General features: G+C 42.3%; 6 protein-coding genes and 1 pseudogene across 11 annotated transcripts in view; 4 read left to right on the forward strand and 3 right to left on the reverse strand.

Moving 5' to 3' along the window:
* Window positions 1-533, reverse strand: part of snap47 (synaptosome associated protein 47) — a 7,971-nt gene extending 7,438 nt beyond the window's left edge. For 2 of the 5 annotated variants that reach the window (XM_080011635.1, XM_080011639.1), the window contains exon 1: window positions 1-533. This exon is cut by the window's left edge and continues 317 nt beyond it. In XM_080011635.1, coding sequence (XP_079867761.1) covers window positions 1-180 — 180 coding nt within the window. In that variant the 5' untranslated portion in view covers window positions 181-533. The other 3 variants (XM_080011638.1, XM_080011636.1, XM_080011637.1) reach the window with 3 other exon arrangements.
* Window positions 534-916: 383 nt separating this feature from the next.
* Window positions 917-3,352, forward strand: jmjd4 (jumonji domain containing 4). Its single transcript, XM_080010831.1, has 6 exons — window positions 917-1,189; window positions 1,600-1,765; window positions 1,934-2,059; window positions 2,159-2,426; window positions 2,592-2,738; window positions 2,846-3,352. The coding sequence occupies exons 1-6, from the start codon at window positions 937-939 to the stop codon at window positions 3,176-3,178; spliced, it is 1,293 nt and encodes a 430-aa protein (XP_079866957.1). The 5' UTR covers window positions 917-936; the 3' UTR covers window positions 3,179-3,352.
* An 11-nt stretch (window positions 3,353-3,363) lies between these two features.
* Window positions 3,364-5,723, reverse strand: iba57 (iron-sulfur cluster assembly factor IBA57). Its single transcript, XM_080010832.1, has 3 exons — window positions 5,270-5,723; window positions 4,027-4,376; window positions 3,364-3,933 (listed from the first exon to the last, which is right to left on the reverse strand). The coding sequence occupies exons 1-3, from the start codon at window positions 5,602-5,604 to the stop codon at window positions 3,542-3,544; spliced, it is 1,077 nt and encodes a 358-aa protein (XP_079866958.1). The 5' UTR covers window positions 5,605-5,723; the 3' UTR covers window positions 3,364-3,541.
* Window positions 5,724-7,728: 2,005 nt separating this feature from the next.
* gjc2 (gap junction protein gamma 2) lies at window positions 7,729-8,982 on the reverse strand (the record flags this gene model as incomplete). Its single annotated transcript, XM_080010708.1, has 1 exon — window positions 7,729-8,982. One exon carries the CDS (start codon window positions 8,980-8,982, stop codon window positions 7,729-7,731), a length of 1,254 nt encoding a protein of 417 aa, XP_079866834.1.
* A 13,270-nt stretch (window positions 8,983-22,252) lies between these two features.
* On the forward strand, window positions 22,253-23,785 carry LOC307238032 (7-alpha-hydroxycholest-4-en-3-one 12-alpha-hydroxylase-like; the record flags this gene model as incomplete). The annotated part of the gene is made up of 1 exon (XM_080010876.1): window positions 22,253-23,785. The coding sequence occupies one exon, from the start codon at window positions 22,253-22,255 to the stop codon at window positions 23,783-23,785; it is 1,533 nt and encodes a 510-aa protein (XP_079867002.1).
* Window positions 23,786-40,048: 16,263 nt separating this feature from the next.
* On the forward strand, window positions 40,049-41,569 carry LOC307238001 (7-alpha-hydroxycholest-4-en-3-one 12-alpha-hydroxylase-like; annotated as a pseudogene). The gene has a single exon. The product of its transcript is annotated as a 7-alpha-hydroxycholest-4-en-3-one 12-alpha-hydroxylase-like (transcript).
* A 9,177-nt stretch (window positions 41,570-50,746) lies between these two features.
* LOC307237551 (7-alpha-hydroxycholest-4-en-3-one 12-alpha-hydroxylase-like) lies at window positions 50,747-52,282 on the forward strand (the record flags this gene model as incomplete). The annotated part of the gene is made up of 1 exon (XM_080010286.1): window positions 50,747-52,282. One exon carries the CDS (start codon window positions 50,747-50,749, stop codon window positions 52,280-52,282), a length of 1,536 nt encoding a protein of 511 aa, XP_079866412.1.
* Between the last annotated feature and the right edge of the window lie 12,405 nt (window positions 52,283-64,687).

Raw genomic sequence — 64,687 nt, forward strand, 5'->3', positions numbered from 1 at the left:
AGACTCCATCTTGATCTCCATGATGCTGGAGAGGCGGAATCTCGCCAAGCTCCCCTTGGTCTGGTCAGAGGCGAAGGACACCATGGTTCTGGTGAGGGAGAGGGTTCCGTTTTCCCATCTTTTCTCCCCAGTGACGTAGTAGGAACCAGGCCAGCTGTGGATTGGCAAGTCCCGGCTCATTTTTTGGAGATAGATCTGCACTCACTCTCCAAAAAACAGCAACCAGTCAGTTCAACCCCTGAATATGGACCAGGGGGTGTGATAATTCTATGTTATATGTCTACGTAACATCTCTATATAATCAAACAAACACACGTTGTTTACCGTATAGTCCACGTCTACGGAAGCCCAGAAGCACGCTCAAACTATAACTGAAACCATCGGTTTTAATAGCAAATGCGAGCTCAAAGAAATCCAGTGACTACGTATATCATTAGAGCTGAAGCCTAAACGGCTTGGTAGTCAAAATGACCACCAATAATTGGAACGTTTCCGCACGATATACTCATCCCCCTCCGAGTGCTTCAACTAATTCTTCCCCAGTCGGCGTGAAACCAACAGCGCAAACGAGTTTTGTTTACTACGGAAGTGACGTTACGAACGTACGGCACGGATTTCCTCCGACTCGAAAACGGTGCCGAAAAGGTACCGTGACGAGTTTCCCAGACGGAAATAACTTCAGTATTTTTGTAAAAAAAAGGAAAATCTGTTTCGTCAAATTTGTAACATAAACTATTTCGAAGTACAAGTGAGGGAAACGCTGTGATTTGGTAACTCCCCACCCCCCCTCCAAGTACTCAAACGATGCTTCACCGTCACCGTTAACCCCACACGAGTGTTGTTTATTACGGAAGTGACGTAAATCGATGTGCGGCAATAGATTATCACCCGGCTGGAAAACTCGCGCTCTGAAGATAAAGATTCAGCTCCTTCATCATGGACAGGGAGTCGTATCACACCTGCTGCAGCCTTGTTAAAATACCCAGACAGTCCTATGAGCAGTTTTGGTCTTCACACTTCGTGGATTACATCGACAGGGAACTGAGCTACTCCAAGTTTTTCGGAAAGTACCTGCTTCCCAACCACCCGTGTGTGTTTTCCAAACGCTTCACTGAGGACTGGAGGTGCAGGAAGCACTGGGTGACTGAAGAGGGGAGGCCTCACTTCCAAAAACTGCTTCAGGAGTTTGGTAAATAAGCTTATTGTTTGGTGAAATTGCGACAGAAGGTGATGTGTGTTTTGTTGGAAAAAAATTGTGACAAAAAAAAACCCCCCGTGTTTTTGCATCCATTTTATCAATCTGTGCAATTGTATTTACTTTATTATTGCACATTGCGCCCCGTGTTGCATACTGTACATTATTTTTCCCTATTTAACACTGTACTCTATTGCATACTATACAAACATCTACTTAATTATGGATGTTCTTTGCTTATATATTTTTAAACTATTTTTTTTTCTGGTTTTGAATATTTATTATTTTCTTCCTACTTTATTTTGCACAGTCCTCAGAGTTTTCCCATGAACTTTTCACTGCGCCATACCCGTACGACTGCATGCGATTTAATAAAAAAAAAATCTTGAACCTTGAATCTCCAGACGAGACACAAGTTCCTGTCGCAAACTGTAACGTGAAGGAATACAATGCCAACCCCAAGCAAATGATGCCTTTTAAAGAGTTCATACACTACTGGAAGGAATACATTCAGAATGGCCACTCATCACCAAAAGGATGTCTGTATCTGAAGGACTGGCACATGGCAAGGTCTCATTTCAATAGCATGTGTTACTTCTTGCTTTGTTAAATCGTTTATAAGTCTTCATTATACAATAACTACCATACTGATGATTAGTGTGTCTACAGGGCATTTGTTTTACTTAACACGATGAGTACTTATTCCTGTGTAATATGCCATGTGATTGGTTTCCTCAGGGACTTTCCAGAACACAATGTCTACCAAACGCCAGTGTTCTTCTCCTCTGACTGGCTCAACGAATACTGGGATGCGCTTGAAGTAGATGACTACCGATTTGTCTACATGGGGCCGAAAGGTTCATGGTATGACAAAATCACTGTCAAGATAGGCTGGAGCATAATTATGTTCAATCTCCATGTTTTTTTCTATCGCTGTGATAACATTTACTTTCTTAACATCAGGACTCCGTTCCATGCAGATGTTTTCCGCTCCTACAGTTGGTCGGCAAACATCTGTGGCAGGAAGAAATGGCTCCTGTATCCTCCAGGACAGGAGGAGTTTTTAAAAGACACTCATGGCAACCTCACCTATGATATAACTGCAACTGATCTCAGAGACAAAGCCATTTTTCCATACTTCGACAAAGCTTGTCAGCCCCTTGAAATTATTCAAGAGGCAGGTGAAATTATTTTTGTACCCAGTGGATGGCACCATCAGGTTTATAATCTGGTAAGGAGTGTATAAATAATATCTACTCACAATTGTGATAAAGCTAAACATGTCCTATTATTGGCTAGAGGGTTCATACCCATTGCAAACTACATGATAATAAATGGTTTTGTGAAAAAAACCTAACTCAATTTTTCAAGTTCAAACATTTGCTTTTTTTGGTAGGAGGACACCATCTCTATCAATCATAATTGGCTGAACGGCTGCAACATTGACATCATGTGGCAGTTCCTTCAAAATGAGCTTTCAGCTGTCCAACGAGAGATAGAGGAATGGAGAAACACCATGGACTCATGGCACCAGCATTGCCAGGTGACCAGGAAAACATGTCAAAACATGTTGTCTTAAAGCAAGATAAGCTTTTAGTTTCACAAAAATATATTCATTAAGGATCACTGTTTGCCATCTTCCTCACACAGGTCATTATGAAATCTTGCTCTGGAATTGACTACAGAGAGTTTGCGGCCTTCCTGAAAATCATTGCTGACAACCGTACATCCTTCCTAAGAGCCTGTCCCTCTGGAAACTCTGACTATCCGAGGCATCTCTCTGAGGCTCTGTCTGCGCTTGGACCTCACCACGCTGCCTTTGACCTGCAAAGGGTTGCTCATATTCTCGAATGCCTGCTCTGCAATGACGACTTTAAGAAATTGGATCACTCGACATTGAGTTTGCAACCCGACAGTCTTCTGCAGCAAATCAGAGAGACCCTACACTCCACAAGAGGACAGCATCCCCCTTACCCAGAATAGGATACATCCAAGTTTAGGGTTGTAAACGTCACTTGAAGTTGCTTATTTAAAGTGGTTGTCAATTACTGTGGTGTGCACGACGCCAGAGATATATCGCTTTATATTCGAACTTTGAATGTGTGGAATAAATGCACAAAAAAAAAAAAAGAATGAGAGTGTACAAATAAAAACTAAGTAGACTGTTTCTGCATATTTATTGTGCTGAACAATATATTAATATGTGATGCTATTGAGCAACATTGTTGATAGCACAACAAAGCAGCGTATGACAAACTGTACATTGGAAATTTTAATACAACCTAAGCCAGCATGGAATAATACTTCAAATGCTGGCGTGTGCCAACACAACATAGAGAACCCATTTCACTTGTCTTTGGAGTCATCGGGCCACCAGTCTGGTACAGAGGCCTCAAGTGTGACGGCGGTGTCTTCAGAAGACTGGAGCTTGAGCACTTTTTTGGCGTGAACCATGCGGATTAGGCTCAGACCCAGCTCTCCGATCCCCGCCCTGTGTTTCCCAGCGGGTTTGCCAGACTGCGTGTGCAGCGACGGTCCTTCATCGAGACGTTCGAGGGGAACAGAGAGGCGGACGGGCATCAGCCTTTTACGAACCACCCCGGTGTGGTGGGTTCTGGCCGTCAGTTCCTGGCCGATATAGCAGCCCTTACTGAAACTGATGCCCTGCATGTAGACCAGGTTAGACTCTAGTGGAAGCGCCACCCCTGGAGGAAGGTCCTTCACGCCCTCTGGAAGTCCTGGACACCAATGGCAAAGAAAAAAAACAAAACAGTTGTCAAAAAGTCTCAGGGGTACATGTAAGCAGTAAATAATACTGGCTGCCATCTTACCTATTGCATAGCGATGTCTGTGGTACTCCTCAGTGTCACCTTGCTGACCATGATCGATGATATCCGAGGGGTCAACTTGGCTGTCCAACACCAACCTCCAACCCATTGCTTTTGTTCTGGGATCATCCTCCCAAACAATGGCTTTTTCTGGAGAAGAGAGCTCCAGCTTGGTTCTCTCTCCGCCCGCATAGGTTTGCCGGGGCAGCACGGCCCACAAGGAGAGGTCTTCACGGGGGGTTATGGTCACCTTTCGGCGGATCTTGTAGACCGTCAGGTGTCTCAGAATGGAGTCTTTCACCGCGGCATCACACTCGAGGAGAACGCCGCTGCCCGCCTCTGCTTCTTTTAAGCTGAATGAAGAGAACACATCAACGTGAGAGGCCTTAATCAGGGACAAAGACAACGGGAAAAAAAGACTTCAAACTGCACGCTCGGTCGCAAAAACACTCGCTCCGCTCGACTCCAAATCTTTCCCGTCACCGACGTTGACACACGGGTGCATTGCGCAGATAAGGCCGTGGCAAGCCCCCACCCAAGGGTGTCTCCAAGTATAAGTGTTCAATATACACTTTTTAAGACAATTTAAAAGACAGATTTGAACGAATTTAAACAGCGATTTTTGGACAAATTGTGTCTCTTATTGTAGGTGGGTATATATATCTAGTAGAAGAAGAAGAAACTTTAATTATCACACAACACATGCACACGCACGCACGCACGCACATGCTTTGGGTGGTGGCCGGTGAAATGTGGCCTCTGCATTTAACCCATCCCTGGCTTGTCCTTCCTCCGGGGGCACAGCCAGGAGCAGTGGGCAGCGTTCGTGGACGCGCCCGGGGACCTGGTGACGAGTGTCCATCGCTGGTCAGACGATGATGTGTGCGACCTGGTGACGAGTGTCCATCGCTGGTCAGACGATGATGCGTGCACGTTTTTGGTGGGGGCCCTTACTCACGTTAGGTGGAGGAAACCCCCATGTGAGCACGGGGAGAACATGCAAACTCCACACAGAAAGGCTCCTATTTGGGGGATAACCCGCCCGGAGCACGGTGCCAACAGCGCCCCAGGCGGGAATCGAAGCCAGGCGGCTCCTTCTTGCCGTGAGGCAGCAGTGTGTGTGGAATAGAAATAGGGTAGCGCATGCACGAGATGATTCTGTTTTCCTAAACCTAACATTTTGTTGGAAGACGGAACCAGAGACATTTTGACAAGGACGCGCGGACACGCACTTTAATGCCAGTACCTGTACAGAATGACGTCGAACAGGGTCCTGCCCTGCACGTTCAGCATGTGCGAGTACATGGCCCCGCGCTCCCCCAGCAGCAGCATGTCGTTGGTGATGAGTCCCTGCAGGAAGGGGCCGGTGTCCGCGCCCTCCAGGCGGAGCAGGGTCCTGTGGGGGAGGCGGTAGCAGGCGTAGCGCAGCCCGTCGCTCTTCGCGCCGCAGCTCCTGACTTGCGCTCCGCCCGTTTTCAAAACACTGGCGAGTCCAGCGACGACGCCGCCGACGACGCCGCCGCCGCCGCCGCAGCGCGACGCTCCCCGATACAGACACACGGTCCCCGCGGCGGCGTACATCGCGACGCGTGCGGAGCCGCGGGAAGGGAACGGAAGCGGCGTGTGCGCTGGAGCGAAGACGCGGCTACACGGGGAAGGGCGCTGGGTTCGGTGGAAGGGCCGCCATTTAACTCCCGCAATGCATTGCGGCCCGATAATACAAGACCACGTGAGTGGCTCGATGGAAATGGGGTTTGTTCTTTGTTGTTGATAAAAGTTTTTACAGCATTCATCATTTAGCCCGCAAACAACTGAATTGAATATAGTAATAACAATAATAATAATAATAATAATAATAATAATTATTGCGAAAATATTATAATAATAAAAACTGTTGTTGTTGTCGTTGTTGTTGTTGTTGTTGTTGTTGTTGTTGTTGTTGTTGTTGTTGTTATTATTATTATTATTATTATTATTATATTTGAATTTAATTCATTACATTTATATAATTACATCGTTTATTACATATATTTGTATACAACACATATAATGCATAGTTGAAAATATATTTCCTTGTATATGAAATGAATTATAAACATTATTTAATTACAACGCATAATTATACGTTTGATTATAGATATCATACATATAGTTCATTTTTGAAATTATATATTCATATTCAATAATTATTGTATTTGTGTTTATTTATATGTATGACAAAAAGCTGTGATTTATAACTGGAACCAGAAGGTGGTGTCCGTGCTTTACTTCGGGTCAGATGAGCGCTCCGCAGATTTTCAACCGTGTTCCCATTAAAAAGCACGTCACCGCTCTGCCTTGGAGCGTTCACTTTGGCAATTGACTACGTCACATTACGAGAAGAATATAACATTTGTTTAAATATTGTATCTGTAAACTATGTGAGCGTACGACAGGTTTTTGTCGCATTAAGTAAAATATTGAGCTGGTAAAACCCCAATGATACACAGTGTGAAACCTCAAATAAGACTCGTGCCACGAAGCAACAGTTCAGAGTTTTCATACATATTTATTTATCCACCAATAAACACTTGAACAATCTTTAAAAGTTGGAGGCACTTTGGAGTATCACCGTAGTGAATGTGGGCAGTGTGTTATTTGAAAACCTTCTTTTCAGAAAAAGTCTTATTGAGAAAGCAAAAAATGTTCATCTACAGATATAACATGCTTAATAATGAGTTAAATATTGAGGTAATGTGGGGGGTGGGGGGTGAATATTCTACTGAGGCCTATGAGCGAACTGTATGGGCCCATTTGTAAAGCATGCACCATCTTTCTCCCTCTCTCATTATCTTTTAATACCGTTTACTTACCTTTTCCATTTCTAAAAGCTGCAAGACGTGCACAACAGATTTTGCTCTTCCTGACTTTGTCAGAGCAGACCTCTAATGTTCGAGCCTGTTTTGATGGAAACCCATTTATATATTTTTCATTAGAATATTTCACATGTAATTGTCTTTCTGCAATAGTGATACATACTGCGAATGTATATATATTCCAAATAATAGACATGCATTTTATTATTATTATTTTTTTTTTTTTTCAAAAACGTGTCATTTAATCTTCAGTGAATTTGTTTAGTCCCCGTCCCTGTGCGAGGGGACTGACCAAATGGTAAACAATCATGATGCATCAGGTATTTCTTGTGCAATTCTACAGTGTTAGCATTTTTAACAAGTAATTCAGGCCACTTTTCAACACATGCCACCTTAAAGTTATTTTTCGTCCTCCAAAAAATCCAGTTCAACGGCAGTACATCAATTGATCCAATAGCTACACCAAATGGTAGTTATTTTTATACAGTCATATTTTCTGTTGCAGTAAGAGATGTTTAACTAGTTAAAGTGTATGTTCACAATGTCATAAAGATATGGTAAGCACAAAAATGACGAACTACAATTAAAAAACAGTCTGACTACAGTATTTGGTATTTTGTTAAAGTTGTTTTTTTACTCAACAATACTGGATATTTCTCTAATGTCATTTGCATATTTGTGGTTTTACCCCACAGGTATTGCAAATAAAAAACATTGGTCTATTAAAACAGTATGATTAATAATGTGTTCCATCATCATCATGGTCCAAACTCGGATCGTAGACATCCTCCATTTGTCAGCATTGTCAAGGAGTTAGAAAAGGCTCTACCGTTTTAAAAATAGTTCATTTCTAGATCCAGACTGAGGTCTTTCCGTTCTTCACAATGGTCCCGGCTTTCTCCGTCGCTGATTTGGGCCGTGCTCCTTGTTTCTCCTGGACCGTGTTGACCCGGTTCTGCTCCGCCACGGTGCCCCCAGACACGGGACTGCTGGTTCTGGATGTGGCCGGGTTGTTTTTGCTACTGTACGTTTGAAAGGCCATATCCAGCTGTTCTTGAGCCACCCGCAAGTGACGGTGCAGGCTGGCGAGATCTGAGGGGATGTTCTCGTCTGGACTGGTGCATTGTTGCTCCTGGGCCACGTTGGCCATGTTCTGCTCGTGCGTGATGAGGCTGTTGGGGATCCTGTTGGGCTTGTCTGACTTAATGACAAGGTTATATCCTGGCGGTGACGCCGGGATATTACGAGAGAACGGGTAGCTGTAGGACATCTGTTGGCTGCTGTTCCTCTTCCGGCGGAGGGTGTCTCGGAACGTGCCAATTCCCAAGTGAAACATCTCGCACACATTTAGTAATAGACAGAGACAGCTCACCACATACATGATGAGAAGGAATATTGTTTTCTCCGTAGGCCGGGAGATGAAGCAGTCCACCCGATGGGGACAGGGAACTCTGTTGCATACGTATGAGGGGCTAACACGGAAACCGTACAGCAGATACTGTCCCGCTAGGAAGACAATTTCAAATATGGCCCTCGACATGAGTTGCAGGACATAGATCCTCATTAGTCCCTCTTGCATAATTTTTCGGCGGCCGTCATGCTTCTGCGGCTCTCGGGCGCTGCTGGTTACAGGCTCGGGCTTTGCCTCCTGCACCTCTAGTGTGTCCTCATAGAGCATGGGCTCGGCATCGTCATCCTCGTCCTCCTCCAGGACTTCGTCCAGAGGGTGGGTTGCTCTCCACCCAGTGTGCGGCGGCTTCTTACGAAGTCTGTGGTGCTTCCTCCGGTCCACCTCAGAGGTGCGGGCAATTTTGTGGATGGCGTAGCCCAGGTACATGATGGAAGGCGTGGAGATCATGATGATCTGGAAGACCCAGAAGCGTACGTGCGAGAGGGGAGCGAATGCATCGTAGCACACGTTGTCACAGCCGGGCTGCTTGGTGTTGCAGGTGAACTTGGTCTGCTCGTCCGAATAGATGGACTCACCTCCCACCGCCGTGAGCACAATGCGAAAGATGATGAGCACCGTGAGCCACACTTTGCCCACAAAGGTGGAGTGGTTGTGGATCTCTTCCAGGAGACGTGTGAGAAAGCTCCAGCTCATGTTGACATCACAGGCGTTTCAACTACAATCTGTTGAGATAAAAGCAGAAAAGCTGATGGCTCATTGGTAATGAAAAGCAACAAAAGCATGAAAGATTATTTTTCATAATGTATATGCTTCAAAAATGTCACAAGTACGACGAGCACACTCTTGCGTTTGTGTTAAGGAACAGATACAATACGTCCACATGATCGAGGAAGTAGTGTACTGTATCTGAAGTGTCTAAACTAGTAAACTAGCAGTACAACTTTCTAATGTTACTTAAGATAGTGAATGCACTTTTGCACAAATACATTGAGATCCTTTTTCCCAGACAAAAGAAGGAGGAATCACAAATTATATGTGTAATAACCAGACTTCTGAACAAGCTCAAATGTAAGAAGCTGTATTGTAGTGTATGGTTGTGATTGGTCAATTTACAGCTCAGGCCAACTGAATAACTGAGCTGTCTGCAATACAGCACAACAGAAACAATTCCATCTTATAATAATGATGAAGATGTGAAATCACGACAAGTTTAAAGGTGCAGTGTGTAGAATTAAGTGGTATCTAACGGTGAGGTTGCAGATCGCAACCAACTTAAAATTTCACCCCATGGCAGTGCAGCAAAATAAAAAATAAAATAAAACCCTACATAATTTAAAATCAATTGAAATAAAAAAAGAAAGAAAAATATATGAACGCTTCTCCCTGGAAGTGCTGTCTATCTCAGAGCCAAATCGCTCGTCAGTGCTGAGCCAGTGAAACGACTCGGTCCCCTCACGCCTCCGTCGGCTGTGCGGCGGTTGGCGATGAGCTGATCTCATGACCGTGGCAGCGATATCCCTGGCGTGGGATGTGCCAGCTCCCCTGCCATCTGACTCTGGAGAGGTGGGGGCAGCCACACGGAGGCAGATGGCAGCGAGTCACGTCCGCCTCAGGGCGCCATGCACTGCTGCACTAAAGACCCAACACAGTGGTTTGGATATTTAACTTTCTTTAACATCATGCCTTAAAAACAACACAAAACTTTGTCTTTGTGTTGTCTGAATTAAGAGGGTCTTCGATGAGCAAATCACTACAGTATATGAATCCCCTTTTTACACCAATGAAAATGACATGAGAAATGAGTTGTAAATACTCGATTTACAGCTTTTCGCAAAATTGCAACATCGTCGTCAATCTGTAGTCACATTTCGCATTTTTCTTGGTTAGAAAGTACATTGTATCCTGCAAAAACAAACTAGAACAAGGATCATATATACTTTGTTTCAATGAAAATTTATTCAGTTATAGGAATATTTAAGTGTTGAGTTAATACATGAATTCTACATGAATTCTAAGTGTTGATGCAAAAAGGAAGCCAGGCCACTGTGTATTGGCCTATACAATTTAAGTTAATGACACTCTTCCAACATCCTAAATATGAAATTCTTAATTGTCAGACATGCAAAAGAACAATGATATGGATTAGGTTTGAAAGTGCTTACTCTTTTGCCAGCCAAAATCTTTCCTGTTTTTTTTTGTTCTGCGCTTGGCTTGTATATGGCCACGGGTTGCATCACATTATTTTTGGGCCATTACTTTTGTTGGCCATTTCATATTCATATCCTGTGCAAAACTGTTTAAACAAAAACAAAAAGTCATCATTTAATTTTCACTAATAAGGCATTTGCTGTTAAAGGTCTCCATTCTCAGGCAGGGTCTCCCGAGCAGTGGCAGTCCGCAATCTGCCCGTTCTGCCATATCCCACAGCGAGGAGCGGAGCAGAATCAGTCCATTTGAAAAAGCAGTGCAGGGCTTCAACAGGAAATGTCAAAAACACCCGAGCAGAGCTGACCCACCTGGATGAAATGAACGCACATTTCCAGTCCTGAAGGTCGTCCATATCTCCTCCGCTCTCCCTACATGTAGATATCTGATCCACCTAAAAGCGGCTCCATCCCAGAGTCCTGACCCTAGATGCCTAACTGCTGAAGGGTTGTTCCAAAGAGAATCTTAGCTAATTATCAGAGAACCTGCAACTTGAAAAAAAAAGAAATTATATTTCCCCCCACTCTGTGAGGAAGTACGGTTCTCGCCGCTGTGAATGCATCACATTCTGACTCACGTCTGGTTTCTATTACACCAGCCCTCTGCTCAAGAAGAAAGTATAAAAAAGGAAAGAGGCAGATAGAAAAAAAATCTCTCCCTGGCAAGTGACCCTCATGCGGGAGGTCAGACTTGAGGATATTGCACTGCAGATTGAACATGAACACCCAAGTGAGGGGGTTTGTTTATGGCGCCCCCCCCCCCCCGCCCGACCCCTGCTCCAACCCCCATGTGCAACACTTGTTTCGCAGATGGTGAGGGTCTCTCTCTCTCTCTCTCTCTCTCTCACTCTCTCTCTCTCTCTCTCTCACTCGCTCTCTCTCCCTCCATCTCTCTCTCACAGCTCATCAGTGTTAATGATGAGACCATGACCGTGAGACCATGATACTCTGAAATGAGAGACTTTGGTTGTTGTTTTTTTTTAATCGTTCTCAAAAAGAAACCGCTGTACAAAAGTGAATCTCTGTATCTCACATATAATTGTACACACACTCGCACACACATACACGGAAACAGAGAGAAATACACATGTGCACACGCGCACGCGCGCACGCGCGCACACACACACACACACACGCACACACACACACACACTCGCTGACATAGATTTACACACAGCCAAGCTACACACAGACCAACAACCTTGATATTATCTATCAATTACATAATGGTTTACAGCGAGTGTCATCTATAAAAAAAACAACGGTGGAGGGAAACAGACTTGGGGAGGTTTCAGGACAGAATTGTCACGCAGACATAAGCCACCTTGCCTTGCTGAAATCCGCCAGAATGTATCCAACAGGTATGCTCCGTCATATCGAGTGTCAAAATATTTAGAAGTTCCACCCAGGCGGATGGCCAGATATTGGCACAGTCGACATGTCGTGCTCTGTGCTTCCCTCTGTGTCTTTTCTGACTCTGTGTTTATACTGGTAGCTTTCATCTACGCCGCAGAATGTATGCCAACCAGGTCCCTCATTCATCGAGTGTGTGACTTACTCACAGAAACAGCCTCGGTCAAAAAGCACATGGCAAAGCACAAGAAAAGGAATTTGGGTAAGATTATAAACTAGAGACAAATTCTTCAGTCTCTTTATTGTCTGCCAGTGCCTGCACTTAGGAGTGGAAATGGATTTAAACCAATGTCTTTTGGGTGTAGATGGTTTGGAGTCTGGCTTACATTAATGTATTATATCTGGTCATTGTTGCGGTGTATCTGGCCATTGTTAAAAAGGAGCAGAGACAGCACCGTGTTAGCATCATGTTACTTCTACTAGCCTTCAATAACCCCTTTGTATAGTTGCTCTGCTGAAACGTCTGCAAAGATAATTATGCTATGATCTAAATCAGACAGATGATAGATAGATGGATAGATGGATAGATAGATAGATAGATAGATAGATCGATAGATAGATGGATGGATGTACATCTGCATAGATATACAATAAACCTAAAAATTAAGAAGAAAATGCAATTTACAATGTCAAATTAACAATAAACAATAAAAAAATACACCTAAATGTTAACAGGAAACATTTGGCAATATACAACATTTTAAAAATAAAATAAAGTAATGTTGATGCTATAATTGTATTTTTTATTGCAGGGTACATGTTATTTTCAAATCATATGGAACCCCCAAATGTACCATTTCTCTCCCAAATTATAGTATACTCGCCTAACACCTTAACATCTATGGAAATGTACAGTACAGTCTACCTCCTACTCCTCAGTTATCCATATCATTCCTCATAGTATATCCACCTCATGTGTTAGAGAGAGAGAGAGAGAGAATAAGCAAAGTGATGTCTGCAAATGTTTGGCGCTGTGCAAGCATAAGGACGGTCGTTGCCTCGGCATTAAGATGTCATTCTGTCTGAGCAGTTTGCGGACAGAGTGGGCGCTGCAAGCCAGCTGGGCCTGCAGGATCCATCCTCCAGAGGCCTTGCCCCCAAACATTCCCTCCTCGTCTGACTGAGGAGATGTGGCGTAGCGAGCACCCCCGGTGCAGCACGGAGGGGATGCTGCTGGAGCGACTGGAGCATTTGGGGTTCAGACATGTGCGCTCCCTCAGGGACAGACGCTCACGTGTTCTCAGAGCTGCGATGCAATGTCTCTCAATCCCAAATCTTTGCCGTTGTCCCAAAGACACAGATGGTGCAGTTGAAAAACCGTCTGTAAGACTGATTCAAATTCTGAAAAAGTGAGCGAGAGTGTGTTCCTCGATGGTGGAGCTTGAGCATGGGTATGAGCATGGGTCCTAATTTCAATTAATAATGCAGTGAAATCAAGGTTGCAGCCTTTATTTGACTTACATAAGTTTGCCTGACAATTCATATTTTTTTTACATTGTTTTTTTTCTCTTATTAAACAATTACACTTATTAAACAGTAACAATACACCAGCTAAACCGAGGTCTGGATCCACAGCCTCCACTTGTCATGCGCACACACTCTGATTTTAGGTTTTTGATTGACAGGCCGTCTGCTGTTTTAATTAACCTTAACTTAATGTGTGTGTGTGTGTGTGTGTGTGTGTGTGTGTGTGTGTGTGTGTCTGTGTGTGTGTGTGTGTGTGTGTGTGTGTGTGTGTGTGTGTGTGTGTGTGTGTGTGTGTGTGTGTGTGTGTGTGTGTGTGTGTTTGTGTGTCTGTGTGTGTGAGAGTGACCGATTTATGAATGGAAATCAAATGCAAATCCAATTCAAATAAACAACAATATGCGGCAGTCAGATATCAGGCCATTTCCGTGTTGCGCTTTTTTAAAATGGATTTACAGAAGTGATTCAATATTTTACTGACTGTCCATTAATGTATTGAGAATTGGTGAAATGTACTCCTTAGTTATAGTGTGTTTGTAAAAACTTTGGTACCGAAACAACATTTTCCTATTAATGAAAATATGTCCCTGAATGGGCAGAAATGGGCAGAAAAACAAGCAAAAAACAACAACCAAAATACAAATACTTCTTATATTGCCCCCAATATGGCCATTTGAGGGAATTAAAGAAGGAAAATACTACATTTCTGCTGTAAACAAGTAATCAGCCATCCTGATAAGACTACAGTAATACATTTACATTTTTAGTCATTTAGCAGACGCTTTTATCCAAAGCGACTTACAATTTTTCAAACACCGATGAAAGCAGCCATCAGGAGCAATTAGGGGTTAAGTGTCTTGCTCAAGGACACTACAGCATGCTAGCAGGAGGGGCCTGGGATCAAACCAGCAACTTTTAGATTACTGGACGACCGGCTCTTAAACAAGAAGATAAATAAACGAAATACATAGCTTCCGCCCCCTGTTGAAAATGTAACCGTACACATTCTCCAATCAGCTTTATATTATATTTTGACAGGATCTTTGTCAAAATTTCACCCTGAAACTGTTGTTGAGAGTTTGCGTGTTTTGGGCCACAGTGTTGAGATGATGCAACAATCTGTAAAATCATCTCGAAGTGACAACTCTTTTCCTCTCTCAATACAACTCTCCTTGGCCACCACCAATGTCATTCTCAGAGTTTATATCCACACGTATTAACCGGCCAAAAGTTGATGCCAGCCGACTGGGGGGCGACGGAGGTCCGCGTTTATGTAACAGATCAAGCTCGATCATGTGACTTGGACGTGCCCTTGCGGAGAAACAAGTGACACAAGACACCAGAGCAGAAAAAAGCATGCAACTTGGTGCCGGGCTCCTCGCCTCTCTCTCTCTTTCTCTCTCCCTCTCTCTCCCCCGCTACCCCACCACCACCACCACCGCCGCCACCACCACCATCGTCATCCAACATGCTCTCCCCAGCCGGCGGAGGGCTGTCCTGTAGGCTGCCTGAGAGTGCTGGTAGTCCTATCTCATTTGTTCACTTTTCCTCCCAGTTATCCCAGGCAAGCCTATCTATCCTACCCCCAGGGTGCGTGCATCCCGTGCCAGTTTGACTAAGGCTGGACATGGCTGAAGTGACTGAGAGGAGTGGCCCAGAGGAGGATACCAGCGTCACCCCACAACAGCTTCCCTCTTTTGGCCCGGTTGCGCATGTATCCTATGAGGGAGCTGAGCAACTTGCATTCCATTTTTTGACTGTAGTTTATATTAATTACAGTTAATAAAATAGTTAATATTGACACCAATTCTGAGTCTTAAGTATAGATCCAGTACAGTATTGACTTAGACTGGCCATTTGGTGTCATAAGAACATAATGATTTGACACACTCATCTTTATTCCATTAGTGTCATTCAACATGCTTCTCTGCATCAAGAGTGTCTTTTCTTTGATATCTTTAATATGTCCCACATTTGATATGGTATATTCTACACAGCCTCAGTGCTGAGGGGGGAATTAATCACAAGATAGTCTGATGGCCTATTTATACAATATACTTGATACTGGGTAGTTGAGAATACGTATGTAGCAGTTTTGCATGAAACACTGTAAAGGCACCAATGGGAAATAATTTCTCATTTCCCAAGTGTTTGCTTTCTTTCGTTCTTACTGTTGTTCCATCAGGTATATATCCTGCAGCATTAAAAACAGCTGTCCTTAAACCACTCCTGAAGAAGAGCAATCTTGATGCAACAGTTATTGCCAACTATAGGTCCATTCCATCCTGTTCTTCTGCTCCTGGATCTCAGTGCTGCCTTTGAAACTGTTGACCATCATATTTTACTAGTGAGATAAAAAAAAAAGAGTCGGCCTATCTGACCTGGTTCTAAACTGGTTGAGAACCTACCTACAGGACAGGTAGTTCTTTGTGTCCATTGGAGATTGTCTTGAAACAAAGTGGATATCATATGTGGAGTGCCCTATGGTTCGATTCTTGGCCTATTATTGTTTAACCTCTATATGCTCCCACTTGCACATATTATAAAGAAACACAACATAAATTACCATAATTATGCAGATGATTCACAACTGTACATATCCATATCTCCTGATGACCTACACCCCATACACTCCCTCACTCAGTGTATTAATGATATTAATGTCTGGATGTCACAGAACGTTTTACAACTAAACAAAGATAAAACAGAAATACTCATCTTTGGTGCAAAGGCTCAGTCACAGAAAATTGCAGCTAATCTCAGTTATCTGTCTCTGGAGAGCAGGAATGAAGCCAGAAATCTGGGTGTAATCTTAGACGGCAATGTAAATTTTAAGAGCCATATCAATCACATCACAAAATCAGCCTTCTACCATCTAAAACATATTTCAAAAAGAAGAGGATTCCGGTCAAAACTAGACTCTGAAGAAGTTATCCATGCATTCATAATGAGTAGATTGGACTTCTGTAATGGCCTATTCACCGGCCTCCCGAAATCAGCAGTGCAGCGGCTACAGTTAATCCCAAATGCGGCTGCACACGTTCTCACTGGGTCAAAAAAGTTTGAACACATCACACCTGTTCTGAGATCTCTACATTGGCTCCCTGTTAAAACAAGGATTGATTTTTAAGATTCTGCTACTTGTATATAAAGCTCTAAATGGCCTTGCACCTCAGTATATAAAATAAATGCTAATTATACACAAACCAGAAAGAACTCTCAGGTCCACATGCAGTGGTCTTTTAACCATCACTCGTATCAACTCTAAAGCAGGGGAGGCTGCCTTCTGTATCTATGCCCCAAGTAAATGGAACACCCTGCTGAGGGACCTGAGGCCCCCCACACTGAACACTTTGAAAAGCAGGTTAAAAACCTTGCTGTTCACTACAGTCTATGACTGAGTTCTGTGCATGTGTGTATCTGTATGCTGTGAGATCTGTTTATTCTTCACTGACTGTTCTTATGATTGCACAGCATTTTATGTGATCTCTTTGATTGTATTTCTCTGTAAAGCGCATTGTGTTGGCTTGGTATGAAATGTGCTTTATAAATGAAGTGTGACTTGACAAGAGTTGAAATATATTACAAATTCAGCATATGAATGAATTTTACTTAAACTTTGAAAAGATGGTTCATCCATTTGTTAGCACAGGTCAATTAAATAAACAAATAGATAGATGGATAGAAAGATAGATAGATAGATAGATAGATTGATAGATAGATAGATAGATAGATAGATAGATAGATAGATAGATAGATAGATAGATAGATAGCCGCCTTCTTCCATTTCACCACAGCAGCACCATCCACCACTCCATCTCTCTCTCTCTCTCTCTCTCTCTCTCTCTCTCTCTCTCTCTCTCTCTCTCTCTCTCTCTTTCTCCAGATAAACTGAATAACAAAGCCGGGCTTGCTTGGGGAGCTGGAGGCTCTTAAGCTCTGACTTGATCTTGTCATAACCGGCCATGACAGCGGCTGAGCCGGGGCGAGCCCCAAGGAGCAGAGGACCCAGTCAGGGTCATTTGGACTAGCAGAGATATGTGTTCACCTTCCTTCCAGACGTCTTAGCACCCTTGAACCCTTCTCCCCTTCTAGTACAGATCTATCAGTCACAGTGACTGCAGTGTACATTCATGAGTCGAGGGTGTCGTTTTACGCCGTAGGCAGAAATAAACTGGAATCCTGACCAAAAACAATAAGAGATAAAGTAGGACTATTGAGCTCTTGATGCAAGTATGATTAATATTGTGCAAAGAGCATCTCATTATTTCGGTTGACCTATTTTCGCGTGAGTATATTTACGCCTTTACATGTATGACAAATTACTTCTACCATTTGAGGTTCTGTATCAGTCATGTTTTTTTCCTTTAACATAATGAAAATACAATTTTGAAAATAATTATTTTGGTAAAAATCCTAGGCTTTGGTGACTCAGTGGTATTAAGCCAGTTGCTAGATGAAACAACAATGAAACAGTAAAACATGTTTCCCTGAGTCCCTTGCTCTAGAGGAAAAATTTAAATAACTTTTTCACAACAAAACATTTCTATTTAATTTGAATTAGTTCAATATTTGTTTTGCATGTAATGCGTAACATGACATTTGTTTGCCAGAGAAAATAAATGGCAAACTCATGATCCGCGTGGTATTTAATCCATTGTTTGTCATCTTTGAATACGTAACATATAAAAAAAATTCCGGTCCACATGACAACTGTGTTTTAACCGCAAGCTGTCATTCAATCTATTCATGATTTATATTTTGATGCCATGTATTATGCAAAAAGAACATTTAATTTCCCTTAGCTATTTATAAACCGTGGCAGCACAGGGGTAAATGGTAGTAAGGTTGCACCTACCTGTCCATGAGGGTAATGCGGTTATTAATGGAGGGGCATCCTGGGCTGGCATCCAGAGGCATAGTTATGCTGCTCAGGCTCGGAAGCCGCATGAGAGAGACAATGGGGCATTTTTCTTCAAAACCCCTCACCACCAAGTACAGGCAGAAATCTCAGCGTCACACCAATGGCCCCCATTGTTCTGGGTCCTGTCTGTCTTCTTCACTGAGGCTCAGCTATTGATATCTATCATCCAGAGTGACTTTGTTGTAGCCCCCAGTCATTCGCACCCCAAAGTTAAGACTGATGTGGACCTCCACAGCTAAACCAATCTGCGAGTGGAGTGACTAACTCGGGGCATTGTTAAGTCAAATGAGCAGTATTGTAATATGTTTAGATATGGTGAGTCCCTTTTTTTCAGGCCAATGTGCACAATAGGCCGATTCAATCAACAGCCATCCTCACCAACTGTCCAAAGTTTGATCCAAATCACATGGGAATCATCTGTAGACTGTCAGACACATCAGGTGATCACATTACTTGCATTAACATACAGCGCTGACCATACATAATTGAACAGTGACACATTTTCTGTTGTTTTGCCTCTTTAATCTTTAGGTTTCGATTAACAATCAAACAATTAAAGTACCGGTAGAGTGGAGAATCTCCGCTGTGCGTCTTACTGTGCAACATTGCAGCCACAATGCCGGGGGGACCGCACAGCACGGGCTCGGCTTGGCATGAGTTCACGGTCTCCCTGAAGACACCTTTTGCTCCAGGTGTTTTTTTTCCCAAAACAGCGTTTTACCCCAAACTCCGGGTTCTTAGCTTAGTTTAACTTATTTCACCACTGATGCTCCATTTCCGACCTGGTGTTTATAAAGTGTTGGGGACAGGACAATGCAAAGTATGACCTCGTATACGTCATCGGGTCATGATTTAGCCCCGCCCAAAAAATCCAGACCACAACATTGGCGAGAAACAGTTTAAGGGTCTAACCCCACAATTCAGTACTTTATCGTATTTTCACATGTTAATTGAAAATTACCTTCTAAAATGTATAATGTGTTTAGAAACAAATCACTGAATTCACTTCACAGGGACTTTAACATGAGCTCCAATTTGAGAGTATTTACATGAATATCGGTTAAAAAAAACCCTTTTCAGGCTTAATCACATTTTTTCAGCTAACCAAAAGTATTTGAATACAAAGTACAATCAAGCCAAAAATGAGGGAGTTATGATTAATGCATTATTTCAGTAGAAGCCTCTTCTGATTAATTGTCCGACTGAAGTCAGTGAGGAAATTATTAAAGAGAAACCTCTACTTAAGTTATTCATCCATATATCCTGCAATTTTGGCTTGATTGTGATGACTAATGTCTTATTTTACACCTTAACACCTTCCATTTGACATACACTCAGCCGACATAGCCCCATAGAGACTTCATCCAAAACATACCCAACAGTTATATAGTGATCTTTCCAAATACTTACTGTACATACTAATACTATGCAAAGAAAGGATTGTTTTCTCAAAATTATGTAACCGATATTCATGTAAATACTCTCAAAATCTAAGTTGTCTTTAAAGTGTAAAGACAGCTTCTTTGCTTTGACTTATGAAGTAAATGATGATTGCACAGTGTAATGGCTATGAAATATTGATGCCATCGGCTTTAAGATTGATTCCCGATAAGCCTCGATATCACTATGCACTATGTACTCTGTCTGTCACCAGGTACAATTATATCTATCTATCTATCTATCTATCTATCTATAAATCTATCTATGTGATTTTGAACAGTAGAGCTTCCACGTCGCGTCTACCACACAACATACTTTTAATGCAATATAAAAGTGTGACTATTTCAATTTACCTCTTCAATGAACATGCTTCTTTATTCTATCTTGTTTCCAAAGTGGTGTTGATAATTTTTTCACGGAGCTAGGCTATGAGGAAAATGTAAAGTGATCTGGTTGTCTTTGCGACAGCAGTGCAAACAATAATACCAATTTAAGCCCATTTTAATTGTTTGATTGTTAATCAGAACATTTAGAGTACAGGGCCAAAACTACAGAAAACATGTCACTGTCAATTACTTATAGTCAGCACTGTATGTGATATTAACAACTTCACCTGTAAGGTGCTTGATAAAATGTTATTATTCAATTTCAGGTTCTGGATCACTTGCAGTCTTTCTTTCATTAGGCCCGCCCAGCCGCCAACCACACCCCCACGCCAACCCGTCAGTGTGCCACCCACCCCGGAAACCCCAGTGGTTAAAAGAGGCGCCATTCTCCATATACATGTCAGTGTACCATCAAAATGATTTTGAAGCTGTTATTTTAAGGTAAAAAAGTAACATAGTGTTGCTTTAATGAAGCTTGTATGAAATTGAATGTTTTGGCTTGAGCATTTGCTAGTACGGAATGTGTAGCCGACATCACATTGCTGGAGCAAACCACTATATTTGGTTTCCTCGCATTGACTGTGTAAATCTTGACTGCAGATGGAAAAAACTGCCACAGAAAATCTTGCAACCATCTTGTGTGAAACCTCAACCCTTGTTTTTCTCCCTTCCGGTGTCCATTTTTATACATTTCGTATATTTCAGCTATTTCTCTATGTAATTGAATGGAAATGATCCCCCAAAAATGGCAACCGGTGTCCATAGCAAACCGATAGCAGCGGGACGGGGCTACAGAGCTCCGAGATTGAGTCACTTATGTCTGCAGTGCAGCCCATTGCGAACAGTGCAGCAGGGGTGGGCAACACCGCAAAATTTGTTTTCGATCTGATACCAAGTAATCCCAGGGCCAGAATGGCCCAAAACAAACTGTTATTATTGGTTTTTTTTGAAGAAATGGGGGAAACGGGGACGTGCAGTGGAGCGCTTTCGCTGATAGATTTTTCTATCAGTGAAAGCAATGGGCACATGAGGTGCGTGCAAAAAGGATTTGCCGTTAACACATTGACGGGCACCAAACAAGAACAAGTGAGGAAAATACAGTATTGAGAGAAAGGGGTCCTTTTTTGGTATCCATCCTATTTATTATAGAATCGATCTTCAAAACGAGACGAAGTATTGGTAGTATCAACACTTTTGGTATCGTTCTGCCCACCCCTACAAATACTGTGACAGCTGTGACCCTGCAGCCCGTTCTGAACAGGCATGTTTTGAATGGGCACAGCACTAGTTGAAGCCTGTAACAGCAAATAGAAAAAAATATTCAACCATATAATTCAGTTATTTGTGTTATCATTACTTTGGTCTCTGGGGGTTCACTACTGTATGTGAAGAGTATTTAATTGTGTGATTTTTTTTTTTGTGTAAAAGAGGTGAAATCCTATTAATTGTTTGTTTTATACAGTACAGCAATTATACAGGAATCAAACCCAGGACCTTCTTGCTGTGAGGCAGCAGTGCAATGCACTGCGCCACCGTGCTATCAGACCATTATTACTATTAGATTGACATGGAGTCAGACAGACATATGGAGTTCTGATAAGCCAGTCATAATTAATAAGGCATCACATATTGGGAACTGGCACTCGGCTTATACAGATCCTGTTATTCTTATGCCTGCTTGAGACATAAAAAAAAATTAAACAATGACTAAATTCAGAAAGGGTCAGTTGATAAAGTTTGGCATTAAAACTGGACACATTGATGCGAAACTACTTATAAACTTAGTATATACTGAGTTCAACATTAAGGTTTAGCTATCTGAATAAAATGGAACACTGGGTCCAGTGTTCAGTGATTTGTACAGATTTAAAAGAACACAATATTGTTCTAAAATACTTTGTTAAACTCCTTTAAACTTTTTAACTTTGGTGAACCCTTCATCAATATTATGAATGTTTAATAAAAATAGAGCAGTTCTGTTATAGTTATATTATATTAATAAAGAATCAGATGTAGTGCTGAGGTGCTGCAAACCACTCCCACTTCTAAAGAGGCAGATTAATTATTTTTAGCTTTTGACTATTTAGTGCTGGAACCTCAATGCCCTATGTGACTGTAACAGGAAAACAGCTATGGCTTTCCTCCTGTCCATTCTACTTGCTGTGCTACTCTCTCTCCTTGGAGGGCTTTACTTTTTAGGAGCATCCAGGCAACGGCGTCCAGGAGAACCACCTCTGGACAAAGGTCCAATCCCCTGGCTCGGACATGTTTTGGAGTTTCGCAGGAACATGGCAAAGTTCTTAGAGAGGATGAAAAAAAAACATGGGGACATTTTCACAGTACAGCTTGGAGGGAATTACTTCACCTTCATCATGGACCCTCATTCTTTTGGTGCAGTTGTTAAGGAAGCTCGTGCTAAATTGGACTTCCAAAACTTTGCAAGAAAACTGGTGGAGAGAGTATTTGGTTATAAGGTAGCGAAAAATGAGAAGCTTCTTCAGGTTTCACACAACAAACATCTAAAAGGTGACGGGCTGGTTTTATTGACAGAAGCCATGATGAATAATTTGCAGAAGCTCATGCTACACAGTATTGGAACAGGAGAAGAACAAAAGACCTGGATCGAGGACAGACTCTTTATTTATTGCTACAATATTGTTTTTAGGGGAGGCTATCTGTCGCTGTTTGGCAGTGTGACACCTGAAACATCTGGGAGCACCGAGAAGGCCAATGAGATGGACAGACAAGAATCAGACAGACTATTTACTGAGTTTCGTAAATATGACCAACTCTTCCCAAAACTGATGTCTGGCGTACTGACACCCTGGGGGATGATGACGGCAAAGAGGTTAATGAAGTTGTTCTGGAATGAACTGTCAGTGCAGAAGATCAAGACCAAGGACAATGTAAGTGGTTGGGTGACTGACATGTACCAGATGAGAGCAGAGAATGGAATGAAGGAGTTCATGCAAGATCGATACATGTTTGTTTTGCTGTGGGTTTCCCAGGGTAACACAGGGCCTTCTTCATTTTGGCTTCTCCTTTACCTTTTGAAACATCCTGAAGCCATGACAGCTGTCAAGGATGAGGTCGATAAGGTTGTGAGAGAATCTGGTCAGGAAGTGAGACGTGGTGGCCCTCTCATCAACCTGACCAGGGACATGCTGCAGAAAACACCAATCCTAGACAGTGCTGTGGAGGAGACCCTCCGATTGACTGTTGCTCCGGTTCTTACGAGAGCTGTTCTCCAGGACATGACCCTCAAAATGGCTGACAGCCGTGGGTATGGTCTTCGTGAGGGCGATTTTGTTTCACTCTTCCCATACACTGCTTTTCATATTGACCCAGAAATCCACCCTGATCCACACTCATTCAAATATGATCGCTTTCTCAACCCGGATGGCAGCAGGAAAACTGCTTTTTACAAAGGAGGGAAGAAGCTGAAGTCAAGCACAATGCCTTGGGGAGCTGGGATCAGTATGTGTCCTGGACGTTTCTTTGCCACCAATGAGCTTAAGCAGTTTGTTTTCCTCATGCTATTGTACTTTGAGATGGAACTGACAAATCCTGATGAGGAAATACCTGATATTGATACCACACGGTGGGGTCTTGGTACTGTGCATCCCATCAGAGATATGTATTTCAGATACAGACTTAGACTTTAAACTTCAAAATGAAAAACACAATATTTAATCAAATTTTAGTTATAATCAATATAAGTCATGTTTTGATTGTGTTAATTAAGATGGGGTTTTTTTTAGCTATGATACACAATTTTTTGAATTACAATATACAATCTAGGGTTTCCAACTTTCGTGAACTCGCTGTGGTTTACTAAGAATGACAAAATATAAAGTGAATGCAATATGCTACTGCATCTTTTAACGACAAGCATTAAAGTCTCTCCAGAATTCTGTTGGACCGATCGTGGTTGGCCTGCTGAAAAAATGTCTAATGTCCTGTGAAAATATAGAAAATGTGTTTGTTTCTGCTTTGTAGAGTCTTGTCATTTAGCATGAGACTTGTTTGAGTAGTGTGAGGGAAGAAACTCTGCATCATCAGGCAACTACTGTTATAGTAGGAAATAAAAAACATTAATCACTGTATTTAATAAATGGTATTATGTTTCTTTTTTCTTTCTGTATCCTAATATTTAAGATTCTAAATAACTTGAATGAATACATATAAAACAGTCATGACATGATTGAGATGTCCTTGACTTGGAGGCAAAACTATGTTGAATGGGGTTGCCAATAAAAAAAAAAACGGATCACGTAATCACGTAATTTCCTGATGGCTGTTCCTTTGAAAAATTTAAATGCTATAACCGCTCCCTCCAAGAGGGTGTTGCAGCACCCCCTTGTGGAAAACACTTAGTACTGACTAAAGCATGTACAACTTGTGAATACAATATTGGCCCATTTGCCAGACCGCCATTTTGAAATATTGTTGGTCATCAGAGTGTTTACTTGGAAAATTATTGTTCAGATTGTGATAGAAAATTTGTTAATTTTTTCAACTGTCATATTAACACTGTTTGTAATATTTAATTTGTAAAAAAAAACAAAACAGCATATAATGATTAAAGTGATACTCCAATTAATTGTAATTTGTTTGTCATCTATCTTACCCAGATTCAAACAAGAAGGTCAAATCCAATTTCATCCCTGTGTATTAATGTGGAACACTCAAGCTGCTTTCACACATGCACTTTGTACAATGTCTGTATAATCAGGTCTGGACATTGTCCGGACCTGATTATCCAACATTGTCGGGAAAATGAGGTCCGGACATTGTCCGGAGTTGCCCTTTCACACATGTAACACACAACTGGACATAATCCGTGTCAGACGCATGCCTGGAAATACTCTGTTTGGTTTAGACGAAGGGCAGATCCTTGGTACAGCGTGCACAAGGTAGGACGTGACGCAATGACACTGGCGTTTTAGAACACCCAAGATGGCGGACAAAGCTACCGATTTGTCTTTTTTAGCCTTGATTCTCCATGTATTTGGAGAAGGAAAGGAATTGAACGGAAAGCAGAAAGGAGGACGACGCAGCTATGCTCCGTGCACGATGATCCGCACAGGTAAATAACTGGCGCATGATAGAGATGTACTCAACACCCAACACGCCCACACGCTTGCTGTGAATGCGCCGGACAATTACCTGCTCTGTTCACACATATTTCTTATTCGGAGAATTACGCAGAGTTGGAAGTGGAGTGCTGGCTCGGTAAAGTCTGAGTAATGTCCAGTCCAAAGGATTCGGACATTTGCGTTCACACATACAGTGCCACCGGGGAATGTACTGATAATATCAGGGTTAAAGTGCATGTGTTCAATCAGCTTAAAAGGTGTCAACTTTTCCAAGAAGGAACATGTTGTTGTATATGCTAAATAGCAGTACTGAATTTTTACTTCCCCTTCTGACCGCCTGAGGGGGTTTAACCTCAGCTCTATGCAGGTTTGTGCAGACTGAATAGAACACAATATTCTTCTACAAGACTTTGTTAGACTCCCTTAAACTTTCTAACTTTGGTGAACCCTTTATGAGTATTATGAATATGTTTTATGTATGTATTATGTATGTTCCACAGTAGAAGGACCTGAGGATCCTCACCGAGACCCGGAACTTCCTCAGCTGCCTGAGGTGGGAAAGACGCTGCCTTGCCTTTCCCACCAGAGTGTCTGTATGTCAAGTCCATGTTAAATCCTCTGTGATGTGGACTCCCAGGTACTTGAAGCTGCTCACCCTTTCGACACAGGTCCCATTAATCACCAAGGGCGCGTGCTGTAGTAATCCACGCCTGAAGTTCACAATCAGCTCCTTAGTTTTGTTGACATTCAGGTGGAGGCTGTTGCCCTGGCACCAGAGTGACAGGTCAGTCACCTCCTCGCGGTAGGCCTTCGCATCACCGTTGGAGATCAGGCCCACGACAACGGTGTCATCAGCAAACTTGATGATGGTGTTGGAGCTGGACCTGGCCACACAGTCATGTGTGTACAGAGAGTACAGAAGGGGATGAGGACGCAGCCCTGGGGGGATCCTGTGTTCAGAGTGAGGGAGCTGGACATGTGCTTCCCTACCCTAACCACCTGGGGCCGGGCTGAGAGGAAGTTCAGGATCCAGGCACACAGCGGAGTATTCAGTCCGAGCTCCTTCAGCTTGACAGCCAGTCCGGTGGGGACTATGGTATTGAAAGCTTAACTATAATCGATGAACAGCAATCTCACATAGGCCCCCTTCCGGCCATCCAGGTGCGTGAGCGTGGTGTTCAGTACCTGGGGAAACCGCGTCATCCGTGGATCTGCTCTGCTGGGAAGCGACCTGCAGTGGGTCCAAGGTGCGGGGGAGGGAGGCGCAGATATAATCCTTAATCAGCCTCTCGAGACACTTCATGACCACCGAGGTGAGTGCCACTGGACGGTAGTCATTCAGGTAGGCAGGAGAGACGATCGTTGGGACAGGAACGACAGTGTACCTCTTGAAGCAGGACGGGACCACTGGTTCAGCCAGGGAGATGTTGAACATTGTAGTGAACACTTGGGCTAGCTGGTTAGCACAGGTCTTCAGTACTCGCCCAAATATGCCATCTGGGCCCACAGCTTTCCTGGTGTTCACCCGCATCAGAGCCCTCCTGACGTCATGCTCAGACACTGAGAGTGCGCGCTCATCCCCAGCAGTGTAACTCCAATTAGCCGGCGAGGTAGCGGTGCTGTTGCCAGTCTCAAACCGCGCATAAAAGGATTTCAGTTTGTTGGCTAGGGAGGCACCGACACTCGTGACTGGGGAGGGGCTGCTCTTGTAGTTTGTTATATTCTGCAGCCCCTGCGACAAGCGTCTGGTGTCCCGTTGCTCCATCTGTAGCTCCACAGTCTCTCTGTACATCCGTTTAGCATCCTTCACCGCCCTCCGCAGATTGTATGACATCACTTTGTAATTGTCTATATTTCCGGATACAAGACCGTCGTTGTAATCGGCCGTGCGAGCATTCAGCGCGCAGTGGATGGATCTTTCAACCCACGGCTTCTGGTTTAGAAATATCCAAACTTTCACCGTGGGAACGATGCTGTCCGATAACGTAGCCCCGAAGCCGCTACGTCCGTAAACTCGCTGACATCATTTGAACTTGATTGGAACATGTCCCAGTCAATGTCACGCAGAGCGTCCTGAAGCGCAACCTCTGATTGGTCCGTCCACCGCTTCACTTCCCTCATCACCACCAATTCTTGCACGATCAGAGGCCTGTAAACGGGAAGCAGCGAAATCCTGGCGTGATCTGATTTCCCAAAAGCAGGGAGCGAGACGGTGTTGTATCCGTTCTTGTACGGTGTGTGACAGTGGTCCAAAGTTCTATCTCCCCCAGTGGCACACGTGATGTGTTGATAGAAATTAGGCAGACCTTTTATAAAGTTTGCCCTGTTAACGTCCCCAGTCACCACCACAGCCGCGTTGGGATGTTTGATTTGAAATCCGCACAACACACCATACAGGTCCGACAGTGCTGTGTCGGTGACTGCTTGCGGTGGAATATTAATGGCTGTGATGATGACCCTGCTGAATTCCCGGGGAGATAAAATGGACGGCATAAGATCGTCAGCTGTTCCAGGTTCAGCGAGCAGGAGCGGGAGAGAGACTTGGTGTTGTAGGGGTTACACCAGTGGTTGTTTACCATGAGGCAGACGCCTCCACCTTTGGATTTCCCCGACTCCCCCGATCTGTTGCCGCGGAACACGGAGTAAGACTCAGCTGGACGAATGGCTTCATCCGTCACCAGCGGGTTCAGCCATGTCTCCGTCAGGCAGAGGACGCAACAGTTTCTCGTATTCCGCTGGAATTTAATCCTCGCTTGTTCTCCAGAGACTGAACGTTGGCAAGAAGGATGCTTGGCAGAGGTGGACGGTAAGGTTGCGTCCTCATTCTGAGCCAAATGCCACCTTGTTTACCACGGTGCTTTCTCTGTGGGCCCGCTCGTGGAACAGCGGCTCTATTTTTGCTGTTGTTGTTGAGAGTGTTGGCGCGTAAAACTTCAGTCGGCCACTCTAGTTCCACGGATAAAAAATCCCAAAGTTGTTATTTTAGGGAAGTTTTTACACTCACGAGTGCATCATGGCCATAAGAGATAACTGCTGATGCTTTTTTGGCGGACATTATGATTAAAAAAACGGAAAAAAATACTAAAATGTGCGAAGTCGACCGGAGCGCCGGCGCAGGCAACTGCAAGGGGTGGCGCCACTATCGCCAGCCACTATCGCTCAGCCTAAACAAAGACAATCTGCCACAGAACCAATTAACTAGACAAGTAGAAGTACTGAGTGAATGATGGGCAAATGAGCTGCAGGTGAGGAGAAGAGTGGGGAACCTCGGTGGTGTTGTAGCAAAGGGTGGTGGCTGGATCTGAAACAACAGGAGAGTTACTGACAAGGCTAAACTAGACTAACTTAAATGAGTAGACCAAAGAATGCTTAAAGACAAAAAAAAAGCCTATATCACAACATTCCATTATGAGTTTTCTCTGGTCGCAGACCCAACCCTACTATTCCTTACAACGCTCTTTCAAGCTCCCCTGGGGTTATCTGCATACAAGGTTAAATGAGGATGAAATGTGATCTGGTTTTCAATATTAGAATTGACATTGTAGAGAAAGAACAGCCTCTTTACATAAACTCTTGGGGGGCTCCTCAAAATCCCAGAGGCAATGTTTAAAACCCACGTAACATACAAAAGACTATTGTCTTCATTCAAATAGTTGATCATATGCATTTTTCTCTCACATTTCTTAGTCAGGATAGTTATTTCCCTTCACAGCCCTGTATAATGGGGTAAAAGCGAATGGGTATATTTCAAGCTTGCTATGCAAATAAGTTATTGGGCTTGTTAACACATACACTAACCTTTGTTAGTAAATGTTATCAACTTTGATTGTTTGAATTTATTAAGTCATTGAGTTTATTAACACATTAAGGCTGTGTAATATTTTTTTAACTCACCTATAATGGGAACAGTGTTGCACTCAGTGGGAGCAGTGATGCTGCGCTTTGGACTGATGGATGGCTGTCAGGTCAGGAGTAATTTTGGTGGTTGAGACGCAAAGGACATCATAGAGATGGCTATCGGCCATTTTAGTTCTCAATCTGCTTTTCTTCAGAGTTAAGAGACAACATTTTTGCTCTCATATGTACAGTATGTTGAGCTGAACAGACTAATCATTCTGTTTGCGTGGCGTCTCATCAGAGGAAACTTGGCCTTTTCCAAGCTCCGGTAAAAGTCATTAAGTATATAGGGTGTGGCTTGGGTCAGAAGTCATTTACCAGTCTGTGTCCCTCAACTGTCTCCCTTGATACTGAGGTGTCTGGAAGGTTTGAGGTGAATAGGTTACTGAGCTCCCAAAGCTGAGATATAGTGCGGTCATAATATTAACTATGTTAGTATTAGATTTATTGCCTCGATGTCATACGAAGAACGAAAACAACAATGGGTCTATTGAGAGGTCCTATGGGAGAGGAATTTTGTTGATTCTTCCAGCTCGACCAGAGGAGGAAAGGTTTACATTTAGGACAGGATATAGGCTGAGCGGCACCTATGGATTGGAACCAGATGTGGTATGTTATCTTTGTACCGCTTTAAAAGCGAGTGCAGAGCGTCACTTGGGAGAGATCCCATCCGGCTCGGGTCTCTCCCAGGACATCCATGGCAAGTCTGGTTTGATGCTGATTTGTGTAATAAAACTATTATTTTATTCAAGTCAGTGTCAGCGGTCACTCCTTCATTCTTCAGCACATCACACCCATCAAGAAACTAAACTACAAAGTGGCGTCACGAGCAGGATCTGTTGGGCCTCATCTGCCGATGCTGCCTGCTCCAGCGAACTGCCGCTCTCAGGGTGAGTGACCTCTCACAAAATTGAGCTGTTATGTGGGCTGGAGCAGTATGTTTTTGGCAGGGAGACTACACTGAGATTATGCGGGGATGGAGATGATGTGTTGATATGTGAAGTGAGTTTCCGTCTAAATTGGGGTTAATTAAGATGTAAAAGACGTAAATAAGGGAAATAAGAGAATAATAAGTGAAGAAAAAGAGAATTAAGTTGAAATAGAGAATAGAGACGAGAGAAATAAAAGTTAAAGGTTAAAAGTTGAAATAGAGAATAGAGACGAGAGAAATAAAAGTTAAGAGTTGAAATAGAGAATAGAGATGAGAGAAATAAAAGCTAAAAGTTAAAAGTTGAAATAGAGAATAGGGATGAGAGAAATGAAAAATGAAGTTAAAAGTAAAAGTTAAAGGCTTAAAAGATGTTGAGAAAGTAGAAATAAAAAGTAATTGTAGAATGGCAGAACTAGTAGCCAAAAGTTATTTAAATAACCATGCAAGATAAACGAAGACAGGGCCCGTATCTCGTTAAACAGTAAGACATGTGTACATTAAATGCTGTGTGAAAGTTGGCCGAATGAAGATATAATATAGTCAAATCTAGGTAGGAAAAAACAAGAGGAAATAACCCTGGCCAGGGGAATTGACTCAAAATAAAATTATATGAATAAAGATGAAAAAGAAGAAAGTAAAGTGAAAAAAGAGATAAAAGTTAAAAGCCTAAAAGTAAGATGAAAAATATGAAAAGTGAAACAGAGATAAAAGTTAAAAGCCTAAAGTAAGATGAAAAGTGAAAAAGAGATAAAAGTTAAAAGCCTAAAGTGAGATGAAAAAGATAAAGTCAAATAAAAAGAGTTACAAGTTAAAGGCTAAAGATGAAAAATAAAGTTTGAGCTAAAGTAAGATGAAAAGGATAAAGTGAAATAAAAACAGTTACAAGTTAAAGGCTCAAAAGATGAAAAAATAAAGTTTGTAAAGAAAAGTGAGGAAAAACAGGGCAGAACCTGCTCTGGAGAACTAGTGAACATGCATGATGAGAGAATCTGATTAAAAAGAATTTGTTAAAAGTGTGGCCAAAGTAAAATTTTAAAAGTCTGGCCAAAGTAAAAATTTTGATGAAATTAGAAAAGTATAAATGAGTCGACCTAAAACATAAAGCTAAGCGCTGTTAAAGTCTCTGGGGATTAGATGTTCTGCTGGTCAGACATACCTTTTTCTTTTTTTCTTTTTGTGTGTGTGAGTGTGAAAGTGCCGCGGCTGCAGAGGTAGAAGAGCTTTGTGTAATGTTTTGTGTATGTGTATGTGATATAGAATATATGTGTTATTAAATAGGTATACATATGTGGTGAGCAGTTGAATAATACATAAAGAAAAACATTTCTTGCCCCTTTAGTGATAAATATATATGAGCCTGTATACGGACTTTGTAAAGTTGATAAAAATATATGAGCCTTTCTTTAAGGACTTTTGATAAATATATATGAGCCTTTTTCTCTAAGGACGTTTGATAAATATATATGAGCCTTTTTTCCAAGGACGTTTGTGCATTTGATAAAGGATATGAACCTTTACAGGACTTTATATATTTGATAACAAAATGAGCCTTCTGAAGGACTAGAGCCACAGTCTGCCTACACATACATGTACACATCCAGAAAATAAAAGAAAATCTCCTGCTCTGAATTGGAAGTGGGATTTGTGATTTGTTTGATTGGCGTGTGGGTTTTTTCTTTTTCTTTTTTGTGCTTGGGGTGTGTGTGGCGGGGATTTCTGTGAATCCTGTCTGGTTAAAAGAGCAGATGGTCTTGTTGGGGTGAAGGGAGACTCTGGTTCTTGATGCAAGAAAAGAGGTTTTGTGTTTCAACTGCTGAGAGAAAACAGCTTTGATTTACGAGTGCGTGTAACTGCATTGAGCTGGGCTGTCCCTACGGGAGCCAAAACAGGATGTTCACTCGCTGACGACCAGTCCATACTGGAAGTCTTTGCTAAACATAAGAGGTGGAGCAAGGGGTGGTGCTTCACACAAGAGTGGAATTTAGTTAACTCCTCCTGACAAGAGGGGCTGGTGAGCCCCCTCTCTACTCTTTTCTCTCAGTAGTTAGAAGAAAGAATAAAAAGGATAAAATACAATTAAATAGATAAATAGAATAAAAATAATTAAATAAAATAAAAATAAATAGATAAATAGAATAAAAATAACTAATTAAAGGTGATATCAGATTGACTAATATACTCTTTGGACTTTAAATGCATTGCATGATTAAAAGTAACCATTGCTTTATTTCAAGTGTGCGCAAAATAAAAAGCTGATAATGTATGTCACACTGAATTGTATCACAGTGTGTATAAGAATTTAGAGTGAGCCTAAGGCATTGAACTCTTCTGTCGTTCTTTTTCTTTCTTTCTTTCTCTCTTTTACTATGCTGAGTGAAAGCTGGGGAAAGACAGAAAAGATGGAATGAGTCTGAACTGAATCATCCATAGGGCAGATGACAAGACATCTGGCAGATCTTCACAGACACTGAGGCTTGCGGATGACAACGTTCTGGAATCCTGAATCCATCCAAATCAATTAAAGGCCAGTACGGTTTTATCCACAAACTCTTTCAACAGACCTCACCTGCATTTACCTATATACCTATAAATATTAGTTATAATAAATGTGTTTAGCTTGTTTTCACATATGGGTTTGTAGTAGTTCTTTTTCATACATTGCATTTGCAATTATTTAGTGAGAGACTTGGCAACGGACTGACCAATTAAGGCATTTGCCTAATTAATAGGGTATTATTGACTGATTGATTGATTGATCATGTGGAAAAGCTGATTTGATTTAAATACTGTTGAGTTCTGTGAATATTTTTTTCATTATCTGGGTATGATTTATCTATGCTGTTTTGAGAATGAACACTGATGTAATTTTGATAATTGAACATAAATGAGTGTGATCAGATGCATCAGATGGTGAACAAGTGAATTGGCTTTCACAAGTGGGAAGCGATTGGTCTCCTTTGGGGTTGGCAAATTCAGCTGTTGTTGGTTGAGTGTGATTACACGGTGCTTTATAAAGACATTTTTTAAATAATTCAATTTGATTTACAATAAAAGAAAATAAGAGAGTCATTAGGATGTCAAAAATGGATACTAAAATTACAAAAGTAATCACTCCTATTGATGTAGTGCAAAAGAACAATCCCCTTATTAAAGATATTGCAAAAATATCAGGAAAATGGAGCAAGCGTTGGCCGGACATTGAACAACCATGGCCAGTTGAAGGAACTCTTAACCCGGATGTGATTAAAACAATGCAGGTGCTTGTGTCCACATATAAAGTAAATCAAAAGAAAGGCAAGAAAGGAAAGAGACGCACGGAGAAAAGACAAACAGAACTTGGCGTTCTGCAACTGTTTGCAAAGGAGGGACAGACATGGTTCGAAGCTGCAAAGGAAAAAAGAGAACAAAGTAGACAAGAAATAAAGAAGAATGAAAAGGAAACAGAAAAATTGATGGAGAAGATTACCACGCCCTTCTCACATACAGCATCTTTACAGAAGCCCCCGCCTTATGAGAAGGAGGTGAAGTTTACTGATGTTTATCCCCAGCTCCCAGTGATTACACAGGAAGGCAACTATCTCTGCAAAGATGAAGATGAGCAAATAATAGAAATTGCAAGGCTACAACAACCATAAAGATGTATCCAAGCTCCAACAATACCAAGAGAAGGAACCGTCTGGGAAGCCAACAACGAGTCAGAAGTCTGGAAATAGGAGAAAAGATTGGGAGTGACTCTGACGAAGCTATTGGAGGATACGACCCAGCAGTCAGACGGATGTTGGCTAAAGCAGAGAAAAAGGGAGATCGACCAGTGAGGAAAATGTCACCAGGAACGGACGACACGGATGAAAGTGAACAGGGTGAAAGCGATGAAGAATCGGAGAAAGAAGGTCCTTCCTGTTTTCAACCATTAGCAGCCAGCACTGTGGTAGGAGATGACAGACGCATGATTTTAAGAGAGATTGAGAGGAGTATAGACAGATGCCTGGAGGACATAAGTGACTCCACCTGTCCAGAAGTTCAACAAGTATTGGAAAGGCTGCTACAGGTTCAGAGGAGGCTTCAGAGGAGGCTTCAGAGGAGGCTTCAGAGGAGGCTACAGAGGACAACCACAGCCACCCAGAGGACCAGCGAACCCTTACAGGGGTCCGGAACCTGGTTTCTAGGGGTGCCCAGAAGACTCGAAAGGGAGGTGTCAGCTGGTAGTATCAGGGCCGGAGCAAGATCCAAAAATAGAGGTGAAAATAAATGATAAGTCATTGGAAGTAATGGCAGATTGCGGAGCAGCTTTCACCTGTGTTCGGCCTGAAGATGCTATACATCTCCCCATGTCTGACCAATTGGTACGGACAATCGGGTTTGAGGGTGTGAAACAGCTGATTCCTCTCACAAAACCAATTGAGCTCTGCTGTAGAAATCGGAAAATCACACTACCTATTTTGGTGTCAGAACATACGCCCATTGCACTCTTGGGAAGAGATGCTATGTGCAAACTAAATTGCACAATACGGTGTACACCGGACGGCTGTCTGGTGGATGTGCCACCTGATGTCTACCACCAATTATTTAGCGCACCAGAGACCGAGACTTCTTCAGTATATTGGATTGGAAATCTTAGTCCAGAGCTATTAGAGCCAGCCAAGATGTGGGAGAAGTTCATTGTGGCAAATATGCCTGATGCTAAGCCCCCTGAGTATCCACATCACTGCACGTTGAAATATTTCAAGAAAACTGACCAATTGGATCCAGAAGAATGGTTGAGTAGTCAACCGAAGCATGTTCAGCTGACCTCATGCTGCATAATTGTGGGACCACAAGGAGCAGCTATGAAGATAAACATCAATGAATATCTTGAGAAAGAGTTTGACATTGTGAAAAGTGTGCCACATGTGACTTTAATGGTGGCTGAAGGATTTGAGCAGAAGCAAATAGGAGAAATGATGGCAGAAGCTGAGGAAGCCATTTTTTCACCAATAAAGGAGAATCTTGATATCTGGATAAGTGAAGAACAGAAGTTCATGAAAATCATGATTTCAGCTCAAGGACAAGGACAACCACAAGTGATACAGATGACACATGAGTCAATGTTCAGCGCTAAATTGGACTCAGACAGCATGAGAGAGGAGATGCTGCAACAAATTCCAGAATGTTTGTGGTCACGACATAGTACGGACATCGGACTTGTGAAGTCAGCCCAACCGGTGAGAGTTGAACTGAGACCAGGAACCAAACCTCCTTGGAAGAACCAATATCCACTAAAGGAGGAGGTAATCAAAGGGATTGAACCACAAATTGAAGGACTGTTAAAAGCAGGTGTAGTGGAAATATGTTTGGATCCTCAGAGCAATACACCTATATTGCCTTTAAAGAAACCAGATGAGTCCTATCGCTTGGTACATGATTTAAGAGCGATAAATGAAGTGGTGCAGGATTTTCCAGCAGATGTACCAGATCCACATACCTTGTTAGCCCAAATCCCTCCAGAGGCTACACACTTCACAGTGTTGGATTTGTGTGGAGCATTTTTCAGTGTTCCACTGAGCGAAGAAAGTCAAGGATTGTTTGGATTCACATACAAAGGACAAACCTTCAAGTACAAGAGGCTCCCTCAAGGATTCAAACATAGCCCTCACATTTTCAATAAAGTATTGCAAGATGACTTGGCTGGGATTGATCAGATCTTGAAAAGTACTGTCATTCAGTATGTGGACGACATCGTCATCTGTTCACCGGATAAGGAAACATGCCATGAGGATTCAATCAAACTGTTACAGCAATTGGCAGACAAAGGTCACAAGGCCTCTCAGAAGAAGCTACAGTATTGTCAAGAAAAAGTTGTTTATTTGGGTCAAACAATAACCCATGGACACAGAAGCATCTCTGAGAGTCATTTGGAAGCCATTCGAACGGCACCAAAGCCTAGAACAGTCAGAGAGATGATGACATTTCTTGGCATTGCGGGATATTCTTCAGCCTGGGTAGAAGATTATGCCTGCCTAACAGGACCTTTGAGAGCCATGATAAAAGAGACTGGGAATGCTCAACTCCATTGTAACCTCACCTGGACCCAGGAAGGTCTTATGGCATTTGAAACGATCAAACAGAGGCTACAAGAAGCTCCAGTGCTAGCGCTGCCAGACTACTCTAAGAACTTTTTGCTGTATGTGGCCACGTCCACTGGAGGCAAATATGCATGTGCAGTTCTTTGTCAGCCAACAGGTACAGGGACAAGTCCTCAACCTGTGTCGTATTATTCTACTGCCTATTCAGAAGTAGAATCGGGGCTACCACTGTGCTACAGAGCAATGGTGGGAGTTTATCTAATGTATGAGAAAGCATCATCAGTAACTATGGGTTACCCAGTGACAATTCTTACCCATCATAGTCTCAGAAATCTTTTGAACTTCGGTAAATGTACATTGACTATGTCTAGGCTAAGAGACTATCATAGGCTCTTAGAGCAGGAAGATGTCACCTTAGTAAGGTGCGTCACGGTAAATCCAGCTGATAATTTACCAACACCAGGGGATGGAGAGCCACATGATTGTATTCAGGAAGTAGAGAGATATGCAAAGCTCAGATCAGACTTGCAAGCTTTCCCACTTCATGTGTCAGATGTGGAGTATTGGACTGACGGGTCCTGCTATCGAATAGGAGACACATTGAGTGCTGGGTATGCAGTAGTCAAAGCCCAGGGAACTGAATTTGTTGTTGAGAAAGCAGAAGTAATACCACAACCTGCTTCTGCACAGCTTGCTGAGCTTGTGGGCCTGACTGAAGCTTGTCTATTGGCCGAAGGCAAGCGAGTGACAATATATACAGATTCGGCATATGCACATAATGTGTGTCATTTATTTGGATCAGTATGGAAAAATCGAGGATTTAAGAAAACCGATGGTTCTCCGATACAGCATCATGCCCAAATAATGAAATTGTTGCATGCAATGATGAAACCAAAGGAAATAGCTGTAGCTAAGTGTGCAGCACACAAAATGGACACGTCAAGGGTCACACAAGGTAACAAAGCGGCTGATGAGGCTGCTAAAGCAGTTACAGGAGCAAACAAAGCAGGCAAGGTTCTTCTGGTCACTCATGAAGTGGATTTGGAAGATAAAATCACGCTCAGAGATGTGATCGCGATGCAAGAGGCGGCGTCAGCCATCGATAAACAATTATGGTTGGCCCGAGGGGCCACACAAGATTCTACTGGTCTGTGGAGAAATCATGAAGGACTGATGGTAGCACCCCCTGACCTACTAGGTCTGATGATTCAGGAAGCACATGGGTTAGCCCATGTTGCAAGGGGGGAGGTAAGGAGAAAGATCACGAAAGAGTATGGTTTTTGGGCACCGTACTTGCTTGAGCAAATTGATTATGTCATAGGCAGATGCACAATCTGTCTTAAAAATAACGTTCGGAGGGGTGTGTTGAGTCCACCTGGTCACATTCCAACTCCGACAGGTCCTATGCGTGAGTTGGTTGTGGATTTTGTTGACATGATAAGACCAATAGGAGGTAAAAGATACATGCTAGTCGTCGTGGATAGATTTTCACGGTGGCCTGAGGCATGTCCAACCAAGCGTAAAGATGCTCAGTCGGTTGCCAAGTTCTTGTGTCATGAGGTCATAAGCAGGTGGGGACTTCCAGATCGGATATCCTCAGATAATGGGAAAGAGTTCGTGGATAGAACAGTAAAATTAATTCTGCAAAAATTGGGAATTAAACAACGTTTAGGAGCTGTTTATCATCCACAAAGCCAAGGAGTTTGTGAAAAAATGAATGGTGTGCTGAAAAATCGCATTGTTAAAATCTGTCAGCACACAGGTCTGAATTGGGTAGAGGTGTGTAGTTAGGAGCTAACACTACATTTACTCAACACTATTGTTAACAAGGGAAATACATGGACAAAGGGGGGAAAAGGAAAAAGTTAATCATATGTTGGAATAATGTTAAAGTATAATGCAAAAGTGAAATTATTATACTGTATTTGATGTTTGTGCAAGATACTGGCTGGTGATTCTTTCTTTTAGGACCAGTCAGAGGATGGCTGTGTCCAGAGATCCTAACTGCCTAATGGACTTGAACATTCAAACATGGACACTCGAAAATGGACGGCGGACCCTGAATGAAGACATCATGATCAGGAGTGTCGAGTGAAATATCATTAAAAGTTGATGGTGTTAAAAAGCAACAGTTTAATACATACATGTGTGTCCTGAATGTTTTTATAATATTGGAGTTTGTTTACTACAATGTAACCTGTATTATTGATGAATATCCTGTACTCTACGCTAGATATTTTTAGCAAGACATATTACTTTGATTTGCTATTGTTTTCTTTGAGTTGTCTGTAGTAGGATGAAGTGAATACATTGGGACCTCAGGTATTTTCTTTTTTTGCGGTTTTTGAGGGACATTGGTGCTAGGCAGGGAAAGGTCCACTGGAAGGTCCGATGGGTCGACCAGCCTGACTTTGGACAAATTTTTTGATTTATTTCTGAGGCTCTTAATGTATGCATTTATATGTAACATCCTATACAGTAGTCTAAACCCTTCGTCTTTTTCTGTTAATTGATTTGGAGTACCTTAGGTGGTTGCCTGGGGCAGAGGGACCGTGAGAGAATTTTCCTGTCTTGATTGATTGATGGATGTTCTAAGAAATGAAGCTGCCGGATGGGTTTTTCGCTCTCACACTCCACAAATTTGCTGTATTGCTATGACAAAGCATGGTCAGAGGGGTATATTATAACCAATTGTGTTTGTTATTAAGTGATTTCTGTTAAGCCAATCAACATCGTATGTTCAATTACTCTTCTCTCTGTCGAGACTTTGTGTAGTCTCGAAGGGGGGAATATGAGGTGTCTGGAAGGTTTGAGGTGAATAGGTTACTGAGCTCCCAAAGCTGAGATATAGTGCGGTCATAATATTAACTATGTTAGTATTAGATTTATTGCCTCGATGTCATACGAAGAACGAAAACAACAATGGGTCTATTGAGAGGTCCTATGGGAGAGGAATTTTGTTGATTCTTCCAGCTCGACCAGAGGAGGAAAGGTTTACATTTAGGACAGGATATAGGCTGAGCGGCACCTATGGATTGGAACCAGATGTGGTATGTTATCTTTGTACCGCTTTAAAAGCGAGTGCAGAGCGTCACTTGGCAGAGATTCCATCCGGCTCGGGTCTCTCCCAGGACATCCATGGCAAGTCTGGTTTGATGCTGATTTGTGTGATAAAACTATTATTTTATTCAAGTCAGTGTCAGCGGTCACTCCTTCATTCTTCAACACATCACACCCATCAAGAAACTAAACTACAATACCAACCTCAAACAGTAAATTCACAGGAAATTGTAATTGACCTGGCAGACACGGATTACAATCCTTTACAATGCACCTCCAGGCTTCCCTGTGGTTATTCCTCATCTCCACTCATTGTAAACAGGACGGAATGTGATCTGGTTCTTCAATGTTAGAATTAACATTGTAGAGAAAAAGAAAATTTCTCATTACATAAAGTTGGGGGGTTCCTGGGAAAACAGAGGCAATGTTTTAAAAAAAGTCCCCCTCTGGAGGAAGAGGCCTTTGTCCTCATTCAAAATAAATGATCGCAAGCATTTTTTTCTCACATCATGTTGTTGTATATGCTAAATAGCAGTACTGAATTTTTTTTCCCTGATCTGACTGCCTGAGGGGGTTTAACCTCAAGTCTATGCAGGTTTGTGCAGATTTAATACAAGACAATATTCTTTTATAATACTTTGTTAAACTCCCTAAAACCTTTTGACTTTGGTTTACCCTTCATCAATATTATGAATATGTTTTATGAAACTGGAACAGTACTGTTATACCTTTAAACCTGCCTTTAATCTAAAAGCGGATGTAGTGCTGAGGTGCTGCAAACCACTCCCATGTATAAAGGGGCGAATAAATTTGCTTTAGCTGCTGACAATTTAGTGTTGGAACCTCAATGCCCTATGTGACTGCAACAGGAAAAGAGCTATGGCGTTCTTCCTATCCATCCTGCTTGCTGTGCTAGTCTCTCTACTCGGAGGGCTATACCTTTAAGGAGAATTCAGGCAGCAACGTCCAGGAGAACCTCCTCTGGACAAAGGTCCAATCCCCTGGCTTGGACATGTTTTGGAGTTTCGCAGGAACACGGCAAAGTTCTTAGAGAGGATGAAGAAAAAACATGGGGACATATTCACAGTACAGCTTGGAGGGAATTACTTCACCTTCATCGTCGACCCTCATTCTTTTGGTGCAGTTGTTCAGGAAGATTGTGCTAAATTAGACTTCCAAAACTTTGCAAGAAAATTGGCGAAGAGAGTATTTGGTTATAAGGCAGTGAAAAATGAGAAGAAGATTCTTCAGCTTTCACACAACAAGCATCTAAAAGGTGACGGGCTTGTTTTATTGACAGAAGCCATGATGAATAATTTGCAGAAGCTCATGCTACACAGTATTGAAAATACCTGGATCGAGGACAGACTCTTCATGTACTGCTACAATATTGTTTTTAGGGGAGGCTATCTGTCACTGTTTGGCAATGTGCCCCCTGAAACATCTGGGAGCACCGAGAAGGCCAAAGAGATGGACAGACAACAATCAGACCAACTATTTACTGAGTTTCGTAAATATGACCAACTCTTCCCAAAACTGATGTTTGGCGTCCCAACACCCAGGGGGATGATGACGGCGAAGAGGTTAATGAAATTGTTCTGGAATGAACTGTCAGTGGAGAAGCTCAAGACTAAGGACAATGTAAGCGTTTGGGTGACTGACATTTACCAAATGAGGGCAGAGAATGGAGTGAAGGAGTTCATGCAAGACCGAGGCATGTTTGCATTGCTGTGGGTATCCCAGGGCAACACAGGGCCTTCTTCATTTTGGCTTCTCCTTTACCTTTTGAAACATCCTGAAGCCATGACAGCTGTCAAGGACGAGGTCGATCAGGTTGTGAGAGAATCTGGTCAGGAAGTGAGACGTGGTGGCCCTCTCATCAACCTGACCAGGGACATGCTGCAGAAAACACCAATCCTAGACAGTGCTGTGGAGGAGACCCTCCGATTGACTGTTGCCGCGCTTCTTACGAGGGCTGTTCTCCAGGACATGACCCTCAAGATGGCTGACGGCCGTGGGTATGGTCTTCGTGAGGGCGATTTTGTTTCACTCTTCCCATACACTGCTTTTCATATTGACCCAGAAATCCACCCTGATCCACACTCATTCAAATACGATCGCTTTCTCAACCCGGACGGCAGCAGGAAAACTGATTTTTACAAAGGAGGGAAGAAGCTGAAGTATAGTACAATGCCTTGGGGAGCTGGGATCACTATGTGTCCTGGACGCTTCTTTGCCACCAATGAGCTGAAGCAGTTGGTTTTCCTCATGCTATTGTACTTTGACATGGAACTGAGGAATCCTGATGAGGAAATACCTGATATTGATACGACGCGGTGGGGTCTTGGTACTGTGCATCCCATCAGAGATATGTATTTCAGATACAGACTTAGACTTTAAACTTCAAACTGAAAAACATAATATTTAATAAAATTTTAGTTATATTCAGTATAAGTCATGTTTTGATAATGTTCATTTAGATTTTTTTTTAATTATTTAGCTATTAAATACTATTTTTTGAATTACAATATACAATCTAGGGTTTCCAACTTTCGTGAACTCGCTGTGGTTTACTTAAGATGATGAAATACTTCTTAAGTGAATGCAATATGCTACTGTAGATTTTAACGACAATCATTAATGTCTTCCCAGAATTTTGATTGACTGATCGCGGTTCACTTTGTTTCAAGACAGTAGCTTCACCTAGTGTTAAAACTAAGAAGTACAATACAGTTAAGTTCATGTTTCATGTGTGAGCCATATTCCATTATATTATAGAATTATATTATAGAATTTGCTGCGGGCCAAGTGAAAATAGACCACGGGCCACAGTTGGCCGTAGTGTGGGCACCGCTGATCTACATCATGGACCTCATTCTTTTTGGGCAGTTGTCAAGGAAGCTCATGCTAAAATTTGCAAGAAAACGGCTGGTCCACATTATCAGTCAACTATTGTTATAGTAAAAAATAAATGCCATTCATCACTGTATTCTAATAAATGGTATTTTGTTTGTCTTTCCTTTCTGTATCCTAATATTTTAGATTCTTAATTACTTGAACAAACATATATAAAACAGCCAGGACATGATTAAAATGTTCTTGACTTGGAGGCAAAACTATGTTGATTGGGGTTGTCACAGTAAAAAACAACAGATCATGTTACAGTACACCCTTGTGGCAGACACTCTCTACTTACTAAAGCATACAATCTTATTAATACAGTATTGGCCTACTTGCCAGTCTGCCATTATGAAATATCGTGAGTCATCAGTGCGTTTACTTGCAAACTACAGTTCAGATTTTGGTGGCAGTTGTTTAATTTTTCAACAGTCACGTTATCACTGTTTGTAATATCTTGTTCGTAAAAAAGCAGACCAGATAATGATTCAAGGGACACCCTTTTTTGTTTTTCGTCTATCTTACCCATTTCAGACAGGAAGGTCAAAGCCAATTTCATCCCTGTGGTATAATGTGGAACACTAAAGCTGCTTTCATACATGCACTACATACAATGTCCGTATTATCAGGTCTGGACATTGTCCGGACCTGATTATCCAACATTGTCGGGATAGTTAGGTCTGGACATTGTAGGGAGTTGCCCTTTCATACATGTAGCACACAACTGGACATTGTGGGTGACTGATGTGCTTATACTACCTGGAAGTACTCTGCTTGGTTAAGATGAGGGACGGAGCCTGGGTGGAGGCGTGAATGAATCAGGATGTGACCCAATGACGCTGCACAGCCAAGGTGGCCGACGAGGCTACCGACTTATCTTTTTTGGCGTTGATACTCAATGTATTTGGACGTAATATAAACAAAAGAGTGGAAAAGAATAGAACGGAAAGGAGTACGAAGCATCTACTCTCGGTGCACGAGAGTAGATGCTAAATGTTTTAATGCCTTTGCAACAGCTCGGCAAATACGTGATTTTCTTTTTTTTTTTTCTCCTATGTTGCGGTATGATGGCTACATCGTTACTACTATTTCCTACTCGGTTACAGACACATATTAAGGACTCAGTCATCACATCACAGTAGAACTATGTCTTACTCCTCCTTACTCCTCAGTAGAGTAGATCCCACAAACGTAAATAACTGGCGCATGATAGAGATGTCATCAACACGCCCACATGCCAACACATTTGCTGTGAATTCTCCGGACAATTACCTGCTCAATTTGAAATATTGATGGTCATCAGAGTGTTTACTTGGAAAATTATTGTTCAGATTGTGATGGAAAATTTGTTAATTTTTTCAACTGTCATATTAACACTGTTTGTAATATTTAATTTGTAAAAAAAAACAACCCAGCATATAATGATTAAAGTGATACTCCAATTAATTGTAATTTGTTTGTCGTCTATCTTACCCAGATTAAAACAAGAAGGTCAAATCCAATTTCATCCCTGTGTATTAATGTGGAACACTAAAGCTGCTTTCACACATGCACTTTGTACAATGTCTGTATAATCAGGTCTGGACATTGTCCGGGCCTGATTATCCAACATTGTCGGGAAAATGAGGTCCGGACATTGTCCGGAGTTGCCCTTTCACACATGTAACACACAACTGGACATAATCCGTGTCAGACGCATGCCTGGAAATACTCTGTTTGGTTTAGACGAAGGGCAGAGCCTTGGTACAGCGTGCACAAGGTAGGACGTGACGCAATGACACTGGCGTTTTAGAACACCCAAGATGGCGGACAAAGCTACCGACTTGTCTTTTTTGGCCTTGATTCTCCATGTATTTGGACATAATATAAACGAAAGAGTGGAAAGGAATTGAACGGAAAGTAGAAAGGAGGACGACGCAGCTCGGCTCCGTGCACGACGATCTGCACAGGTAAATAACTGGCGCATGATAGAGATGTCCTCAACACCCAACACGCCCACACGCTTGCTGTGAATGCGCCGGACAATTACCTGCTCTGTTCACACATATTGCTTATTCGGACATTATGCAGAGTTGGAAGTGGAGTGCTGGCTCGGTAGCAAGTCTGAGTAATGTCCAGTCCAAAGGATTTGGACATTTGCGTTCACACATACAGCGCCACCGGGTAATGTACGGATAATATCAGGGTTATAGTGCATGTGTTAAATCAGCTTAAAAGGTGTCAACTTTTCCCAGGAGGAACATGTTGTATATGCTAAATAGCAGTACTGAATTTTTACTTCCCCTTCTGACCGCCTGAGGGGGTTTAACCTCAGCTCTATGCAGGTTTGTGCAGACTGAATAGAACACAATATTCTTCTACAATACTTTGTTAGACTCCCTTAAACTTTCTAACTTTGGTGAACCCTTTATGAGTATTATGAATATGTTTTATGTATGTATTATGTATGTTCCACAGAAGAAGGACCTTAGGATCCTCACCGAGACCCGGAATTTCCTCAGCTGCCTATGGTGGGAAAGACGCTGCCTTGCCTTTCCCACCAGAGTGTCTGTATGTCAAGTCTATGTTAAATCCTCTGTGATGTGGACTCCCAGGTACTTGAAGCTGCTCACCCTTTCGACACAGGTCCCATTAATCACCCAGGGCGCATGCGGTAGTAATCCACGCATAAAGTTCACAATCAGCTCCTTAGTTTTGTTGACGTTCAGGTGGAGGCTGTTGCTCTGGCACCAGAGTGACAGGTCAGTCACCTACTCGCGGTAGGCCTTCGCATCACCGTTGGAGATCAGGCCCACGACAACGATGTCGTCAGCAAACTTGATGATGGTGTTGGAGCTGGACCTGGCCACACAGTCATGTGTGTACAGAGAGTACAGAAGGGGATGAGGACGCAGCCCTGGGGGGATCCTGTGTTCAGAGTGAGGGAGCTGGACATGTGCTTCCCTACCCTAACCACCTGGGGCCGGGCTGAGAGGAAGTTCAGGATCCAGGCACACAGCGGAGTATTCAGTCCGAGCTCCTTCAGCTTGACAGCCAGTCTGGTGGGGACTATGGAATTGAAAGCTGAACTATAATCGATGAACAGCAATCTCACATAGGCCCCCTTCCGGCCATCCAGGTGCGTGAGCGTGGTGTTCAGTACCTGGGGAAACCGCGTCATCCGTGGATCTGCTCTGCTGGGAAGCGACCTGCATTGGGTCCAAGGTGGGGGGAGGGAGGCGCAGATATAATCCTTAATCAGCCTCTCGAAACACTTCATGACCACCGAGGTGAGGGCCACTGGACGGTAGTCATTCAGGTAGGCAGGAGAGACGATCGTTGGGACAGGAACGACAGTGTACCTCTTGAAGCAGGACGGGACCACTGGTTCAGCCAGGGAGATGTTGAACATTGTAGTGAACACTTGGGCTAGCTGGTTAGCACACGTCTTCAGTACTCGCCCGAAATATGCAATCTGGGCCCACAGCCTTCCTGGTGTTCACCCGCATCAGAGCCCTCCTGACGTCATGCTCAGACACTGAGAGTGCGCGCTCATCCCCAGCAGTGTAACTCCAATTAGCCGGCGAGCTAGCAGTGCTGTTGCCAGTCTCAAACCGCGCATAAAAGGATTTCAGTTTGTTGGCTAGGGAGGCACCGACACTCGTGACTGGGGAGGGGCTGCTTTTGTAGTTCGTTATATTCTGCAGCCCCTGCGACAAGCGTCTGGTGTCCCGTTGCTCCATCTGTAGCTCCACAGTCTCTCTGTACATCCGTTTAGCATCCTTCACCGCCCTCCGCAGATTGTATGACATCACTTTGTAATTGTCTATATTTCCGGATACAAGACCGTCGTTGTAATCGGCCGTGCGAGCATTCAGCGCGCAGTGGATGGATCTTTCAACCCACGGCTTCTGGTTTAGAAATATCCAAACTTTCACCGTGGGAACGATGCTGTCCGATAACGTAGCCCCGAAGCCGCTACGTCCGTAAACTCGCTGACATCACTTGAACTGGATTGGAACATGTCCCAGTCAATGTCACGCAGAGCGTCCTGAAGCGCAACCTCTGATTGGTCCGTCCACCGCTTCACTTCCCTCTTCACCACCAATTCTTGCACGATCAGAGGCCTGTAAACGGGAAGCAGCGAAATCCTGGCGTGATCTGATTTCCCAAAAGCAGGGAGCGAGACGGTGTTGTATCCGTTCTTGTACGGTGTGTGGCAGTGGTCCAAAGTTCTATCTCCCCCAGTGGCACACGTGATGTGTTGATAGAAATTAGGCAGACCTTTTTTAAGGTTTGCCCTGGTAACGTCCCCAGTCACCACCACAGCCGCTTGGGATGTTTGATTTGAAATCCGCACAACACACCATACAGGTCCGACAGTGCTGTGTTGGTGTCTGCTTGCGATGGAATATAAATGGCTGTGATGATGACCCTGCTGAATTCCCGGGGAGATAAAATGGACGGCATAAGATTGTCAGCTGTTCCAGGTTCAGCGAGCAGGAGCGGGAGAGAGACTTGGTGTTGTAGGGGTTACACCAGTGGTTGTTTACCATGAGGCAGACGCCTCCACCTTTGGATTTCCCCGACTCCCCCGATCTGTTGCCGCGGAACACGGAGTAAGACTCAGCTGGACGAATGGCTTCATCCGTCACCAGCGGGTTCAGCCATGTCTCCGTCAGGCAGAGGACGCAACAGTTTCTCGTATTCCGCTGAAATTTAATCCTCGCTTGTTCTCCAGAGACTGAACGTTGGCAAGAAGGATGCTTGGCAGAGGTGGACGGTTAGGTTGCGTCCTCATTCTGACCGAAATGCCACCTTGTTTACCACGGTGCTTTCTCTGTGGGCCCGCTCGTGGAACAGCGGCTCTATTTTTGCTGTTGTTGTTGAGAGTGTTGGCGCTCAAAATTTCAGTCGGCCACTCTAGTTCCACGGATAAAAAATCCCAAAGTTGTTATTTTAGGGAAGTTTTTATACTCACGAGTGCATCATGGCCATAAGAGATAACTGCTGATGCTTTTTTGGCGGACATTATGATTAAAAAAACGGAAAAAAATACTAAAATGTGCGAAGTCGACCGGAGCGCGGCGCAGGCAACTGAAAGGGGTGGCGCAGCCGACTGCAAGGGGCGGCGCCACTATCGCCAGCCACTATCGCTCAGCCTAAACAAAGACAATCTGCCACAGAACCAATTAACTAGACAAGTAGAAGTACTGAGTGAATGATGGGCAAATGAGCTGCAGGTGAGGAGAAGAGTGGGGAACCTCGGTGGTGTTGTAGCAAAGGGTGGTGGCTGGATCTGAAACAACAGGAGAGTTACTGACAAGGCTAAACTAGACTAACTTAAATGAGTAGACCAAAGAATGCTTAAAGACAAAAAAACAGCCTATATCACAACTTTCCATTATGAGTTTTCTCTGGTCGCAGACCCAACCCTACTATTCCTTACAATGCTCTTTCAAGCTCCACTGGGGTTATCCTTATCTGCATACAAGGTTAAATGAGGATGAAATGTGATCTGGTTTTCAATATTAGAATTGACATTGTAGAGAAAGAACAGCCTCTTTACATAAACTCTTGGGGGGGCTCCTCAAAATCCCAGAGGCAATGTTTAAAACCCACGTAACATACAAAAGACTATTGTCTTCATTCAAATAGTTGAGCATATGCATTTTTCTCTCATATTTCTTAGTCAGGATAGTTATTTCCCTTCACAGCCCTGTATAATGGGCTAAAAGCGAATGGGTATATTTCGAGCTTGCTATGCAAATAAGTTATTGGGCTTGTTAACACATACACTAACCTTTGTTAGTAAATGTTATCAACTTTGATTGTTTGAACTTATTAAGTCATTGAGCTTATTAACACATGAAGGCTGTGTAATATTTTTTTAACTCACCTATAATGGGAACAGCGTTGCACTCAGTGGGAGCAGTGATGCTGCGCTTTGGACTGATGGATGGCTGACAGGTCAGGAGTTATTTTGGTGGTTGAGACGCAAAGGACATCCTAGAGATGGCTATCGGCCATTTTAGTTCTCAATCTGCTTTTCTTCAGAGTTAAGAGACAACATTTTTGCTCTCATATGTACAGTATGTTGAGCTGAACAGACTCATCATTCTGTTTGCGTGGCGTCTCATCAGAGGAAACTTGGCCTTTTCCAAGCTCCGGTAGAAGTCATGTAGGGAGAGAAGCTGATGTTGATTCTTCAGAGAATTATCACACTGCATTTCGATAAGTTATAATTGCAGACTCTCTTCCACTTCTTATGCATCCATCAGGAAGGGAGTCGAGAACAGCTTGATTTCTTTCTCAATGACAGAAAAATCTTGGAAGTGCTGACTGAATTCTATCATGAGAGATGTGATGACAGACACACATTTCCCCTTTTTAGCAGAAAGCTTGGCCTTTGGAAAAGCTAATTTTATTTTGGAAAGCGTGGGGAAGTGTGCAACATAGAAGTTGCGTAGTTGTGTATCAAAGAGACGGAGCTTCACACAGAATGCTTTCTTTTCACATCAGAATGGTAGTGTAGGTCCCGGTATTCAGCATCGACATCAGACAGGAAAGCTTGAAATTCTCTGTGGTATAGCCCTCCTGCTCAATTATGTTGACAGTTTTTACAACAGTGTTCATCACATCGCCAAGCTGGACTGTCTTGGTAAAGTGGGCTTCTTGGTGTATATTACAGTGAATTTTAACAGCCTCACCTGCACTCTCTTGCACCTTGGCGCACACCAAAGAGGCCATTACTTTGTGCTCACCTGTCATTGCTGGGGCCTCATCCTTTCTTACTCCAAACAGCTTGTCCCATTTAAGTCCCATCTTGTCAATTGCATCTGACACAGCTTCAAAAATGTCCTTCACCGTTGTTGCGCCCTTAAGACTCCTAAGATCAAGCAGCTCCTCCGTAATGCAAAAGTTATCCCCAACTCCCCGCCAAAACAGCTATGCAGTGTCATCTGTGCTCTCATCAGATGCACTTGAATAAAAATAAAAGGCACAAGCTTTGTCTGACACTTGATGTTTCAAGTTAGCCGACAAGTCTTGCTAGATTATGGGCCCTCATTCTTTTGGTGCAGTTGTTAAGGAAGCTCATGCTAAAATGGAATTAACTGCTCCCTTCAAGAGGGTGTTACAGCGCACCCTTGTGGAGGACACTCTCTACTTACGAAAGCATATATAGTAATCTTGTAAATACAATATTGGCCTTCATGCCAGTACGCCATTTTGAAATATCGTGAGTCATCAGTGCGTTTAGTTGCAAACTATTTTTCAGATTTTGGTAGCAATTGTTTGATTTTTCAACGTCATGTTGACACTGTTTGTAATATCTAATTCGTAAAAAAAGCAAAGCATATTATGATTCAAGGGATAGCCTTATTTGTTTTTCAACCATCTTTCCCAGATTCAGATGAGAAGGTCACAGCTAATTTCATCCCTGTAGTATAATGTGGAACATTAAAGCTGATTTCATACATGCACTACATACAATGTCCGTATTATCAGGTCTGGACATTGTCCGGACCTGATTATCCAACATTGTCGGGATAGTTAGGTCCGGACATTGTCAGGAGTTGTCCTTTCATACATTTAGCACACAACTAGACATTGTGCGTGTCGGATGTGCTTACACTACCTGTAAATGTTTGTTTTTGATGAGGGGCCGAGCCTGGCTAGAGTGTGCAGGGGGCACGATGTCACCCAATGACGCTGCTGTGTGTTAGCACACCCAGGATGGCAGACGAGACTACCAACAAATCTTTTTGGCGTTGATACTGTGGAAGAAATTCTTCTGCAATGATGAGGTTAATCTGCCTGCTACAAGAAAACAAAAACTGAGAATATTCAAGGTTATTTATTCTGCAGAACAAACAGAAAGATTCAGTCCTGCTCCAAAGCGGTGTTCTGATCATTCTAACCTTATTTCCGATCAAGAGGGCCTTATACAACAACAGAGGGTGTGGCTTGGGTCAGAAGTCATTTACAAGTCTGTGTCCCTCAACTGTCTCCCTGGATACCAACCTCAATCAGTAAATTCACAGGAACTTGTAAATGACCTTGCAGACGCAGATAACAATCCTTTACAATGCACCTCCAGGCTCCCCTGTTGTTATTCCTCATCTCCATACAAGGTAAACAGGACGAAATGTGATCTGGTTTTTCCATGTTAGAATTGACATTGTAGAGAAAAAGAACATTTCTCATTAAATAAAGTTGGGGGGTTCCTGGGAAAACAGAGACAATGTTTTAAAAAAAAGTCCCCCTCTGGAGGTAGAGGCCTTTGTCCTCATTCAAAATAAATGATTATAAGCATTTTTCTCTCACATCATGTTGTTGTATATGCTAAATAGTAATACTGAGTTTTTTTTCCTGATCTGACTGCCTGAGGGGGTTTAACCTCAAGTCTATGCAGGTTTTTGCAGATTTAATAGAAGAAAATATTCTTTTATAATACTTTGTTAAACTCCCTAAAACCTTTTGACTTTGGTGAACCCTTCATCAATATTATGAATATGTTTTATGAAACTGGAACAGTACTGTTATACCTTTAAACCTGCCTTTAATCTAAAATCAGATGTAGTGCTGAGGTGCTGCAAACCACTTCAACGTATAAAGGGGCGGATCAATTTGCTTTAGCTGCTGACTATTTAGTGTTGGAACCTCAATGCCCAATGTGACTGCACCAGAAGAAGAGCTATGGCTTTCCTCCTGTCCATCCTACTTGCTGTGCTAGTCTCTCTACTTGGAGGGCTATACTTTTTAGGAGCATTCAGGCAACAACGTCCAGGAGAACCTCCACTGGACAAAGGTCCAATCCCCTGGCTTGGACATGTTTTGGAGTTTCGCAGGAACACGGCAAAGTTCTTAGAGAGGATGAAGAAAAAACATGGGAACATATTCACCGTACAGCTTGGAGGGAATTACTTCACCTTCATCGTCGACCCTCATTCTTTTGGTGCAGTTGTTCAGGAAGATTGTGCTAAATTAGACTTCCAAAACTTTGCAAGAAAATTGGCGATGAGAGTATTTGGTTATAAGGCAGTGAAAAATGAGAAGAAGATTCTTCAGGTTTCACACAACAAGCATCTAAAAGGTGACGGGCTTGTTTTATTGACAGAAGCCATGATGAATAATTTGCAGAAGCTCATGCTACACAGTATTGGAACAGGAGAAGAACAAAATACCTGGATCGAGGACAGACTCTTCATGTATTGCTACAATATTGTTTTTAGGGGAGGCTATCTGTCGCTGTTTGGCAATTTGCCTCCTGAAACGTCTGGGAGCACCGAGAAGGCCAAAGAGATGGATAGACAACAATCAGACAAACTATTTACTGAGTTTCGTAAATATGACCAACTCTTCCCAAAACTGATGTTTGGCGTCCCAACACCCAGGGGGATGATGATGGCAAAGAGGTTAATGAAATTGTTCTGGAATGAACTGTCAGTGCAGAAGCTCAAAAATAAGGACAATGTAAGCGGTTGGGTGACTGACATGTACCAAATGAGGGCAGAGAATGGAGTGAAGGAGTTCATGCAAGACCGAGGCATGTTTGTATTGCTGTGGGTTTCCCAGGGCAACACAGGGCCTTCTTCATTTTGGCTTCTCCTTTACCTCTTGAAACATCCTGAAGCCATGACAGCTGTCAAGGGCGAGGTCGATAAGGTTGTGAGAGAATCTGGTCAGGAAGTGAGGCGTGGTGGCCCTCTCATCAACCTGACCAGGGACATGCTGCAGAAAACACCAATCCTAGACAGTGCCTTGGAGGAGACCCTTCGATTGACTGTTGCTGCGCTTCTTACGAGGGCTGTTCTCCAGGACATGACCCTCAAAATGGCTGACGGCCGTGGGTATGGTCTTCGTGAGGGCGACTTTGTTTCACTCTTCCCATACACTGCTTTTCATATTGACCCAGAAATCCACCCTGATCCACACTCATTCAAATATGATCGCTTTCTCAACCCGGATGGCAGCAGGAAAACTGCTTTTTACAAAGGAGGGAAGAAGCTGAAGTATAGCACAATGCCTTGGGGAGCTGGGATCAGTATGTGTCCTGGACGTTTCTTTGCCACCAATGAGCTGAAGCAATTTGTTTTCCTCATGCTATTGTACTTTGAGATGGAACTGAGGAATCCTGATGAGGAAATACCTGATATTGATACCACACGGTGGGGTCTTGGTGCTATGCATCCCATCAGAGATATGTATTTCAGATACAGACTTAGACTTTAAACTTCAAACTGAAAAACACAATATTTAATCAAATTTTTGTTATATTCAATATAAGTCATGTTTTGATAATGTCTATTTAGATATTTTTTCATTATTTAGCTATTAAATACTATTTTTTGAATTACAATATATAATCTAGGGTTTCCAACTTTTGTGAACTCGCTGTGGTTTACTAAAGATGATGAAATACTTCTTAAGTGAATGCAATATGCTACTGTAGATTTTAACGACAATCATTAAAGTCTCCCCAGAATTTTGATTGACTGATCGCGGTTCACTTTTTTTCAAGACAGTAGCTTCACCTCGTGTTAAAACTAAGAAGTACAATACAGTCAAGTTCATATTTCATGTGTGAGCCATATTTAATTATATTAAAGAATTATATTATAGAATTTGCTGCGGGCCAAGTAAAAATGGACCACGGGCCACTATTGGCCCGCGAGCCGTAGTGTGGGCACCGCTGACCTACATCATGGACCTCATTCTTTTTGTGCAGTTGTCAAAGAAGCTCGTGCTAAAATTGGACTTCCAAAAATTAGAGAGAAAACTGCTGGTCCACATAATCAGTCAACTATTGTTATAGTAATAAATAAAAAGCATTCATCACTGTATTCTAATAAATGGTGTTTTGTTTGTTTTTCCTTTCTGTTTCCTAATATTTAAGATTCTTAATAACTTGACCAACCATATATAAAACAGCCAGGACATGATTTAAATGTTCTTGACTTGGAGACAAAACTATGTTGATTGGGGTTGTCACAGTAAAAAATAACAGATCATGTTACAGTACACCCTTGTGGCAGACACTCTCTACTTACTAAAGCATACAATCTTATTAATACAATAATGGCCTACTTGCCAGTCTGCCATTTTGAAATATCGTTAGTCATCAGTGCGTTTACTTGCAAACTACTGTTCAGATTTTGGCGGCAGTTGTTTAATTTTTCAACTGTCACGTTATCACTGTTTGTAATATCTTGTTCGTAAAAAAGCAGACCAGATAATGATTCAAGGGACACCTTTTTTTTGTTTTTCGTCTATCTTACCTATTTCAGACAGGAAGGTCAAAGCCAATTTCATCCCTGTGGTATAATGTGGAACACTAAAGCTGCATTCACACATGCAAACTGTACAATGTCCGTATTATCAGGTCTGGACATTGTCTGGACCTGATATCCGACATTGTCCGGTAAATCAGGTCTGGACATTGTAGGGAGTTGCCCTTTCATACATGTAGCACACAACTGGACATTGTGGGTGACTGATGTGCTTATACTACCTGGAAGTACTCTGTTTGGTTAAGACGAGGGGCGGAGCCTGGGTGGAGGCTTGCATGAATCAGGATGTGACCGAATGACGCTGCACACCCAAGGTGGCCGACGAGGCTACCGACTTATCTTTTTTGGCGTTGATACTCGATGTATTTGGACGTAATATAAACAAAAGAGTGGAAAGGAATAGAACGGAAAGGAGTACGAAGCATCTACTCTCCGTGCACAAAGATCTCACAAAGGTAAATAACTGGCGCATGATAGAGATGTCATCAACACGCCCACATGCCAACACATTTGCTGTGAATTCTCCGGACAATTACCTGCTCTGTTCAGATATTGGTAAAGGGCGGGTAAATACTTCTCAAAAGAGCAACCTCAGATTGTTTCTGTTGGAGAAGTTCTCCTGCGTAAGGTTAATCTGCCCATGACAAGGAAACAAAACTGAGAGTATTACAGATATTTATTCTGCAGAATTAAGAGAAAGATTCAGTGCTGCTCCAAGGCAGTGTTCTGATCAGTCTGCCCCAACCACTGACCAAGACAGTTTTATACCAAAAATAGGTTGTGTGCCAGTGGTCAGATGTCATTTACAAGACTGTGCCCCTCAACTGTCTCCCCGGTGTTACCCCCAAACAGTGATTTCACAGGTACTATCAAACTCTGGTCGCAGACCCAACCCTACTATCCCTTACAATGCTCTTTCAAGCTCCCCTGGGGTTATCCTTATCTGCATACAAGGTTTAATGAGGATGAAATGTGATCTGGTTTTTCAATATTAGGACTGACATTGTAGAGAAAGAACAGCCTCTTTACATAAACTCTTGGGGGGGCTCCTTAAAATCCCAGAGGCAATGTTTAAAACCCACGTAACATACAAAAGACTATTGTCTTCATTCAAATAGTTGATCATATGCATTTTTCTCTCACATTTCTTAGTCAAGATAGTTATTCCCCTTCACAGCCCTGTATAACGGGGGAAAAGGGAATGGGTATATTTCAAGCTTGTTATGCAAATAAGTTATTGGGCTTGTTAACACATCAACTAACCTTTGTTAGTAAATGTTATCAACTTTGATTGTTTGAATTTATTAAGTTATTGGGGTTATTAAAACATGGATGCTGTGTAATATATTTTTAACTCACCCATAATGGGAACAGTGTTGCACTCAGTAGGAGCAGTGATGCTGCGCTTTGGACTGAAGGATGGCTGTCAGGTCAGGAGTAAGTTTGGTGGTTAAGATGCGAAGGACATCCTAGAGATGGCTGTCGGCCATTTTGGTTCTCAATCTGCTTTTCTTCATGGTTGAGAAAATGTTTGCTCATATATGTATGTTGATCTGAACAGACTCATTATTCTTTTTGCATGGCGTCTCATCAGAGGAAACTTGGCCTTTTACAAGCACCGGTAGAAGTCGGGTAGGTTAGAGAAGCTGATGTTGATTCTTCAGAGAATTATCACACTGCATTTCGATAAGTTGTAATTGCAGACTCTCTTCCACTTCTTCAGCATCCATCGTTTAATTCCCATTTTGTCAGTTGCATCTGACACAGCTTCAAAACTGTCCTTACCCATTGTTGTGCCCTTTAGACTCCTAAGATCAAGCAGCTCCTCCGTAATGCAACAGTTATCGTCAACTCCTCGCAAAAAAATTAGCAGCTGTGTAGTACCTGTGGCATCTGTGCTTGCATCACATGCAATTGAGTAAAAATCAAAAGCTCAAGCTTTATCTGACACTTGATGTTTTAAGTTAGCTGACAAGACTTTGTTTCGCCGCACAACTTGTTTTGTGCAGAAGCTACCTTGTTCAAGACAGTAGCTCCACCTAGTGTTAAAACTAAGAAGTACAATACAGTCAAGCTCAAGAGTCATGTGTGGGCCTTATGCCATTATATTATAGAATTACATTATAGAATTTGCTGCGGGCCAATTAAAAATGGACCGCAGGCCAACTGTGGCCCGTGGTCCATTTTTAATTGGCCCGTAGTGTGGACACCCCTGATCTACATCATGGACCCTCATTCTTTTGGTGCCATTTTTAAGGAACCTCGTGCTAAATTGGACATTTAAAACTTTGCAATAAAACTGGTGGTCTGCATGATCAGTTAACTATTGGTATAGTAAATAATAAAAACCATTCATCCCTGTATTTTTAATAAATCTAATTTTGTTTGTTTTTCCCTTCTGTATCCTAATAATTAAGATTCTTAATAACTTGAACAAACAAACACAAAACAGCTAGGACATTATTAAGATGTTCTTGACTTGGCGGCAAAACTATTTTGACTGGGGTTGTCACAGTAAAAAAAAACAGATCATGTAATTATCATTTCCTAATGGCTGTTCCTTTGAAAAATAAAAATGGTATAACCACTCCCTCCAAGAGGGACACCCTTGTGCAGACACTCTCTATTAACTAAAGCATATAATCCTGTTAATACAATATTGGCCTACTTGCCGGTCCGCCATTTTGGAAAATATTGTTAGTCATCAGTGCGTTTACTTGAAACTACTGTTCAGATTTTGGTGGCAATTGTTTAATTTCTCAACCGCCGTGTTAACACTGTTTGTTATATCTCATTCGTAAAAAAACAGAGCATATCGTGATTCAAGGGATACCCTTATTTGTTTTTCATCTATCTTACCCATATTCAGATGAGAAAGTCAAAGCCAGTTTCATCCCTGTGGTATAATGTGGAACACTAAAGCTGGTTTCACACATGCACTCCATTCAATGTCCGTATTATCAGGTCTGGACATTGTCTGGACATGATTATCTGACATTGTCCGGATAATTAGGCCTGGACATTGTCGGGAGTTGCCCTTTCATACATGTAGCACACAACTGGACATTGAGCATGTCGGATGTGTTTACACTACCTGGAAATAGTCTGTTTGGTTTTGATGAGAGGCGGAGCCCGGGTAGAGTGTGCAGTGGGGGGGGCTACTTATCTTTTTTGGCGTTGATATTGATGTATTTGTACGTAATATAAAAGAAAGACTGGAAAGGAAAGGAACAGAAAGCAGAAAGGAGTACGAAGCAGCTAGTCTCTGTGCACGAAGATCCACATAAAGGTGAATAATTGGCGCATGATAGAGATGTCATCAACACACCCACATGCCTACATGCCTGCTGTGAATGCTCCGGACAATTACCTGCTCTGTTCACATACTGGTAAAGTCCGGGTAATGTCCGGTCCAAATGATTCAGACATTTGTGTTCACACATACAGCTCCTCCAGGTAATATACGGATAATACGAGGGGTGCAGTGTGTGATAGAGTGCAGTTATATGACTTCGCCAGGAGAGGGACTCTATGTTAAGTAATTGCTCCTTTGCCCTCTCTGTTATGTTTCACTGATAGCCAGCCTGGCATGTTATGGCCGCTTTACATATTGTTGAAGACTGTTAATAAAAGGTGAAAAAACCAGGAGTTGGTCTCTGTTACCTGACTGCAAAATATCAAGATACTACATAGGGCGACAAGGATATACTGGAAGAATGTTCGGCAGACAGTGGCGTGAGTTTGAGCAGAAAGTTTTGTTACCGAGTGAAGTGTAGCTAGCTAAGCTAAAGCTATCGCCGTAATGGGATATTGGCATGCAGCTACAAGCGTGAAGAAGCTGGGCGTTCCCTTTATAGCAGAGTAAAGACAAAGACATGGCAGCTACAGTGGGGTCGGTGGCACCTTTTGACAACAAGTCGCAGAGCTGGGAAGAGTACTGCGAGATCCTGCATAATTTCTTCGTGGCAAACGGAATCGACGATGCAGAGAGAAGAATAGCCGTGCTGCTGAGCTGTGTGGTCATGCAGACCTACACACTGATAAGGAGTCTGCTGAGTCCGCAGCGACCGGGAGACAAGTCGTTTGAGGAACTGGTGAGGTTGTTAAAGAACCATTTGAACCCGAAGCCTAGTGAGATAGTGCAGCCGTGGAAGTTTAATGAATTAACTTCATTAATTAACTTAATTCATTCATTTAACCAGGAGCAGGAATTCCAGCGAGAGTGTTATAGAGTACGTGGTGGAGCAAAGGAGGCTCACACAGGACTGCAACGAGACACCCTGACAGTGATGTTGCCGAGCGACAGGTACCATATGCAAAGTGTCTGATAGGTACACAAAAGAGCAGGTTAGACGTGGGAAATGCTACAGGTGTGGGGGATAAGACACATGGCCAATGAATGCAGGTTTGCAGGTAAAAAGTGTCATAACTTTGGGACGGTGGGGCACATTAAGAGAGCCTGCAGGTCAAAACCTCTTGATTGAGGGAAGTGGAAAGGCGATAAAAAGCTGAAAGGGGGGAGTGAAAAGCAGGATAAGAGAGCAAATTTCATGCAAGAAGATGGAGGGGACAGTAGCAGTGATGAGGTTTTGACTATGACTACAGCATAAAGAGTAGAGAAATGACTATGTATAACATGCAGGAAGAGATTGTCATTCCCAAAGAAGAGCCCATCAAGAAAGAACTAAGTGTAAATGGCACAAGAGTGACCTATGAGGTAGACACGGGTTGCGGAGTGACCATAATGGCAGAGGCAACATTCCAACTTCCAACTTATGGAGGGTACAATAGCCTAGACTACAGAAGTGTAAGATAAACCTGAGGACATACGGTGGTCACAGGGTAAAAGTACGTGGGGCATCAAAACTAACAGTAGAGTACAAAGGCAGTTCCAAGATGTTACCAGTAGTTGTAGTCAAAGGCTCGGGACCGAGTCTAGTGGGGCAGAGTTGGATAAAAGCTCTAAAAATACCCATAGGCTGGCAAGATGTACACAAGATAGTGGATAGTGAGGCTACTGTACAGGAAGTGCTCTCAAGGCATGAAACAGTGTTCAAGGATGAGTTAGGGAAGCTGAAAGGATTCACTGCTAAAATACATGTGGCTCGGGACGCCACCCCATGCTTTTATAAGCCAAGATCAGTACCTTTTGCGATGAAAAAAAAAGTGGAACATGAACTTGAGAGGCTTGAGAAAACAAAATTCATAGAGCCAGTGAAATTCTCAGAGTGGGCGGCACCCAAAGTGTTTCCATTAGAACAATACCACATTCCAAGAATGGAGGACCTGATTGCATCCTTAGATGGGGGAGAGAAGTACAGTAAGCTCGATATGAGTCATTCATATCAACAAATTGTGCTTGAGGAGGTAGCTAGAAAGTACACAATAGTGAATACACACAAGGGGCTATTCACATATACAAGGTTACCTTTCGGGGTGAGCTCTAGTCCAGCTACTGTATTTTCCAGTGCACAATGGAGGGTGTGCTACAGGGACTAAAGAATGTGGTTGGTATCTAGATGATATACTTCTGACAGGAAAGGATGATGAGGACCACATCCACACACTAGATTTAGTGTTACAGCGATTAGAAGATGCAGGCTTGTGCCTAAAAGGAAGCAAATGCAAATTCATGGAGAAGGAAGTGACATTTCTAGGACATCTAGTGGACGCCAAGGGACTTCATACAATGCCAGCAAAGGTGAAAGCATTGCAGGAAGCGCTAGCACCTACGTCAGTGACTGAGCTTAAAGCTTACTTGGGACTGTTATACTTCTACAACATATTCCTTTCAAACCTATCAACCTTCCTGGCCACAAGCTTTTGAGAAAAGAGGAGCCATGGACCAAATACCAAGATACTACACAGTGCATGTGTTAAAGCAGCTCAAAAGGTGTCAACGTTTCCCAGGAGGATCATGTTGTTGTATATGCTAAATAGCAGTACTGAATTTTCTTTCCCTCTTCTGACTGCCTGAGGGGGTTTAACCTCAGGTCTCTGCAGGTTTGTGCAGATTTAATAGAAAACAATATTCTTTGATAATACTTTGTTCGACTCCCAAAAACCTTTTGACTTTGCTGAACCCTTCATCAGTATTATGAATATGTTTTATAAAACTGGAACAGTCCTGTTATCAACCTCACCAGGGACTTGCTGCAGAAAACACCAATCCTAGACACTGCTGTGGAGGAGACCCTCCAATTGACTGTTGCTCCACTTCTTACAAGGGCTGTTCTCCAGGACGTGACCCTCGAAATGGCTGACGGCCGTGGGTATGGTCTTCGTGACGCTACTTTGTTTCACTCTTCCCATACACTGCTTTTCATATTGACCCAGAAATCCACCCTGATCCACACTCATTCAAATATGATCACATTCTCAACCCGAATGGCAGCAGGAAAGCTGATTTTTACAAAGGAGGGTGAGGTGTCTTGGAATGAGTAGCGTCCCAAGACAGTGCCCATTGTATAAAATAATAATTATTAACAGACGGTGCCAGGGGTTTTAAGAGAGAGACAGAGCCCATTGTCACGGGTCCCGGTAATAAGGGAGGTGAAAACGTGAACGGTGACCTATGTAGGGGAATCAGATGGTCAACATTGTCTCTGGCTTAGCTTAAAAGTACCTGCCTGAGTTTCATTCGACAGAGAATCCATCCGGCTCGGTTCTCTCCTGGACATCCTAGGCAAGTCCAGTCTGATGCTGTTCTTTTGTAATAAATCTATTATTTTACTCAAGTCAGCGTCAGCAGTCTCCCCTTCTTCATCAACACATCAAATTCATCAAGAAACTACAAAGTGGCGTCACAAACTAGGATCTGCGGGGCCTCACCTGCCGATGCTGCCTGCTCCAGCAAATTACCACTCTCAGGGTAAGTGTTACCTCACAAAACTGAGCTGTGTGTGGTTTTTGAAGTGGAAGTATTTTGAGCAGATACGCTGCACTGACAAGAGCATATTGTGCGGAGATGGAGATGATGTGTTGATGTGTGAAGTGAGCTTACGTCTAAATTGGGGTTGATTAAGTTGTAAAAGATGTAATTATGGGCAATAAGATAATAATGAACGAAGAAAGAGAGAATTAAGTTGAAATTGAGATTAGAGATGAGAGAAATATAAGATGAAGTTAAAAGTAAAAGATAAAGGCTTAAAAGATGTGGAAAAAGTAGAAGTAAAAAGTAATTGTAGAATGGCAGAGCTAGTAGCCAAAAGTTATTTAAATAACCATGCAATATTAATGGAGACAGGGCCCGTACCTCCTTAAAAAGTAAGACATGTGTACATTAAATGCTGCGTGAAAGTTGGCCGAATGAAAATATAATATAGTCAAATCTAGGGAGGAAAACCAAAGGGGAAATAACCCTGGCCAGGGCAATTGACCCAAAATAAAATTATATGAATGAAGATGAAAAAGATGAAAAGTGAAAAAGAGATAAAAGTTAAAAGTCTAAAGTAAGATGAAAAAGGATGAAAAGTAAAAAAAGAGATAAAAGCTAAAAGCCTAAAGTAAGATGAAAAAGATGAAAAGTGAAGCAAAAAGGCTTAAAGGATGAAAAATAAAGTTTGAGAAAAAATAGGGAAAAGCAGGGCTAAACCAGCCTAAGAGAATATGCATGCTGAAAGATTCTGATTAAAAGGATGATTTGTTAAAAGTTTGTCGTTAAAGTATAAAGTCTAGCGCTGTTGAAGTTTTTGGAGAATCTGATGTAGTGCTGGTCAGACATGTCTTTTTCCTTTTGGTGTGTGGGTGTGCCTGTGTGAGTGTGCCGGATAAAGAGGTGTGAAGAGATTTGTGTATTGTTCGTGGATATGTATAAATGATATATAGAATACATGGGTTATTAAATAGGTATACATATGTGGTGAGCAGTTAAATAATACATAAAAGAAACATTTCTTGCCCCTTTAGTGATAATCAGATATGAGCCTGTTTATGGACTTTGTAAAGCTGATAATAAGGATTATGAGCCTTTTTTTAAGGACGTTGCGAATGACAGCGCATAAGAATTCTGAATTCAGTTTGAATAAGGCCAGTACGGTTTATCCACAAACTCTTTTCAATAGACACCTGCATTTACCTACAGTATATGTGCGTACATCTAGTTATAACCTACATGATTGCTTGTTCTCACATATAGGATTACAGTAGTTCTTTTTCTTATATAGCGTTTGCAATTAGTTAGTAAGAGACTAGGCAACGGACTGACTAATCAAGGTATTCGCCTAATTAATGGAGTATTATTAATTCGATTGATCACATGCGGAAAAGCTGATTTGATTTAAATACTGTTGAGTGCTGTGAATATTGGTAAAAAAACTGGTTGGTTTCATTATCTGAGTATGGTTTACCTTGATTGAGGCTGTTTTGAGAGTGAACATTGATGAATATTTTGATAATTGAAGGTAAATGAGTATGATCAGATGTATCAGATCATGAACAAGTGAAGTTGCTTTCATAAGTGGGAAGCTATTGGTCTCCTTTGGGGTTGGAAAATTCAGTCGTTTTTGGTTGAGTGTGATTACACGGTGCTTTATAAATAATTTTTATATAAATCAATTCGAGTTACAATAAAAGAAATGGATAAAATAATTACAAAAGTAATCAATCCTTTTGATGTAGTGCGAAAAAATAATCCTCTTATTAAAGATATTGCAAAAAATCTGGAAAATGGAGCAAGCAGTGGCCTGACATTGAACAACCATGGCCAGCTAAAGGAACTCTTAACCCGGGTGTGATTAAAACAATGCAGGTGCTTGTGTCCACATATAAAGTAAATCAAAATAAAGGAAAAAGAGGAAAGAGACGCACAGAGAAAAAAGACAAACGGAACTTGGCATTCTGCAGCTGTTCGTAAAGGAGTGACAGACATGGTTCGAAGCTGCAAAGGAAAAAAAAAATTGATGGAGAAGATTCCACACCCTTCTCACATACAGCATCTGTAAAGAAGCCCCCGCCTTATGAGAAGGAGGTGAAGTTCACTGATGATTATCCCCAGCTCCAAGTGATGACAACGGAGGGCAACTATCTCTTCAAAGATGAGGATGAGCAAATAATAGAGACAGGTAAGGCTAAAACCACCATAAAGATGTATCAAAGCTCCAACAGTACCAAGAGAAGCGACCATTTGGGAAACAGACAACAAGTCAGAAGCCTGGAAATAGGAGAAGAGAGTGTGAGTGACTCGGACGAAGCTATTGGAGGATACGACCCAGCAGTCAGACGGATGTGGGCTAAAGCAGAGGAAGGAACAAGACCAGGAGACTCTCAGAGAACTCAGCCAAATGCAGTTGTGGATAAGAAGAATGTAGATAAGAAGGCCAAAGAGAAGGTTTATAGATGAGCAGAACAGAAGGAATTGTAGGTAGATAATGCACTGCGGGGCCTGTAAGGGGAGCAGCCGAAAGAAGAGGATGTTGGAATGAGGAACTAAAGGAGCAGCTATGAAGATAAACACTGATGATTATCTTGCTAAAGAGCATGACATTGAGAAAAGTGTGCCACATATGACTTTAATGGTGGCTGAAGGATTTGAGCAGAAGCATGTGCAGATATCATGAAGGACTGATGGTAACTTTGATGGACCGATCGGGGGTTCGCCTGCTAAAAAAATGTACATCGTCCTGTGAAAATATAGAAAATGTGTTTGTTGCAGTTTTGTAGATGAGGTGTCTGAATTAGGGTTCTCAAGAATCAGAGCCCATTGTATAGCGATTGTATGGTACAATTACTAACGTATTTTACTTCTATTTTGTTGCTTCCATGCCATACGGAGAACAACAATAACAACGTGTCTATTTAGAGACCCGTATGAGAAAGGATGTGGAAGAGGCCCCCAGCTAGGATAGATGAGGAAATGTGTAGATTTATGTCTGACAAGTGCTGAACTGTGACCTATGTATTGTGACCAGATGGGCTACATGATCTCTGTACCAGTATAAAGAACAAGGTTCTGCTCCATTTGTCAGACAATACATCTTGCCCCTGTTCTCTCCTGGACCGTCCATGGCAAGTCTGGTTTGATGCTGATCTTTGTAATAGGCCTATAATTTTAATTAAGTCAGCGACAGCGGAGACTCCTTCTTCATCAACACATCCAAATCATCCAGAAACTACATAGAGTCTTGTCATTAAGCATGAGACTTGTTTGAGTAGCTTGAGGGAAGTAACTCTACATAATCAGTCAACTATTGTTATCATAAAAACTAAAAACAATGATTCACTGTATTTAAATAAATGGTATTTAGTTTGTTTTTCCTTTCTGTATCCTAATATTTAAGATTCTTAATAACTTGAAAAAATAAAGAAATATAAAACAGCCATGACATGATTGAGATATTTTTGACTTGTAGGCAAAACTATGTTGATTGGGGTTGTCAATAAAAAAAACAGATCATGTAATTACCATTTCCAAATGGCTGTTCCTGTGTATAATAAAAATGGTATAACTGCTCCCTCCAAGAGGGTGTTACAGCACACCCTTGTGGCAGAAACTCTCTCCTAACTGAAGCATGTCGAGTTTGTTAATACAATATTCCCTATTTGCCGGATCGCCGTTTGAAATAATGTTGGTCGTATTAGTGCGTTTACTTGCAAACTATTGTTCAGACTTTGGTTGAAATTTTTTCAACTGGCATGTTAACACTGTTTGTAATATAGAATTTGTTAAAAAACTGAGCATATTACGATTAAAGGGATACTCCAATTCATTTCAATTTTAATTTGTTTTTCTTCTGTCTTACCAAGATTCAGATCCTGAACTTTGATGGACCGATCGGGGTTCGCCTGCTAAAAAAATCGTCCTGTGAAAATATAGAAAATGTGTTTGTTTCAGCTTTGTAGAGTCTTGTCTTTAAGCAGAGAGAGACTTGTTTTAGTAGTGTGAAGGAAGCAACTCTGAATAATAAGTCGACTACTGTTATCATAAAAACAATGAATCACTGTATGTTAATAAATTGAATTTTTTGTTTTTCCTTTCTGTATCCTAATATTTAACACTCTTAATAACTTGAATAAATAAATATAAAACACCTATGTTAGGCCCACGGCCTCCCAGCACCACTATAGGCCGCTCTTGACCCATCAGCGGCTCTTCCCTTAGGCCTATTTAACACACCTGGGATCAATTACCTTCATCCCCCACACAGTATTTATTCTCCAGCTTCCCAGTCACTCATTGCCAGACCGTAAACTAGCTTACCCAAGTTGTACTGCTACTGGCCGAGTTTCTAGTTCCTAGGTCCTAGTTCCTAGCTCCTAGCGCTTGTTCCAAGTTCCTAGTTTATGTCTCCTTGCTTCGTCTTCCCCTAACCTGCTTGTCTCCTCTTGTCGACCAAGTCTGTCCGTCCCT

Source organism: Zeus faber (assembly GCF_960531495.2).
Source record: "Zeus faber genome assembly, chromosome: 12".
Taxonomy (NCBI): domain Eukaryota; kingdom Metazoa; phylum Chordata; class Actinopteri; order Zeiformes; family Zeidae; genus Zeus; species Zeus faber.

Coding starts and splice junctions, on each gene's coding strand:
- jmjd4 (XM_080010831.1), top strand. CDS start 937: ATGGACAGGGAGTCGTATCACACCTGCTGCAGCCTTGTTAAAATACCC. Junction 1,190..1,599: donor AAAACTGCTTCAGGAGTTTG/GTAAATAAGCTT, acceptor TTGAATCTCCAG/ACGAGACACAAGTTCCTGTC. Junction 1,766..1,933: donor AAGGACTGGCACATGGCAAG/GTCTCATTTCAA, acceptor TGGTTTCCTCAG/GGACTTTCCAGAACACAATG.
- iba57 (XM_080010832.1), bottom strand. CDS start 5,604: ATGTACGCCGCCGCGGGGACCGTGTGTCTGTATCGGGGAGCGTCGCGC. Junction 4,377..5,269: donor TTCGACGTCATTCTGTACAG/GTACTGGCATTA, acceptor CTCTTCATTCAG/CTTAAAAGAAGCAGAGGCGG. Junction 3,934..4,026: donor CAGACATCGCTATGCAATAG/GTAAGATGGCAG, acceptor ATTGGTGTCCAG/GACTTCCAGAGGGCGTGAAG.